Source organism: Gorilla gorilla, chromosome X (genome assembly GCF_029281585.2).
Source record: "Gorilla gorilla gorilla isolate KB3781 chromosome X, NHGRI_mGorGor1-v2.1_pri, whole genome shotgun sequence".
Lineage (NCBI taxonomy): Eukaryota > Metazoa > Chordata > Mammalia > Primates > Hominidae > Gorilla > Gorilla gorilla.
The window spans coordinates 59,730,988-59,791,553 of NC_073247.2; the positions used below are offsets into that span (position 1 = coordinate 59,730,988).

Genomic DNA, 60,566 nt, shown 5'->3' on the forward strand with positions numbered 1-60,566 from the left:
TAAGAAAGTGAGCGGGCACTCTGCTTCATCCTAGGTTTTCCGTGTGGAGAGCTGAATACGTAGTGTAAGATCTTGTGAAATTGTGAATTCTCCCTCTTCTTGGTTTGTTTGTTTGTTTGCGACAGAGTCTCAGTGTGTCACCCAGGCTGGAGTGCAGTGATGCAATTTCAGCTCACTGCAACCTCTGGCTCCCAGGCTAAAGCCGTCCTCCCACCTCAGCCTCCTGAGTGGCTGGAACTACATGCACAAGCCACCGTGCCTGACTACATTTTTTTGTTTTCATTTTTGTAGAGATGAGGTCTCACTGTGTTGCCCAGGCAGGGTTTCTCTGGCTTTTAATGAACAATTGCTTCTTTTTTTTTCTTTTATTTATTTATTTATTATTATACTTTAAGTTTTAGGGTACATGTGCACATTGTGCAGGTTAGTTACATATGTATACACGTGCCATGCTGGTGCGCTGCACCCACTATCTCATCATCTAGCATTAGGTACATCTCCCAGTGCTATCCCTCCCCCCTCCCCCCACCCCACAACAGTCCCCAGAGTGTGATATTCCCCTTCCTCTGTCCATGTGATCTCATTGTTCAGTTCCCACCTATGAGTGAGAATATGCGGTGTTTGGTTTTTTGTTCTTGCGATAGTTTACTGAGAATGATGATTTCCAGTTTCATCCATGTCCCTACAAAGGACAGGAACTCATCATTTTTTAGGGCTGCATAGTATTCCATGGTGTATATGTGCCACATTTTCTTAATCCAGTCTATCGTTGTTGGACATTTGGGTTGGTTCCAAGTCTTTGCTATCGTGAATAATGCCGCACTAAACATACATGTGCATGTGTCTTTATAGCAGCATGATTTATAGTCCTTTGGGTATATACCCAGTAATGGGATGGCTGGGTCAAATGGTACAATTGCTTCTTAAATCTTTCCCCACGGAAACCTTGAGTGACTGAAATAAATATCAAATGGCGAGAGACCGTTTAGTTCCTATCATCTGTGGCATGTAGGTCAGTGATGCTCAGCATGGGTGTGAGTAAGATGCCTGTGCTATGCATGCTCCCTGCCCCACTGTCAGTCTTCATGAGCCACTATTTCTAATAAGACTGTAGACACACATACGATATAGTCATCTCTAATCATATCAAATGTTACATGTAAGTTTCAGCTTTAGAGACATGAATTGATAAGATTTAAAGTTGAAAGACCATGACTCTAGTACTTCCTGAGTAATCAACTGAAGGATGCTTTACACATGTGTTTTCCAAATTGCTGACTGTTAATTGTAAGTGCTTGTGACTTGAAAGGAAGCGCTTGATGTTCAGGGAGGAAATTACTTTTAAATTCTGCAGGTCTACGCTCAAAGTTTATGCAGAGGTTCAATTGCGTGTAAGACACGGGATCACCCATAGGGTTCTGTTTTTAGTCCATTTAATAAAACCCAAACTGTAGTGTGCTTTGTATGCCTTTAGGGTCATCTGAATAATCTGTTGCTAAGTCATGTTCCCAATTGTTGTGTTTCTGTTACAGGTGAAAAGCAATCACAGTGTTAAAAGAAGACACGTTGAAATGATGCAGGCTGCTCCTATGTTGGAAATTTGTTCATTAAAATTCTCCCAGTAAAGCTTTACAGCCTTCTGCAAAGAAGTCTTGCGCATCTTTTGTGAATTTTATTTCTAGCTTTTTGATGCTGTGAAATATGTATCATTCTTTGAAATCGTGTATTGTAACTCTCTGAGCTGGTATGTAGGACATCGTTCTTTTTTTTTTCTTTCTTTCTTTGTTCTCTTTTGAGACGGAGTCTTGCTCTGTCACCCAGGCTGGAGTGCAGTGGCGCGATCTCTGCTCGCTGCAACCCTGCCTCCCGGATTCAAGCAATTGTCTGCCTCAGCCTCCCGAGTAGCTGGGATTATAGGCACCCACCGGCACGCCTGGCTAAGTTTTGTGTTTTTACTAGAGATGGGCTTTCGCCATCTTGGCCGGGGTGCTCTTGAACTCCTGACCTCATGATTCACCTGCCTTGGCCTCCCAAAGTGCTGGGATTACAGGCATGAGGAACCGCGCCCGGTGGAGACATAATTCTTACATATTGGTTTTCTATCCAGCGGCCTTGTGAAATATGCTTGTGAATTCCAAAGTTTACTTCTAGGTCGTTTTCCGTCTTCAATATACAGAAACATATCATCCTTGAATAAGAGGAGTTTTGTTTCCGCCATTTTTTTTTCTTTTTCCTTTTGTATTTTTTGTAGAGACGGGGTTTTGCCATGTTTCCCGGGCTGTTGTTGAACTTTTGAGTGCAAGTGATGCACCCATCTCACCTCCCACAGTGCTGGGATTACTGGCGTGGGCCACCGTGGCGGGCCCGTCGTTGCCGTTGTAAAGAGTTTTATTTCCTTTTCTGATTTTACGGCATTGTGCAGACCCACCCGTTACAATGGTGACAGTGGACATCCTTGTCTCATCCCTGATGAGAAACCGAAAAATTTCAACATTTCACCATCCTATTTACTCTCCTTTTTTTGTAGACGGACTTTATCAGAGTGAATCATTCCATTCTGTTCCAAATTTGCTGAGAGTATTCATTTGAATATATGTTGATTTTCATCAAACAGTGCATCTATTTCGATTACCACAGCATTTTTTCCCATTCATGTGTTGATATAGTGAATTCGATTGATAAATTTGTACGTTTTTAGGTTCGATTATTAAAACTTGAGACAGGGTCTCACTCTGTCACCGAGGCTGGAGTGCGGTGGTGTTATCAGAGCTCGCTGCAGCCTTGACCTCCTGGGCTCAAGCGCTCCTCCCACCTCAGCCTCCTGAGTAGCTGTGAGTATAGGTACATGCCACCATGCCCAGCTAATTTTTCGACGGTTTTTTGTTTGTTTTTTGTAGCGATGAGATTTTCTGATGTTGCTTAGGCTGGTCTCGAAGTCCTGAGCTCAGGTGATCTGGCCAGCTCAGCCTCCCAAAATACTAGGATTACAGGCGTGAGCCTTGGCCTGGTCTGGTTTTTCTTATATAGGGGTCTTACCTATATAAAGACTAAACTTAATCTGTGCCTTTGTGCGGGTGGGCTAAGAGCATGATGACTTTTATCATTCTATTGATTTAAAGAAAACTATCCTTGACTTACCAGTGTGTAAGTCCATGAAAGCATAATTCTGTTGAAAGCATATATCGTTAATGGGTGTTGGGAACCGTGCACTTTCCGCTGCTGTGGGAGCATGTCCTTGGAGGTACCTTTCATCTGTTTTCTCAACTCCAAACATCTTAGGACCATGGGTTGTGACTGGCAGGACTATGTATCTTGCTACTTTCAAGACGGAGTTTATTTTCACGTGGTGTCACTCTGGCTGTCCTGTTTCCCTAATACTGTCACTTCACCCTCTGCGATTCTGATGCTACAAATGATAGATATCGTTTTAGCATTTTCTTACGGGTCCTAGCGATTCTATTCATTTTTCTTTCAGTCTCTTTCTCTGACTTGTTCACATTGAACAATTTCCTTTTGGGATAGGCTGCTATTTCTGTTTTCGCAGGTGGTTTACCTGTCTTCCCAGCCGGTCACAGTGGTCCTTGTCCCCATGGTGGGGCCGGGGCAAGAGAGGGCCCTGGGTTGGGGGTGGGGTTCAGTTGAAGATGGGGTGAGTTTTGAGGGGAGCACTACTTGAGTCCCAGAGGCATAGGAAACAGCAGAGGGAGGTGGGATTCCCTTATCCTCAATGAGGATGGGCATCGAGGGTTTGGGGCGTGGCGCTGGGAACGGCAGCCCTCCCCAGCCCACAGCCGCGCATGCTCCCTGGGCTCCCGCCTCAGTGCGCATGTTCACTGGGCGTCTTCTGCCCGGCCCCTTCGCCCGCGTGAAGAACGCCAGGGAGCTGTGAGGCAGTGCTGTCTGGTTCCTGCCGTCCGGACTCTTTTTCCTCTACTGAGATTCATCTGGTAGGTCTGCAGGCCAGTCATCCCGGGGACTGAAGTGTGAGTGAGGGTGGAGAGGGCCTCGGGTGGGTCAGGCGGGTCCCGCTTCCTGGTCTGTGGCCTCTGAGGGAGAAGGGCCACGAGGTCGTCCTCCTTCCCTTCACAGGCTGCGAGGCCACCAGCGGCTTCGTGGTCGTGAAGGGGCCTGGACGGGGAGGAAGGTGGGCCGTGGAGGGGAGGCGGTCAGGGGCTCAGGTGAAGATGGGGTGAGTGCTGTTGGGGGGATGGAAGTCCCGAGGTGCCGGGAACCCCCGACGACACAGGGCAGATTCCCTGAATGGGGCCCCCGGCGGGGGCGAGGCGGGCGGTGAAGAAGGGGCCTGGCACCTGGGAAGGCTGCGGCCTGGTGAGCGCCCCCCCAGCGGTGTGGAGTGCGGAGCGCCCGAGTGAGAAGCACTGCAAGGTCTCACCTCCGCCATGGAAGGTCCGAAAACAGTGGGAAGGAGTGGGCGAGGCAGTGCGGTCCAACCAAACTTGTTGTGAGGGGGGTGAATGGCTCTAGGAAGTGGGAGTGTGCCCAAAGCAGCAATCACGAGAATTGTGATTCACTAGGGTTTTCGTGGGGAGTGCACTTGTGAAACTAAACCTCATCAGAAATGACCTCTGTCTGCGGGGCGCAGTGGCGCTCGCCTACGTAGTCCCAGTTACTCGGGACACTGAGGTGGGAGGATCCCCTGAGCGGGAGGTCGAGGCTGCAGTGAGCTGTGATCACGCCGCTGCACTCCAGCCTGAGCAACACAGCGAGACCGCGTGTCCAAAAGAAATTTAGAAAAGAATGTCCTCTGCCTTTTGCCACACGCCTTAAGATGATTGCTCTGCCAGCCTGGCCAGCATAAGTGGCTTTGTAGGCACTCAGACAGCGTACACACGTATGCTTAACTCTGGGACTCATTTTGAGAGTATTTTCAAAAGTAAAACGGCAAGTTAACATTTATCCATGGAAGTGATCGAATATAGCAGCCCTCTGGAGCGCACGTTCCCAATCACGGTTGTCTGTTTTCAGTGTGAAATATGAGTTGGCGAGGAAGATCGACCTATCGGCCTAGACCAAGACGCTATGTACAGCCTCCTGAAATGATTGGGCCTATGCGGGTGAGTGCTTAAACGTTAATTCGATGTTTTCTATTAGTAGAAATTAATTTTTGTGATAGCGTTGTTGCATTAGTGTGGAAATGCTGATAAAGTCTTTCCTGCTCATAAAAGATGATGATGGCATCTCATGAAGGAAACGTTGATTCTGGAGGATTTTTTTTTTCCTCTCGTGTTCTCCAGCTTTTGCCCATGACTTCTTTCTCAGGCTTTGTTTGTTAATGACAGATTGTACACATGTATTCCAACACAGAGTATAACAGCCTCCAAAGTCCTCGTGCGTCACTTTTCTCACAGTAACCTCCCTGTGGGTGGAGTAACCTTATTGGGCATAGAGCATAGAGTTGGAGAAATGTCTTTAGGCTTAGTTATGACCAGAAATAGCTATGTATTCTGTGTATATATGTAAAATTTTGTATCAATAACGAAACTTATTTTTTATTTGCACACCCACACATATTCCCCAGCCCGAGCAGTTCAGTGATGAAGTGGAACCACCAACACCTGAAGAAGGGGAACCAGCAACTCAACGTCAGGATCCTGCAGCTGCTCAGGAGGGAGAGGATGAGGGAGCATCTGCAGGTCAAGGTGAGGGAAAGGGAAGAAGAACGTCTGCTGGTGTGTGCGTGTGTGTGTGTTCGTGTGTGTGTTTGCACGTGTGTGTGTTAGGCATTGTCACATAGGAGGAACAGGAGGAAAGAAAACAACGGAAAGAATGCCTGAAATTGACTGGAAAAGCGAGGAGGCTATGTAGTTTGCAGCTTAGCTTAGGCAAATCCCTCACTATGATAAAAGTTCTCGACTTTATGAATGAGAGAATGGAGGTGCCAGGATTGTGTGTTATCCAAGAACCCTTGACTGGTGAATACAACATTTGTACTGTGTTCCAAGGTTTGTGTCTTCCTATCATGTATGTTGCTGTAAAGAAGGAAGTGATTTTGCTGAAAATGCTTAAAACTCAAAAGGCTTTACTGTAAGGTAGCTTAGTACTGACCCAAGAATAGACCCAGTTCAGAGGAGCAGGAGCAGCTCCAAAAACCGAGTCGCTGAATGTTGGCCCCCGTTTCCTTTGATTGATATTTTTATATGGTACGTTTGATAAAAGCTGGATAAATGAGGATACTGCCATACAGGTAGCTGGTTTAGTGATTTTTCTCGGCGGCTTTTAGGAGGTGATTAAATCCTTTTATGGTTAGAAAAGCAAAAACGGAATTATCCTGAGATTAACGTGAGATGGAAATAATTTCTCCGAGATAAAATGTTTTGAAAGGAAGCATCTATGTAACGGAGGTCATGGATTATTCCAGGGATGCACTGTTAAAAGTTCCTAGAATCTGACTGACAACAATGCCCATTAATTGCTGTCCGCCCACTCCCTTATTCTCAGTGCGGGACAGTATATTTTCTGTGATTCACAAACAATGTTGTATTTGGTGTTTTGTTCTTCACGGGGTTCATTTATGGAATATTACCTTTAGGACCTTCGGACCTAAATATAACTTTATTTGAACAAAGTGAAGTTTCTCTTTACCCCAGTAGGTAATGGGTGTCGTGACTGTAAGATTTTCCATAGTCCTCAAATCCATCCAGCTAATCAATCCTTCAGAAACTGACATTGTAATTGTAACTGAAATCCTATCCACGTGGTAGACTTCAGATTTCTCAGCTGACGCACACTGCTGTTGGTACTCTACGGCTGAATATAAGCATTCTACATGTCCTGTGGTTTATCCTTAGATTGTCATTTAGGAGAAAGGTGTAAAGCTGGGCTGAATGCCATGCACTCATAGTCCCAGCTACTTGGGAGGCTGAGGTGAGAGGATTGCTTGAGCCCTGGAGTTCAAGCCCAGCCTGGGAAACACAGTGAGACCTCATCGCTAATAAATAAATGAATGAATAAATAAATACATAAATAAATTCATTAAATAAAGAAAGGTTTCAAGGTATAGGAAAACACAGATGCAAAGTTTTTGTGCCTAGTGGCTGGTAATGTTGCAAACGTAACTCCTCAGTGAACTGTACCACTTAAAAATAGTTAAGATGGTAAATTTTAGGATATGTGTATTTTTTACCACAATTAAAAGTTCCTTTCTTCCTGAAGTTCAGTGCAGTTATCATATATTCTTTTAAATTTTTACTGTATGTATCTCCAAGACATAACATTTATAGAAAATTTGCAAGAATAGTACAATGAACTCATATACTGTTCATCTGGATTCACCAATTGTTAATAGCTTTCGCTTCATAGGTTTCACATCTCTTCCCTCCCTCTCTTACCGTGCTGCCCACACACTCACACACACACACACACACACACACACGGATATGTGTTTACTGTTATTAATGCTGAATTGTTTCGATAAAGTTTCAGGTATTATGGTCCTTTACCCTATGTACTTGAGGGTGTGTATATCGTCAGAACAAAGAGAAAGTCATTTCTTGGATCATCACTGCACAAAGATCAAAATCAGGAAATTTAACAATGAGAAAACGGAGTCATTTAATACAGAGTGCATACTCAAATTTTGCCAGTTCCCCAGAAAATTTCTTTTTTCCTTTTTCTTTTCTTTGTTGAGACGGAGTCTCTCTCTGTGGGCCAGGTTGGAGTGCAGTAGTGCGACCTCGGCTCACTGCAATCTACACCTCCCAGGTTCTAGGGATTCTCATGCCTCAGCCTCCCGTGTAGCTGGGACTATAGGCGCCGGCCACTGCGGTCTTGAACTTCTGGCCTCATCTGCTCTGCCCACCTTGGCATCCCAAAATGTTTGGATTGCAGGCGTGAGACCCCACGCCCGGCCCAGCTAATTTTATTGATAGGATTTCTTTTTCTGATCCAGAGTCCAGTTCAGAATCACACCTTGCATGTGCTTTTCAGGTGTTTTTAGTTTCCTTTAACCTGTAATGTTTCCTTAATTTTTCTTGTCATTCACGATACGGACATTTTTGGAGAGGATAGACCAGTTGGTTTGCAGAATATTCTGCAGTTTGGGCTTTTTCATGTATTTTTAAAAGAGTTTTCTCACTCAGCGTTTATTGGTGGCTACTCATGCCATGTAAGAGTCTAAGCGCTAGGAGTGTAAGTGCTGTGAGAGACGGGATTTGAGCCTTGAGTCATTTAATACGAGAAGGACAATCAGAAGTAGAATAACAGAGAAGTGCAAAGGAGGCAGCAAAGTTGTCTGAGGGCAGTCTTCGGAAAGGAAGAGGGTATTATTTGGAACACCTTGTTTTCCTGTTTTCTGCTAACAGACCCGTGAAATAATGTTCCTGGGATTCTTATCAACACATTTATTATTACGTTAGCTAAAGCTTTTATATAATAATACCGAGAGCATGAATATTATTTTCTTATTCATACTTTATGTTTTACTGCTTAAATTGATACGTATTTTTTATTTTTAAGGGCCAAAGCCTGAAGCTGATAGTCAGGAACAGGGTCACCCACAGACTGAGGGTGAGTGTGAAGATGGTCCTGATGGGCAGGAGATGGACCCGCCAAATCCAGAGGAGGTGAAAACGCCTGAAGAAGGTAGGCAATCCATTAGGCATGCACACTGTAGGGTGTCTGTTTCCACGGTATCATGTTGTAATTCTTACTATGTTTTTGAGACGGAGTCTCGCTCTGAAGACCAGGCTGGAGTGCAGTGGTGCCATCTCGGCTCACTGGAAGTTCTGTCTCCAGGGTTCAAGTGATTCTCCTGCCTGAGCCTCTGGCGGAGCCAGGCTTACAGGCATGCTCCGCCACGCCCAGCTAATTTTTGTATTTTTAGTAGAGACAGGGTTTCGTTATGTTGCACAGGTTGTTCCCGAACTCCTGACCTCAGGTGATCCACCTGCCTCGACCATGGAAATTGCCGGGATTACAGGCGAGAGCCACCGTGCCCGACCCAGCATTATATTTTTAATAACAGAGAGGTAACAATACTGCCTCTTTAGTAACAGAGTTCTTATATAAAGGTTATTCGAAACGTAGTTCAGGCCCCAGCACCCGACTGATAGACTGTCAGATAGGGAAACAAACTGAGTCAAAGCTATGTTGAATTAAAACTTTTGAGTATAAATCCTTAAACCAGTAGCTCACAATTTTCAGATGCTTTTGTAAAGGTCTGCTTTTAATCAATACATAACACGTTTGTAACACCCATCACTTGGTGTGAAAAATGCTGAAGCACTCATGCGGGTTCTAATACCAGCTCTTACAGCCTTGGCGAGATTCTGAGTGAGTCCTTTCACTTCTAAACCTATCTTTGGTTCTTACGAAAATAGTGAGTTTAAGTCAGAGATTTTAAAACCATTTTCCATTCCGGTTCTTTCATACTCTGATCCTGTTGCATAGAATGCGTGGGACACAGAGATCATCTGCTTCGCATGGTTTGTTAATCACAAATCATGAAACCCTGGCCCGAGTCATCTGAAAATCTCTGAATTGAGATTTCATTGTCAGTAAGAAAGTGAGCGGGCACTCTGCTTCATCCTAGTTTTTCCGTGTGGAGAGCTGAATACGTAGTGTAAGATCTTGTGAAATTGTGAATTCTCCCTCTTCTTGGTTTGTTTGTTTGTTTGCGACAGAGTCTCAGTGTGTCACCCAGGCTGGAGTGCAGTGATGCAATTTCAGCTCACTGCAACCTCTGGCTCCCAGGCTAAAGCCGTCCTCCCACCTCAGCCTCCTGAGTGGCTGGAACTACATGCACAAGCCACCGTGCCTGACTACATTTTTTTGTTTTCATTTTTGTAGAGATGAGGTCTCACTGTGTTGCCCGGGCAGGGTTTCTCTGGCTTTTAATGAACAATTGCTTCTTTTTTTTTTTCTGTTATTTATTTATTTATTTATTTATTTATTATTATACTTTAAGTTTTAGGGTACATGTGCACATTGTGCAGGTTAGTTACATATGTATACACGTGCCATGCTGGTGCGCTGCACCCACTATCTCATCATCTAGCATTAGGTACATCTCCCAGTGCTATCCCTCCCCCCTCCCCCCACCCCACAACAGTCCCCAGAGTGTGATATTCCCCTTCCTCTGTCCATGTGATCTCATTGTTCAGTTCCCACCTATGAGTGAGAATATGCGGTGTTTGGTTTTTTGTTCTTGCGATAGTTTACTGAGAATGATGATTTCCAGTTTCATCCATGTCCCTACAAAGGACAGGAACTCATCATTTTTTAGGGCTGCATAGTATTCCATGGTGTATATGTGCCACATTTTCTTAATCCAGTCTATCGTTGTTGGACATTTGGGTTGGTTCCAAGTCTTTGCTATCGTGAATAATGCCGCACTAAACATACGTGTGCATGTGTCTTTATAGCAGCATGATTTATAGTCCTTTGGGTATATACCCAGTAATGGGATGGCTGGGTCAAATGGTACAATTGCTTCTTAAATCTTTCCCCACGGAAACCTTGAGTGACTGAAATAAATATCAAATGGCGAGAGACCGTTTAGTTCCTATCATCTGTGGCATGTAGGTCAGTGATGCTCAGCATGGGTGTGAGTAAGATGCCTGTGCTATGCATGCTCCCTGCCCCACTGTCAGTCTTCATGAGCCACTATTTCTAATAAGACTGTAGACACACATACGATATAGTCATCTCTAATCATATCAAATGTTACATGTAAGTTTCAGCTTTAGAGACATGAATTGATAAGATTTAAAGTTGAAAGACCATGACTCTAGTACTTCCTGAGTAATCAACTGAAGTATGCTTTACACATGTGTTTTCCAAATTGCTGACTGTTAATTGTAAGTGCTTGTGACTTGAAAGGAAGCGCTTGATGTTCAGGGAGGAAATTACTTTTAAATTCTGCAGGTCTACGCTCAAAGTTTATGCAGAGGTTCAATTGCATGTAAGACACGGGATCACCCATAGGGTTCTGTTTTTAGTCCATTTAATAAAACCCAAACTGTAGTGTGCTTTGTATGCCTTTAGGGTCATCTGAATAATCTGTTGCTAAGTCATGTTCCCAATTGTTGTGTTTCTGTTACAGGTGAAAAGCAATCACAGTGTTAAAAGAAGACACGTTGAAATGATGCAGGCTGCTCCTATGTTGGAAATTTGTTCATTAAAATTCTCCCAGTAAAGCTTTACAGCCTTCTGCAAAGAAGTCTTGCGCATCTTTTGTGAATTTTATTTCTAGCTTTTTGATGCTGTGAAATATGTATCATTCTTTGAAATCGTGTATTGTAACTCTCTGAGCTGGTATGTAGGACATCGTTCTTTTTTTTTTCTTTCTTTCTTTGTTCTCTTTTGAGACGGAGTCTTGCTCTGTCACCCAGGCTGGAGTGCAGTGGCGCGATCTCTGCTCGCTGCAACCCTGCCTCCCGGATTCAAGCAATTGTCTGCCTCAGCCTCCCGAGTAGCTGGGATTATAGGCACCCACCGGCACGCCTGGCTAAGTTTTGTGTTTTTACTAGAGATGGGCTTTCGCCATCTTGGCCGGGGTGCTCTTGAACTCCTGACCTCATGATTCACCTGCCTTGGCCTCCCAAAGTGCTGGGATTACAGGCATGAGGAACCGCGCCCGGTGGAGACATAATTCTTACATATTGGTTTTCTATCCAGCGGCCTTGTGAAATATGCTTGTGAATTCCAAAGTTTACTTCTAGGTCGTTTTCCGTCTTCAATATACAGAAACATATCATCCTTGAATAAGAGGAGTTTTGTTTCCGCCATTTTTTTTTCTTTTTCCTTTTGTATTTTTTGTAGAGACGGGGTTTTGCCATGTTTCCCGGGCTGTTGTTGAACTTTTGAGTGCAAGTGATGCACCCATCTCACCTCCCACAGTGCTGGGATTACTGGCGTGGGCCACCGTGGCGGGCCCGTCGTTGCCGTTGTAAAGAGTTTTATTTCCTTTTCTGATTTTACGGCATTGTGCAGACCCACCCGTTACAATGGTGACAGTGGACATCCTTGTCTCATCCCTGATGAGAAACCGAAAAATTTCAACATTTCACCATCCTATTTACTCTCCTTTTTTTGTAGACGGACTTTATCAGAGTGAATCATTCCATTCTGTTCCAAATTTGCTGAGAGTATTCATTTGAATATATGTTGATTTTCATCAAACAGTGCATCTATTTCGATTACCACAGCATTTTTTCCCATTCATGTGTTGATATAGTGAATTCGATTGATAAATTTGTACGTTTTTAGGTTCGATTATTAAAACTTGAGACAGGGTCTCACTCTGTCACCGAGGCTGGAGTGCGGTGGTGTTATCAGAGCTCGCTGCAGCCTTGACCTCCTGGGCTCAAGCGCTCCTCCCACCTCAGCCTCCTGAGTAGCTGTGAGTATAGGTACATGCCACCATGCCCAGCTAATTTTTCGACGGTTTTTTGTTTGTTTTTTGTAGCGATGAGATTTTCTGATGTTGCTTAGGCTGGTCTCGAAGTCCTGAGCTCAGGTGATCTGGCCAGCTCAGCCTCCCAAAATACTAGGATTACAGGCGTGAGCCTTGGCCTGGTCTGGTTTTTCTTATATAGGGGTCTTACCTATATAAAGACTAAACTTAATCTGTGCCTTTGTGCGGGTGGGCTAAGAGCATGATGACTTTTATCATTCTATTGATTTAAAGAAAACTATCCTTGACTTACCAGTGTGTAAGTCCATGAAAGCATAATTCTGTTGAAAGCATATATCGTTAATGGGTGTTGGGAACCGTGCACTTTCCGCTGCTGTGGGAGCATGTCCTTGGAGGTACCTTTCATCTGTTTTCTCAACTCCAAACATCTTAGGACCATGGGTTGTGACTGGCAGGACTATGTATCTTGCTACTTTCAAGACGGAGTTTATTTTCACGTGGTGTCACTCTGGCTGTCCTGTTTCCCTAATACTGTCACTTCACCCTCTGCGATTCTGATGCTACAAATGATAGATATCGTTTTAGCATTTTCTTACGGGTCCTAGCGATTCTATTCATTTTTCTTTCAGTCTCTTTCTCTGACTTGTTCACATTGAACAATTTCCTTTTGGGATAGGCTGCTATTTCTGTTTTCGCAGGTGGTTTACCTGTCTTCCCAGCCGGTCACAGTGGTCCTTGTCCCCATGGTGGGGCCGGGGCAAGAGAGGGCCCTGGGTTGGGGGTGGGGTTCAGTTGAAGATGGGGTGAGTTTTGAGGGGAGCACTACTTGAGTCCCAGAGGCATAGGAAACAGCAGAGGGAGGTGGGATTCCCTTATCCTCAATGAGGATGGGCATCGAGGGTTTGGGGCGTGGCGCTGGGAACGGCAGCCCTCCCCAGCCCACAGCCGCGCATGCTCCCTGGGCTCCCGCCTCAGTGCGCATGTTCACTGGGCGTCTTCTGCCCGGCCCCTTCGCCCGCGTGAAGAACGCCAGGGAGCTGTGAGGCAGTGCTGTCTGGTTCCTGCCGTCCGGACTCTTTTTCCTCTACTGAGATTCATCTGGTAGGTCTGCAGGCCAGTCATCCCGGGGACTGAAGTGTGAGTGAGGGTGGAGAGGGCCTCGGGTGGGTCAGGCGGGTCCCGCTTCCTGGTCTGTGGCCTCTGAGGGAGAAGGGCCACGAGGTCGTCCTCCTTCCCTTCACAGGCTGCGAGGCCACCAGCGGCTTCGTGGTCGTGAAGGGGCCTGGACGGGGAGGAAGGTGGGCCGTGGAGGGGAGGCGGTCAGGGGCTCAGGTGAAGATGGGGTGAGTGCTGTTGGGGGGATGGAAGTCCCGAGGTGCCGGGAACCCCCGACGACACAGGGCAGATTCCCTGAATGAGGCCCCCGGCGGGGGCGAGGCGGGCGGTGAAGAAGGGGCCTGGCACCTGGGAAGGCTGCGGCCTGGTGAGCGCCCCCCCAGCGGTGTGGAGTGCGGAGCGCCCGAGTGAGAAGCACTGCAAGGTCTCACCTCCGCCATGGAAGGTCCGAAAACCGTGGGAAGGAGTGGGCGAGGCAGTGCGGTCCAACCAAACTTGTTGTGAGGGGGGTGAATGGCTCTAGGAAGTGGGAGTGTGCCCAAAGCAGCAATCACGAGAATTGTGATTCACTAGGGTTTTCGTGGGGAGTGCACTTGTGAAACTAAACCTCATCAGAAATGACCTCTGTCTGCGGGGCGCAGTGGCGCTCGCCTACGTAGTCCCAGTTACTCGGGACACTGAGGTGGGAGGATCCCCTGAGCGGGAGGTCGAGGCTGCAGTGAGCTGTGATCACGCCGCTGCACTCCAGCCTGAGCAACACAGCGAGACCGCGTGTCCAAAAGAAATTTAGAAAAAAATGTCCTCTGCCTTTTGCCACACGCCTTAAGATGATTGCTCTGCCAGCCTGGCCAGCATAAGTGGCTTTGTAGGCACTCAGACAGCGTACACACGTATGCTTAACTCTGGGACTCATTTTGAGAGTATTTTCAAAAGTAAAACGGCAAGTTAACATTTATCCATGGAAGTGATCGAATATAGCAGCCCTCTGGAGCGCACGTTCCCAATCACGGTTGTCTGTTTTCAGTGTGAAATATGAGTTGGCGAGGAAGATCGACCTATCGGCCTAGACCAAGACGCTATGTACAGCCTCCTGAAATGATTGGGCCTATGCGGGTGAGTGCTTAAACGTTAATTCGATGTTTTCTATTAGTAGAAATTAATTTTTGTGATAGCGTTGTTGCATTAGTGTGGAAATGCTGATAAAGTCTTTCCTGCTCATAAAAGATGATGATGGCATCTCATGAAGGAAACGTTGATTCTGGAGGATTTTTTTTTTCCTCTCGTGTTCTCCAGCTTTTGCCCATGACTTCTTTCTCAGGCTTTGTTTGTTAATGACAGATTGTACACATGTATTCCAACACAGAGTATAACAGCCTCCAAAGTCCTCGTGCGTCACTTTTCTCACAGTAACCTCCCTGTGGGTGGAGTAACCTTATTGGGCATAGAGCATAGAGTTGGAGAAATGTCTTTAGGCTTAGTTATGACCAGAAATAGCTATGTATTCTGTGTATATATGTAAAATTTTGTATCAATAACGAAACTTATTTTTTATTTGCACACCCACACATATTCCCCAGCCCGAGCAGTTCAGTGATGAAGTGGAACCACCAACACCTGAAGAAGGGGAACCAGCAACTCAACGTCAGGATCCTGCAGCTGCTCAGGAGGGAGAGGATGAGGGAGCATCTGCAGGTCAAGGTGAGGGAAAGGGAAGAAGAACGTCTGCTGGTGTGTGCGTGTGTGTGTGTTCGTGTGTGTGTTTGCACGTGTGTGTGTGTGTGTGTGTTAGGCATTGTCACATAGGAGGAACAGGAGGAAAGAAAACAATGGAAAGAATGCCTGAAATTGACTGGAAAAGCGAGGAGGCTATGTAGTTTGCAGCTTAGCTTAGGCAAATCCCTCACTATGATAAAAGTTCTCGACTTTATGAATGAGAGAATGGAGGTGCCAGGATTGTGTGTTATCCAAGAACCCTTGACTGGTGAATACAACATTTGTACTGTGTTCCAAGGTTTGTGTCTTCCTATCATGTATGTTGCTGTAAAGAAGGAAGTGATTTTGCTGAAAATGCTTAAAACTCAAAAGGCTTTACTGTAAGGTAGCTTAGTACTGACCCAAGAATAGACCCAGTTCAGAGGAGCAGGAGCAGCTCCAAAAACCGAGTCGCTGAATGTTGGCCCCCGTTTCCTTTGATTGATATTTTTATATGGTACGTTTGATAAAAGCTGGATAAATGAGGATACTGCCATACAGGTAGCTGGTTTAGTGATTTTTCTCGGCGGCTTTTAGGAGGTGATTAAATCCTTTTATGGTTAGAAAAGCAAAAACGGAATTATCCTGAGATTAACGTGAGATGGAAATAATTTCTCCGAGATAAAATGTTTTGAAAGGAAGCATCTATGTAACGGAGGTCATGGATTCTTCCAGGGATGCACTGTTAAAAGTTCCTAGAATCTGACTGACAACAATGCCCATTAATTGCTGTCCGCCCACTCCCTTATTCTCAGTGCGGGACAGTATATTTTCTGTGATTCACAAACAATGTTGTATTTGGTGTTTTGTTCTTCACGGGGTTCATTTATGGAATATTACCTTTAGGACCTTCGGACCTAAATATAACTTTATTTGAACAAAGTGAAGTTTCTCTTTACCCCAATAGGTAATGGGTGTCGTGACTGTAAGATTTTCCATAGTCCTCAAATCCATCCAGCTAATCAATCCTTCAGAAACTGACATTGTAATTGTAACTGAAATCCTATCCACGTGGTAGACTTCAGATTTCTCAGCTGACGCACACTGCTGTTGGTACTCTACGGCTGAATATAAGCATTCTACATGTCCTGTGGTTTATCCTTAGATTGTCATTTAGGAGAAAGGTCTAAAGCTGGGCTGAATGCCATGCACTCATAGTCCCAGCTACTTGGGAGGCTGAGGTGAGAGGATTGCTTGAGCCCTGGAGTTCAAGCCCAGCCTGGGAAACACAGTGAGACCTCATCGCTAATAAATAAATGAATGAATAAATAAATACATAAATAAATTCATTAAATAAAGAAAGGTTTCAAGGTATAGGAAAACACAGATGCAAAGTTTTTGTGCCTAGTGGCTGGTAATGTTGCAAACGTAACTCCTCAGTGAACTGTACCACTTAAAAATAGTTAAGATGGTAAATTTTAGGATATGTGTATTTTTTACCACAATTAAAAGTTCCTTTCTTCCTGAAGTTCAGTGCAGTTATCATATATTCTTTTAAATTTTTACTGTATGTATCTCCAAGACATAACATTTATAGAAAATTTGCAAGAATAGTACAATGAACTCATATACTGTTCATCTGGATTCACCAATTGTTAATAGCTTTCGCTTCATAGGTTTCACATCTCTTCCCTCCCTCTCTTACCGTGCTGCCCACACACTCACACACACACACACACACACACACACACACATACGGACATGTGTTTACTGTTATTAATGCTGAATTGTTTCGATAAAGTTTCAGGTATTATGGTCCTTTACCCTATGTACTTGAGGGTGTGTATATCGTCAGAACAAAGAGAAAGTCATTTCTTGGATCATCACTGCACAAAGATCAAAATCAGGATATTTAACAATGAGAAAACGGAGTCATTTAATACAGAGTGCATACTGAAATTTTGCCAGTTCCCCAGAAAATTTCTTTTTTCCTTTTTCTTTTCTTTGTTGAGACGGAGTCTCTCTCTGTGGGCCAGGTTGGAGTGCAGTAGTGCGACCTCGGCTCACTGCAATCTACACCTCCCAGGTTCTAGGGATTCTCATGCCTCAGCCTCCCGTGTAGCTGGGACTACAGGCGCCGGCCACTGCGGTCTTGAACTTCTGGCCTCACCTGCTCTGCCCACCTTGGCATCCCAAAATGTTTGGATTGCAGGCGTGAGACCCCACGCCCGGCCCAGCTAATTTTATTGATAGGATTTCTTTTTCTGATCCAGAGTCCAGTTCAGAATCACACCTTGCATGTGCTTTTCAGGTGTTTTTAGTTTCCTTTAACCTGTAATGTTTCCTTAATTTTTCTTGTCATTCACGATACGGACATTTTTGGAGAGGATAGACCAGTTGGTTTGCAGAATATTCTGCAGTTTGGGCTTTTTCATGTATTTTTAAAAGAGTTTTCTCACTCAGCGTTTATTGGTGGCTACTCATGCCATGTAAGAGTCTAAGCGCTAGGAGTGTAAGTGCTGTGAGAGACGGGATTTGAGCCTTGAGTCATTTAATACGAGAAGGACAATCAGAAGTAGAATAACAGAGAAGTGCAAAGGAGGCAGCAAAGTTGTCTGAGGGCAGTCTTCGGAAAGGAAGAGGGTATTATTTGGAACACCTTGTTTTCCTGTTTTCTGCTAACAGACTCCTGAAATAATGTTCCTGGGATTCTTATCAACACATTTATTATTACGTTAGCTAAAGCTTTTATATAATAATACCGAGAGCATGAATATTATTTTCTTATTCATACTTTATGTTTTACTGCTTAAATTGATACGTATTTTTTATTTTTAAGGGCCGAAGCCTGAAGCTGATAGTCAGGAACAGGGTCACCCACAGACTGGGTGTGAGTGTGAAGATGGTCCTGATGGGCAGGAGATGGACCCGCCAAATCCAGAGGAGGTGAAAACGCCTGAAGAAGGTAGGCAATCCATTAGGCATGCACACTGTAGGGTGTCTGTTTCCACGGTATCGTATTGTAATTCTTACTATGTTTTTGAGACGGAGTCTCGCTCTGAAGACCAGGCTGGAGTGCAGTGGTGCCATCTCGGCTCACTGGAAGTTCTGTCTCCAGGGTTCAAGTGATTCTCCTGCCTGAGCCTCTGGCGGAGCCAGGCTTACAGGCATGCTCCGCCGCGCCCAGCTAATTTTTGTATTTTTAGTAGAGACAGGGTTTCGTTATGTTGCACAGGTTGTTCCCGAACTCCTGACCTCAGGTGATCCACCTGCCTCGACCATGGAAATTGCCGGGATTACAGGCGAGAGCCACCGTGCCCGACCCAGCATTATATTTTTAATAACAGAGAGGTAACAATACTGCCTCTTTAGTAACAGAGTTCTTATATAAAGGTTATTCGAAACGTAGTTCAGGCCCCAGCACCCGACTGATAGACTGTCAGATAGGGAAACAAACTGAGTCAAAGCTATGTTGAATTAAAACTTTTGAGTATAAATCCTTAAACCAGTAGCTCACAATTTTCAGATGCTTTTGTAAAGGTCTGCTTTTAATCAATACATAACACGTTTGTAACACCCATCACTTGGTGTGAAAAATGCTGAAGCACTCATGCGGGTTCTAATACCAGCTCTTACAGCCTTGGCGAGATTCTGAGTGAGTCCTTTCACTTCTAAACCTATCTTTGGTTCTTACGAAAATAGTGAGTTTAAGTCAGAGATTTTAAAACCATTTTCCATTCCGGTTCTTTCATACTCTGATCCTGTTGCATAGAATGCGTGGGACACAGAGATCATCTGCTTCGCATGGTTTGTTAATCACAAATCATGAAACCCTGGCCCGAGTCATCTGAAAATCTCTGAATTGAGATTTCATTGTCAGTAAGAAAGTGAGCGGGCACTCTGCTTCATCCTAGTTTTTCCGTGTGGAGAGCTGAATACGTAGTGTAAGATCTTGTGAAATTGTGAATTCTCCCTCTTCTTGGTTTGTTTGTTTGTTTGCGACAGAGTCTCAGTGTGTCACCCAGGCTGGAGTGCAGTGATGCAATTTCAGCTCACTGCAACCTCTGGCTCCCAGGCTAAAGCCGTCCTCCCACCTCAGCCTCCTGAGTGGCTGGAACTACATGCACAAGCCACCGTGCCTGACTACATTTTTTTGTTTTCATTTTTGTAGAGATGAGGTCTCACTGTGTTGCCCAGGCAGGGTTTCTCTGGCTTTTAATGAACAATTGCTTCTTTTTTTTTCTTTTATTTATTTATTTATTATTATACTTTAAGTTTTAGGGTACATGTGCACATTGTGCAGGTTAGTTACATATGTATACACGTGCCATGCTGGTGCGCTGCACCCACTATCTCATCATCTAGCATTAGGTACATCTCCCAGTGCTATCCCTCCCCCCTCCCCCCACCCCACAACAGTCCCCAGAGTGTGATATTCCCCTTCCTCTGTCCATGTGATCTCATTGTTCAGTTCCCACCTATGAGTGAGAATATGCGGTGTTTGGTTTTTTGTTCTTGCGATAGTTTACTGAGAATGATGATTTCCAGTTTCATCCATGTCCCTACAAAGGACAGGAACTCATCATTTTTTAGGGCTGCATAGTATTCCATGGTGTATATGTGCCACATTTTCTTAATCCAGTCTATCGTTGTTGGACATTTGGGTTGGTTCCAAGTCTTTGCTATCGTGAATAATGCCACACTAAACATACGTGTGCATGTGTCTTTATAGCAGCATGATTTATAGTCCTTTGGGTATATACCCAGTAATGGGATGGCTGGGTCAAATGGTACAATTGCTTCTTAAATCTTTCCCCACGGAAACCTTGAGTGACTGAAATAAATATCAAATGGCGAGAGACCGTTTAGTTCCTATCATCTGTGGCATGTAGGTCAGTGATGCTCAGCATGGGTGTGAGTAAGATGCCTGTGCTATGCATGCTCCCTGCCCCACTGTCAGTCTTCATGAGCCACTATTTCTAATAAGACTGTAGACACACATACGATATAGTCATCTCTAATCATATCAAATGTTACATGTAAGTTTCAGCTTTAGAGACATGAATTGATAAGATTTAAAGTTGAAAGACCATGACTCTAGTACTTCCTGAGTAATCAACTGAAGTATGCTTTACACATGTGTTTTCCAAATTGCTGACTGTTAATTGTAAGTGCTTGTGACTTGAAAGGAAGCGCTTGATGTTCAGGGAGGAAATTACTTTTAAATTCTGCAGGTCTACGCTCAAAGTTTATGCAGAGGTTCAATTGCGTGTAAGACACGGGATCACCCATAGGGTTCTGTTTTTAGTCCATTTAATAAAACCCAAACTGTAGTGTGCTTTGTATGCCTTTAGGGTCATCTGAATAATCTGTTGCTAAGTCATGTTCCCAACTGTTGTGTTTCTGTTACAGGTGAAAAGCAATCACAGTGTTAAAAGAAGACACGTTGAAATGATGCAGGCTGCTCCTATGTTGGAAATTTGTTCATTAAAATTCTCCCAATAAAGCTTTACAGCCTTCTGCAAAGAAGTCTTGCGCATCTTTTGTGAATTTTATTTCTAGCTTTTTGATGCTGTGAAATATGTATCATTCTTTGAAATCGTGTATTGTAACTCTCTGAGCTGGTATGTAGAGACATCGTTCTTTTTTTTTTCTTTCTTTCTTTGTTCTCTTTTGAGACGGAGTCTTGCTCTGTCACCCAGGCTGGAGTGCAGTGGCGCGATCTCTGCTCGCTGCAACCCTGCCTCCCGGATTCAAGCAATTGTCTGCCTCAGCCTCCCGAGTAGCTGGGATTATAGGCACCCACCGGCACGCCTGGCTAAGTTTTGTGTTTTTACTAGAGATGGGCTTTCGCCATCTTGGCCGGGGTGCTCTTGAACTCCTGACCTCATGATTCACCTGCCTTGGCCTCCCAAAGTGCTGGGATTACAGGCATGAGGAACCGCGCCCGGTGGAGACATAATTCCTACATATTGGTTTTCTATCCAGCGGCCTTGTGAAATATGCTTGTGAATTCCAAAGTTTACTTCTAGGTCGTTTTCCGTCTTCAATATACAGAAACATATCATCCTTGAATAAGAGGAGTTTTGTTTCCGCCATTTTTTTTTTCTTTTTCCTTTTGTATTTTTTGTAGAGACGGGGTTTTGCCATGTTTCCCGGGCTGTTGTAGAACTTTTGAGTGCAAGTGATGCACCCATCTCACCTCCCACAGTGCTGGGATTACTGGCGTGGGCCACCGTGGCGGGCCCGTCGTTGCCGTTGTAAAGAGTTTTATTTCCTTTTCTGATTTTATGGCATTGTGCAGACCCACCCGTTACAGTGGTGACAGTGGACATCCTTGTCTCATCCCTGATGAGAAACCAAAAAATTTCAACATTTCACCATCCTATTTACTCTCCTTTTTTTGTAGACGGACTTTATCAGAGTGAATCATTCCATTCTGTTCCAAATTTGCTGAGAGTATTCATTTGAATATATGTTGATTTTCATCAAACAGTGCATCTATTTCGATTACCACAGCATTTTTTCCCATTCATGTGTTGATATAGTGAATTCGATTGATAAATTTGTACGTTTTTAGGTTCGATTATTAAAACTTGAGACAGGGTCTCACTCTGTCACCGAGGCTGGAGTGCGGTGGTGTTATCAGAGCTCGCTGCAGCCTTGACCTCCTGGGCTCAAGCGCTCCTCCCACCTCAGCCTCCTGAGTAGCTGTGAGTATAGGTACATGCCACCATGCCCAGCTAATTTTTCGACGGTTTTTTGTTTGTTTTTTGTAGCGATGAGATTTTCTGATGTTGCTTAGGCTGGTCTCGAAGTCCTGAGCTCAGGTGATCTGGCCAGCTCAGCCTCCCAAAATACTAGGATTACAGGCGTGAGCCTTGGCCTGGTCTGGTTTTTCTTATATAGGGGTCTTACCTATATAAAGACTAAACTTAATCTGTGCCTTTGTGCGGGTGGGCTAAGAGCATGATGACTTTTATCATTCTATTGATTTAAAGAAAACTATCCTTGACTTACCAGTGTGTAAGTCCATGAAAGCATAATTCTGTTGAAAGCATATATTGTTAATGGGTGTTGGGAACCGTGCACTTTCCGCTGCTGTGGGAGCATGTCCTTGGAGGTACCTTTCATCTGTTTTCTCAACTCCAAACATCTTAGGACCATGGGTTGTGACTGGCAGGACTATGTATCTTGCTACTTTCAAGACGGAGTTTATTTTCACGTGGTGTCACTCTGGCTGTCCTGTTTCCCTAATACTGTCACTTCACCCTCTGCGATTCTGATGCTACAAATGATAGATATCGTTTTAGCATTTTCTTACGGGTCCTAGCGATTCTATTCATTTTTCTTTCAGTCTCTTTCTCTGACTTGTTCACATTGAACAATTTCCTTTTGGGATAGGCTGCTATTTCTGTTTTCGCAGGTGGTTCACCTGTCTTCCCAGCCGGTCACAGTGGTCCTTGTCCCCATGGTGGGGCCGGGGCAAGAGAGGGCCCTGGGTTGGGGGTGGGGTTCAGTTGAAGATGGGGTGAGTTTTGAGGGGAGCACTACTTGAGTCCCAGAGGCATAGGAAACAGCAGAGGGAGGTGGGATTCCCTTATCCTCAATGAGGATGGGCATCGAGGGTTTGGGGCGTGGCGCTGGGAACGGCAGCCCTCCCCAGCCCACAGCCGCGCATGCTCCCTGGGCTCCCGCCTCAGTGCGCATGTTCACTGGGCGTCTTCTGCCCGGCCCCTTCGCCCGCGTGAAGAACGCCAGGGAGCTGTGAGGCAGTGCTGTCTGGTTCCTGCCGTCCGGACTCTTTTTCCTCTACTGAGATTCATCTGGTAGGTCTGCAGGCCAGTCATCCCGGGGACTGAAGTGTGAGTGAGGGTGGAGAGGGCCTCGGGTGGGTCAGGCGGGTCCCGCTTCCTGGTCTGTGGCCTCTGAGGGAGAAGGGCCACGAGGTCGTCCTCCTTCCCTTCACAGGCTGCGAGGCCACCAGCGGCTTCGTGGTCGTGAAGGGGCCTGGACGGGGAGGAAGGTGGGCCGTGGAGGGGAGGCGGTCAGGGGCTCAGGTGAAGATGGGGTGAGTGCTGTTGGGGGGATGGAAGTCCCGAGGTGCCGGGAACCCCCGACGACACAGGGCAGATTCCCTGAATGGGGCCCCCGGCGGGGGCGAGGCGGGCGGTGAAGAAGGGGCCTGGCACCTGGGAAGGCTGCGGCCTGGTGAGCGCCCCCCCAGCGGTGTGGAGTGCGGAGCGCCCGAGTGAGAAGCACTGCAAGGTCTCACCTCCGCCATGGAAGGTCCGAAAACAGTGGGAAGGAGTGGGCGAGGCAGTGCGGTCCAACCAAACTTGTTGTGAGGGGGGTGAATGGCTCTAGGAAGTGGGAGTGTGCCCAAAGCAGCAATCACGAGAATTGTGATTCACTAGGGTTTTCGTGGGGAGTGCACTTGTGAAACTAAACCTCATCAGAAATGACCTCTGTCTGCGGGGCGCAGTGGCGCTCGCCTACGTAGTCCCAGTTACTCGGGACACTGAGGTGGGAGGATCCCCTGAGCGGGAGGTCGAGGCTGCAGTGAGCTGTGATCACGCCGCTGCACTCCAGCCTGAGCAACACAGCGAGACCGCGTGTCCAAAAGAAATTTAGAAAAAAATGTCCTCTGCCTTTTGCCACACGCCTTAAGATGATTGCTCTGCCAGCCTGGCCAGCATAAGTGGCTTTGTAGGCACTCAGACAGCGTACACACGTATGCTTAACTCTGGGACTCATTTTGAGAGTATTTTCAAAAGTAAAACGGCAAGTTAACATTTATCCATGGAAGTGATCGAATATAGCAGCCCTCTGGAGCGCACGTTCCCAATCACGGTTGTCTGTTTTCAGTGTGAAATATGAGTTGGCGAGGAAGATCGACCTATCGGCCTAGACCAAGACGCTATGTACAGCCTCCTGAAATGATTGGGCCTATGCGGGTGAGTGCTTAAACGTTAATTCGATGTTTTCTATTAGTAGAAATTAATTTTTGTGATAGCGTTGTTGCATTAGTGTGGAAATGCTGATAAAGGTCTTTCCTGCTCATAAAAGATGATGATGGCATCTCATGAAGGAAACGTTGATTCTGGAGGATTTTTTTTTTCCTCTCGTGTTCTCCAGCTTTTGCCCATGACTTCTTTCTCAGGCTTTGTTTGTTAATGACAGATTGTACACATGTATTCCAACACAGAGTATAACAGCCTCCAAAGTCCTCGTGCGTCACTTTTCTCACAGTAACCTCCCTGTGGGTGGAGTAACCTTATTGGGCATAGAGCATAGAGTTGGAGAAATGTCTTTAGGCTTAGTTATGACCAGAAATAGCTATGTATTCTGTGTATATATGTAAAATTTTGTATCAGTAACGAAACTTATTTTTTATTTGCACACCCACACATATTCCCCAGCCCGAGCAGTTCAGTGATGAAGTGGAACCACCAACACCTGAAGAAGGGGAACCAGCAACTCAACGTCAGGATCCTGCAGCTGCTCAGGAGGGAGAGGATGAGGGAGCATCTGCAGGTCAAGGTGAGGGAAAGGGAAGAAGAACGTCTGCTGGTGTGTGCGTGTGTGTGTGTTCGTGTGTGTGTTTGCACGTGTGTGTGTGTGTGTGTGTGTTAGGCATTGTCACATAGGAGGCACAGGAGGAAAGAAAACAACGGAAAGAATGCCTGAAATTGACTGGAAAAGCGAGGAGGCTATGTAGTTTGCAGCTTAGCTTAGGCAAATCCCTCACTATGATAAAAGTTCTCGACTTTATGAATGAGAGAATGGAGGTGCCAGGATTGTGTGTTATCCAAGAACCCTTGACTGGTGAATACAACATTTGTACTGTGTTCCAAGGTTTGTGTCTTCCTATCATGTATGTTGCTGTAAAGAAGGAAGTGATTTTGCTGAAAATGCTTAAAACTCAAAAGGCTTTACTGTAAGGTAGCTTAGTACTGACCCAAGAATAGACCCAGTTCAGAGGAGCAGGAGCAGCTCCAAAAACCGAGTCGCTGAATGTTGGCCCCCGTTTCCTTTGATTGATATTTTTATATGGTACGTTTGATAAAAGCTGGATAAATGAGGATACTGCCATACAGGTAGCTGGTTTAGTGATTTTTCTCAGTGGCTTTTAGGAGGTGATTAAATCCTTTTATGGTTAGAAAAGCAAAAACGGAATTATCCTGAGATTAACGTGAGATGGAAATAATTTCTCCGAGATAAAATGTTTTGAAAGGAAGCATCTATGTAACGGAGGTCATGGATTATTCCAGGGATGCACTGTTAAAAGTTCCTAGAATCTGACTGACAACAATGCCCATTAATTGCTGTCCGCCCACTCCCTTATTCTCAGTGCGGGACAGTATATTTTCTGTGATTCACAAACAATGTTGTATTTGGTGTTTTGTTCTTCACGGGGTTCATTTATGGAATATTACCTTTAGGACCTTCGGACCTAAATATAACTTTATTTGAACAAAGTGAAGTTTCTCTTTACCCCAATAGGTAATGGGTGTCGTGACTGTAAGATTTTCCATAGTCCTCAAATCCATCCAGCTAATCAATCCTTCAGAAACTGACATTGTAATTGTAACTGAAATCCTATCCACGTGGTAGACTTCAGATTTCTCAGCTGACGCACACTGCTGTTGGTACTCTACGGCTGAATATAAGCATTCTACATGTCCTGTGGTTTATCCTTAGATTGTCATTTAGGAGAAAGGTCTAAAGCTGGGCTGAATGCCATGCACTCATAGTCCCAGCTACTTGGGAGGCTGAGGTGAGAGGATTGCTTGAGCCCTGGAGTTCAAGCCCAGCCTGGGAAACACAGTGAGACCTCATCGCTAATAAATAAATGAATGAATAAATAAATACATAAATAAATTCATTAAATAAAGAAAGGTTTCAAGGTATAGGAAAACACAGATGCAAAGTTTTTGTGCCTAGTGGCTGGTAATGTTGCAAACGTAACTCCTCAGTGAACTGTACCACTTAAAAATAGTTAAGATGGTAAATTTTAGGATATGTGTATTTTTTACCACAATTAAAAGTTCCTTTCTTCCTGAAGTTCAGTGCAGTTATCATATATTCTTTTAAATTTTTACTGTATGTATCTCCAAGACATAACATTTATAGAAAATTTGCAAGAATAGTACAATGAACTCATATACTGTTCATCTGGATTCACCAATTGTTAATAGCTTTCTCTTCATAGGTTTCACATCTCTTCCCTCCCTCTCTTACCGTGCTGCCCACACACTCACACACACACACACACACACACACACACACATACGGACATGTGTTTACTGTTATTAATGCTGAATTGTTTCGATAAAGTTTCAGGTATTATGGTCCTTTACCCTATGTACTTGAGGGTGTGTATATCGTCAGAACAAAGAGAAAGTCATTTCTTGGATCATCACTGCACAAAGATCAAAATCAGGATATTTAACAATGAGAAAACGGAGTCATTTAATACAGAGTGCATACTGAAATTTTGCCAGTTCCCCAGAAAATTTCTTTTTTCCTTTTTCTTTTCTTTGTTGAGACGGAGTCTCTCTCTGTGGGCCAGGTTGGAGTGCAGTAGTGCGACCTCGGCTCACTGCAATCTACACCTCCCAGGTTCTAGGGATTCTCATGCCTCAGCCTCCCGTGTAGCTGGGACTACAGGCGCCGGCCACTGCGGTCTTGAACTTCTGGCCTCACCTGCTCTGCCCACCTTGGCATCCCAAAATGTTTGGATTGCAGGCGTGAGACCCCACGCCCGGCCCAGCTAATTTTATTGATAGGATTTCTTTTTCTGATCCAGAGTCCAGTTCAGAATCACACCTTGCATGTGCTTTTCAGGTGTTTTTAGTTTCCTTTAACCTGTAATGTTTCCTTAATTTTTCTTGTCATTCACGATACGGACATTTTTGGAGAGGATAGACCAGTTGGTTTGCAGAATATTCTGCAGTTTGGGCTTTTTCATGTATTTTTAAAAGAGTTTTCTCACTCAGCGTTTATTGGTGGCTACTCATGCCATGTAAGAGTCTAAGCGCTAGGAGTGTAAGTGCTGTGAGAGACGGGATTTGAGCCTTGAGTCATTTAATACGAGAAGGACAATCAGAAGTAGAATAACAGAGAAGTGCAAAGGAGGCAGCAAAGTTGTCTGAGGGCAGTCTTCGGAAAGGAAGAGGGTATTATTTGGAACACCTTGTTTTCCTGTTTTCTGCTAACAGACTCCTGAAATAATGTTCCTGGGATTCTTATCAACACATTTATTATTACGTTAGCTAAAGCTTTTATATAATAATACCGAGAGCATGAATATTATTTTCTTATTCATACTTTATGTTTTACTGCTTAAATTGATACGTATTTTTTATTTTTAAGGGCCGAAGCCTGAAGCTGATAGTCAGGAACAGGGTCACCCACAGACTGGGTGTGAGTGTGAAGATGGTCCTGATGGGCAGGAGATGGACCCGCCAAATCCAGAGGAGGTGAAAACGCCTGAAGAAGGTAGGCAATCCATTAGGCATGCACACTGTAGGGTGTCTGTTTCCACGGTATCGTATTGTAATTCTTACTATGTTTTTGAGACGGAGTCTCGCTCTGAAGACCAGGCTGGAGTGCAGTGGTGCCATCTCGGCTCACTGGAAGTTCTGTCTCCAGGGTTCAAGTGATTCTCCTGCCTGAGCCTCTGGCGGAGCCAGGCTTACAGGCATGCTCCGCCGCGCCCAGCTAATTTTTGTATTTTTAGTAGAGACAGGGTTTCGTTATGTTGCACAGGTTGTTCCCGAACTCCTGACCTCAGGTGATCCACCTGCCTCGACCATGGAAATTGCCGGGATTACAGGCGAGAGCCACCGTGCCCGACCCAGCATTATATTTTTAATAACAGAGAGGTAACAATACTGCCTCTTTAGTAACAGAGTTCTTATATAAAGGTTATTCGAAACGTAGTTCAGGCCCCAGCACCCGACTGATAGACTGTCAGATAGGGAAACAAACTGAGTCAAAGCTATGTTGAATTAAAACTTTTGAGTATAAATCCTTAAACCAGTAGCTCACAATTTTCAGATGCTTTTGTAAAGGTCTGCTTTTAATCAATACATAACACGTTTGTAACACCCATCACTTGGTGTGAAAAATGCTGAAGCACTCATGCGGGTTCTAATACCAGCTCTTACAGCCTTGGCGAGATTCTGAGTGAGTCCTTTCACTTCTAAACCTATCTTTGGTTCTTACGAAAATAGTGAGTTTAAGTCAGAGATTTTAAAACCATTTTCCATTCCGGTTCTTTCATACTCTGATCCTGTTGCATAGAACGCGTGGGACACAGAGATCATCTGCTTCGCATGGTTTGTTAATCACAAATCATGAAACCCTGGCCCGAGTCATCTGAAAATCTCTGAATTGAGATTTCATTGTCAGTAAGAAAGTGAGCGGGCACTCTGCTTCATCCTAGTTTTTCCGTGTGGAGAGCTGAATACGTAGTGTAAGATCTTGTGAAATTGTGAATTCTCCCTCTTCTTGGTTTGTTTGTTTGTTTGCGACAGAGTCTCAGTGTGTCACCCAGGCTGGAGTGCAGTGATGCAATTTCAGCTCACTGCAACCTCTGGCTCCCAGGCTAAAGCCGTCCTCCCACCTCAGCCTCCTGAGTGGCTGGAACTACATGCACAAGCCACCGTGCCTGACTACATTTTTTTGTTTTCATTTTTGTAGAGATGAGGTCTCACTGTGTTGCCCAGGCAGGGTTTCTCTGGCTTTTAATGAACAATTGCTTCTTTTTTTTTCTTTTATTTATTTATTTATTATTATACTTTAAGTTTTAGGGTACATGTGCACATTGTGCAGGTTAGTTACATATGTATACACGTGCCATGCTGGTGCGCTGCACCCACTATCTCATCATCTAGCATTAGGTACATCTCCCAGTGCTATCCCTCCCCCCTCCCCCCACCCCACAACAGTCCCCAGAGTGTGATATTCCCCTTCCTCTGTCCATGTGATCTCATTGTTCAGTTCCCACCTATGAGTGAGAATATGCGGTGTTTGGTTTTTTGTTCTTGCGATAGTTTACTGAGAATGATGATTTCCAGTTTCATCCATGTCCCTACAAAGGACAGGAACTCATCATTTTTTAGGGCTGCATAGTATTCCATGGTGTATATGTGCCACATTTTCTTAATCCAGTCTATCGTTGTTGGACATTTGGGTTGGTTCCAAGTCTTTGCTATCGTGAATAATGCCACACTAAACATACGTGTGCATGTGTCTTTATAGCAGCATGATTTATAGTCCTTTGGGTATATACCCAGTAATGGGATGGCTGGGTCAAATGGTACAATTGCTTCTTAAATCTTTCCCCACGGAAACCTTGAGTGACTGAAATAAATATCAAATGGCGAGAGACCGTTTAGTTCCTATCATCTGTGGCATGTAGGTCAGTGATGCTCAGCATGGGTGTGAGTAAGATGCCTGTGCTATGCATGCTCCCTGCCCCACTGTCAGTCTTCATGAGCCACTATTTCTAATAAGACTGTAGACACACATACGATATAGTCATCTCTAATCATATCAAATGTTACATGTAAGTTTCAGCTTTAGAGACATGAATTGATAAGATTTAAAGTTGAAAGACCATGACTCTAGTACTTCCTGAGTAATCAACTGAAGTATGCTTTACACATGTGTTTTCCAAATTGCTGACTGTTAATTGTAAGTGCTTGTGACTTGAAAGGAAGCGCTTGATGTTCAGGGAGGAAATTACTTTTAAATTCTGCAGGTCTACGCTCAAAGTTTATGCAGAGGTTCAATTGCGTGTAAGACACGGGATCACCCATAGGGTTCTGTTTTTAGTCCATTTAATAAAACCCAAACTGTAGTGTGCTTTGTATGCCTTTAGGGTCATCTGAATAATCTGTTGCTAAGTCATGTTCCCAACTGTTGTGTTTCTGTTACAGGTGAAAAGCAATCACAGTGTTAAAAGAAGACACGTTGAAATGATGCAGGCTGCTCCTATGTTGGAAATTTGTTCATTAAAATTCTCCCAATAAAGCTTTACAGCCTTCTGCAAAGAAGTCTTGCGCATCTTTTGTGAATTTTATTTCTAGCTTTTTGATGCTGTGAAATATGTATCATTCTTTGAAATCGTGTATTGTAACTCTCTGAGCTGGTATGTAGAGACATCGTTCTTTTTTTTTTCTTTCTTTCTTTGTTCTCTTTTGAGACGGAGTCTTGCTCTGTCACCCAGGCTGGAGTGCAGTGGCGCGATCTCTGCTCGCTGCAACCCTGCCTCCCGGATTCAAGCAATTGTCTGCCTCAGCCTCCCGAGTAGCTGGGATTATAGGCACCCACCGGCACGCCTGGCTAAGTTTTGTGTTTTTACTAGAGATGGGCTTTCGCCATCTTGGCCGGGGTGCTCTTGAACTCCTGACCTCATGATTCACCTGCCTTGGCCTCCCAAAGTGCTGGGATTACAGGCATGAGGAACCGCGCCCGGTGGAGACATAATTCCTACATATTGGTTTTCTATCCAGCGGCCTTGTGAAATATGCTTGTGAATTCCAAAGTTTACTTCTAGGTCGTTTTCCGTCTTCAATATACAGAAACATATCATCCTTGAATAAGAGGAGTTTTGTTTCCGCCATTTTTTTTTTCTTTTTCCTTTTGTATTTTTTGTAGAGACGGGGTTTTGCCATGTTTCCCGGGCTGTTGTAGAACTTTTGAGTGCAAGTGATGCACCCATCTCACCTCCCACAGTGCTGGGATTACTGGCGTGGGCCACCGTGGCGGGCCCGTCGTTGCCGTTGTAAAGAGTTTTATTTCCTTTTCTGATTTTATGGCATTGTGCAGACCCACCCGTTACAGTGGTGACAGTGGACATCCTTGTCTCATCCCTGATGAGAAACCAAAAAATTTCAACATTTCACCATCCTATTTACTCTCCTTTTTTTGTAGACGGACTTTATCAGAGTGAATCATTCCATTCTGTTCCAAATTTGCTGAGAGTATTCATTTGAATATATGTTGATTTTCATCAAACAGTGCATCTATTTCGATTACCACAGCATTTTTTCCCATTCATGTGTTGATATAGTGAATTCGATTGATAAATTTGTACGTTTTTAGGTTCGATTATTAAAACTTGATCTCACTCTGTCTCACTCTGTCACCGAGGCTGGAGTGCGGTGGTGTTATCAGAGCTCGCTGCAGCCTTGACCTCCTGGGCTCAAGCGCTCCTCCCACCTCAGCCTCCTGAGTAGCTGTGAGTATAGGTACATGCCACCATGCCCAGCTAATTTTTCGACGGTTTTTTGTTTGTTTTTTGTAGCGATGAGATTTTCTGATGTTGCTTAGGCTGGTCTCGAAGTCCTGAGCTCAGGTGATCTGGCCAGCTCAGCCTCCCAAAATACTAGGATTACAGGCGTGAGCCTTGGCCTGGTCTGGTTTTTCTTATATAGGGGTCTTACCTATATAAAGACTAAACTTAATCTGTGCCTTTGTGCGGGTGGGCTAAGAGCATGATGACTTTTATCATTCTATTGATTTAAAGAAAACTATCCTTGACTTACCAGTGTGTAAGTCCATGAAAGCATAATTCTGTTGAAAGCATATATTGTTAATGGGTGTTGGGAACCGTGCACTTTCCGCTGCTGTGGGAGCATGTCCTTGGAGGTACCTTTCATCTGTTTTCTCAACTCCAAACATCTTAGGACCATGGGTTGTGACTGGCAGGACTATGTATCTTGCTACTTTCAAGACGGAGTTTATTTTCACGTGGTGTCACTCTGGCTGTCCTGTTTCCCTAATACTGTCACTTCACCCTCTGCGATTCTGATGCTACAAATGATAGATATCGTTTTAGCATTTTCTTACGGGTCCTAGCGATTCTATTCATTTTTCTTTCAGTCTCTTTCTCTGACTTGTTCACATTGAACAATTTCCTTTTGGGATAGGCTGCTATTTCTGTTTTCGCAGGTGGTTCACCTGTCTTCCCAGCCGGTCACAGTGGTCCTTGTCCCCATGGTGGGGCCGGGGCAAGAGAGGGCCCTGGGTTGGGGGTGGGGTTCAGTTGAAGATGGGGTGAGTTTTGAGGGGAGCACTACTTGAGTCCCAGAGGCATAGGAAACAGCAGAGGGAGGTGGGATTCCCTTATCCTCAATGAGGATGGGCATCGAGGGTTTGGGGCGTGGCGCTGGGAACGGCAGCCCTCCCCAGCCCACAGCCGCGCATGCTCCCTGGGCTCCCGCCTCAGTGCGCATGTTCACTGGGCGTCTTCTGCCCGGCCCCTTCGCCCGCGTGAAGAACGCCAGGGAGCTGTGAGGCAGTGCTGTCTGGTTCCTGCCGTCCGGACTCTTTTTCCTCTACTGAGATTCATCTGGTAGGTCTGCAGGCCAGTCATCCCGGGGACTGAAGTGTGAGTGAGGGTGGAGAGGGCCTCGGGTGGGTCAGGCGGGTCCCGCTTCCTGGTCTGTGGCCTCTGAGGGAGAAGGGCCACGAGGTCGTCCTCCTTCCCTTCACAGGCTGCGAGGCCACCAGCGGCTTCATGGTCGTGAAGGGGCCTGGACGGGGAGGAAGGTGGGCCGTGGAGGGGAGGCGGTCAGGGGCTCAGGTGAAGATGGGGTGAGTGCTGTTGGGGGGATGGAAGTCCCGAGGTGCCGGGAACCCCCGACGACACAGGGCAGATTCCCTGAATGGGGCCCCCGGCGGGGGCGAGGCGGGCGGTGAAGAAGGGGCCTGGCACCTGGGAAGGCTGCGGCCTGGTGAGCGCCCCCCCAGCGGTGTGGAGTGCGGAGCGCCCGAGTGAGAAGCACTGCAAGGTCTCACCTCCGCCATGGAAGGTCCGAAAACAGTGGGAAGGAGTGGGCGAGGCAGTGCGGTCCAACCAAACTTGTTGTGAGGGGGGTGAATGGCTCTAGGAAGTGGGAGTGTGCCCAAAGCAGCAATCACGAGAATTGTGATTCACTAGGGTTTTCGTGGGGAGTGCACTTGTGAAACTAAACCTCATCAGAAATGACCTCTGTCTGCGGGGCGCAGTGGCGCTCGCCTACGTAGTCCCAGTTACTCGGGACACTGAGGTGGGAGGATCCCCTGAGCGGGAGGTCGAGGCTGCAGTGAGCTGTGATCACGCCGCTGCACTCCAGCCTGAGCAACACAGCGAGACCGCGTGTCCAAAAGAAATTTAGAAAAAAATGTCCTCTGCCTTTTGCCACACGCCTTAAGATGATTGCTCTGCCAGCCTGGCCAGCATAAGTGGCTTTGTAGGCACTCAGACAGCGTACACACGTATGCTTAACTCTGGGACTCATTTTGAGAGTATTTTCAAAAGTAAAACGGCAAGTTAACATTTATCCATGGAAGTGATCGAATATAGCAGCCCTCTGGAGCGCACGTTCCCAATCACGGTTGTCTGTTTTCAGTGTGAAATATGAGTTGGCGAGGAAGATCGACCTATCGGCCTAGACCAAGACGCTATGTACAGCCTCCTGAAATGATTGGGCCTATGCGGGTGAGTGCTTAAACGTTAATTCGATGTTTTCTATTAGTAGAAATTAATTTTTGTGATAGCGTTGTTGCATTAGTGTGGAAATGCTGATAAAGGTCTTTCCTGCTCATAAAAGATGATGATGGCATCTCATGAAGGAAACGTTGATTCTGGAGGATTTTTTTTTTCCTCTCGTGTTCTCCAGCTTTTGCCCATGACTTCTTTCTCAGGCTTTGTTTGTTAATGACAGATTGTACACATGTATTCCAACACAGAGTATAACAGCCTCCAAAGTCCTCGTGCGTCACTTTTCTCACAGTAACCTCCCTGTGGGTGGAGTAACCTTATTGGGCATAGAGCATAGAGTTGGAGAAATGTCTTTAGGCTTAGTTATGACCAGAAATAGCTATGTATTCTGTGTATATATGTAAAATTTTGTATCAGTAACGAAACTTATTTTTTATTTGCACACCCACACATATTCCCCAGCCCGAGCAGTTCAGTGATGAAGTGGAACCACCAACACCTGAAGAAGGGGAACCAGCAACTCAACGTCAGGATCCTGCAGCTGCTCAGGAGGGAGAGGATGAGGGAGCATCTGCAGGTCAAGGTGAGGGAAAGGGAAGAAGAACGTCTGCTGGTGTGTGCGTGTGTGTGTGTTCGTGTGTGTGTTTGCACGTGTGTGTGTGTGTGTGTGTGTTAGGCATTGTCACATAGGAGGCACAGGAGGAAAGAAAACAACGGAAAGAATGCCTGAAATTGACTGGAAAAGCGAGGAGGCTATGTAGTTTGCAGCTTAGCTTAGGCAAATCCCTCACTATGATAAAAGTTCTCGACTTTATGAATGAGAGAATGGAGGTGCCAGGATTGTGTGTTATCCAAGAACCCTTGACTGGTGAATACAACATTTGTACTGTGTTCCAAGGTTTGTGTCTTCCTATCATGTATGTTGCTGTAAAGAAGGAAGTGATTTTGCTGAAAATGCTTAAAACTCAAAAGGCTTTACTGTAAGGTAGCTTAGTACTGACCCAAGAATAGACCCAGTTCAGAGGAGCAGGAGCAGCTCCAAAAACCGAGTCGCTGAATGTTGGCCCCCGTTTCCTTTGATTGATATTTTTATATGGTACGTTTGATAAAAGCTGGATAAATGAGGATACTGCCATACAGGTAGCTGGTTTAGTGATTTTTCTCAGCGGCTTTTAGGAGGTGATTAAATCCTTTTATGGTTAGAAAAGCAAAAACGGAATTATCCTGAGATTAACGTGAGATGGAAATAATTTCTCCGAGATAAAATGTTTTGAAAGGAAGCATCTATGTAACGGAGGTCATGGATTATTCCAGGGATGCACTGTTAAAAGTTCCTAGAATCTGACTGACAACAATGCCCATTAATTGCTGTCCGCCCACTCCCTTATTCTCAGTGCGGGACAGTATATTTTCTGTGATTCACAAACAATGTTGTATTTGGTGTTTTGTTCTTCACGGGGTTCATTTATGGAATATTACCTTTAGGACCTTCGGACCTAAATATAACTTTATTTGAACAAAGTGAAGTTTCTCTTTACCCCAATAGGTAATGGGTGTCGTGACTGTAAGATTTTCCATAGTCCTCAAATCCATCCAGCTAATCAATCCTTCAGAAACTGACATTGTAATTGTAACTGAAATCCTATCCACGTGGTAGACTTCAGATTTCTCAGCTGACGCACACTGCTGTTGGTACTCTACGGCTGAATATAAGCATTCTACATGTCCTGTGGTTTATCCTTAGATTGTCATTTAGGAGAAAGGTCTAAAGCTGGGCTGAATGCCATGCACTCATAGTCCCAGCTACTTGGGAGGCTGAGGTGAGAGGATTGCTTGAGCCCTGGAGTTCAAGCCCAGCCTGGGAAACACAGTGAGACCTCATCGCTAATAAATAAATGAATGAATAAATAAATACATAAATAAATTCATTAAATAAAGAAAGGTTTCAAGGTATAGGAAAACACAGATGCAAAGTTTTTGTGCCTAGTGGCTGGTAATGTTGCAAACGTAACTCCTCAGTGAACTGTACCACTTAAAAATAGTTAAGATGGTAAATTTTAGGATATGTGTATTTTTTACCACAATTAAAAGTTCCTTTCTTCCTGAAGTTCAGTGCAGTTATCATATATTCTTTTAAATTTTTACTGTATGTATCTCCAAGACATAACATTTATAGAAAATTTGCAAGAATAGTACAATGAACTCATATACTGTTCATCTGGATTCACCAATTGTTAATAGCTTTCTCTTCATAGGTTTCACATCTCTTCCCTCCCTCTCTTACCGTGCTGCCCACACACTCACACACACACACACACACACACACACACACATACGGACATGTGTTTACTGTTATTAATGCTGAATTGTTTCGATAAAGTTTCAGGTATTATGGTCCTTTATCCTATGTACTTGAGGGTGTGTATATCGTCAGAACAAAGAGAAAGTCATTTCTTGGATCATCACTGCACAAAGATCAAAATCAGGAAATTTAACAATGAGAAAACGGAGTCATTTAATACAGAGTGCATACTCAAATTTTGCCAGTTCCCCAGAAAATTTCTTTTTTCCTTTTTCTTTTCTTTGTTGAGACGGAGTCTCTCTGTGGGCCAGGTTGGAGTGCAGTAGTGCGACCTCGGCTCACTGCAATCTACACCTCCCAGGTTCTAGGGATTCTCATGCCTCAGCCTCCCGTGTAGCTGGGACTACAGGCGCCGGCCACTGCGGTCTTGAACTTCTGGCCTCACCTGCTCTGCCCACCTTGGCATCCCAAAATGTTTGGATTGCAGGCGTGAGACCCCACGCCCGGCCCAGCTAATTTTATTGATAGGATTTCTTTTTCTGATCCAGAGTCCAGTTCAGAATCACACCTTGCATGTGCTTTTCAGGTGTTTTTAGTTTCCTTTAACCTGTAATGTTTCCTTAATTTTTCTTGTCATTCACGATACGGACATTTTTGGAGAGGATAGACCAGTTGGTTTGCAGAATATTCTGCAGTTTGGGCTTTTTCATGTATTTTTAAAAGAGTTTTCTCACTCAGCGTTTATTGGTGGCTACTCATGCCATGTAAGAGTCTAAGCGCTAGGAGTGTAAGTGCTGTGAGAGACGGGATTTGAGCCTTGGGTCATTTAATACGAGAAGGACAATCAGAAGTAGAATAACAGAGAAGTGCAAAGGAGGCAGCAAAGTTGTCTGAGGGCAGTCTTCGGAAAGGAAGAGGGTATTATTTGGAACACCTTGTTTTCCTGTTTTCTGCTAACAGACTCCTGAAATAATGTTCCTGGGATTCTTATCAACACATTTATTATTACGTTAGCTAAAGCTTTTGTATAATAATACCGAGAGCATGAATATTATTTTCTTATTCATACTTTATGTTTTACTGCTTAAATTGATACGTATTTTTTATTTTTAAGGGCCAAAGCCTGAAGCTGATAGTCAGGAACAGGGTCACCCACAGACTGGGGGTGAGTGTGAAGATGGTCCTGATGGGCAGGAGATGGACCCGCCAAATCCAGAGGAGGTGAAAACGCCTGAAGAAGGTAGGCAATCCATTAGGCATGCACACTGTAGGGTGTCTGTTTCCACGGTATCATATTGTAATTCTTACTATGTTTTTGAGACGGAGTCTCGCTCTGAAGACCAGGCTGGAGTGCAGTGGTGCCATCTCGGCTCACTGGAAATTCTGTCTCCAGGGTTCAAGTGATTCTCCTGCCTGAGCCTCTGGCGGAGCCGGGCTTACAGGCATGCTCCGCCGCGCCCAGCTAATTTTTGTATTTTTAGTAGAGACAGGGTTTCGTTATGTTGCACAGGTTGTTCCCGAACTCCTGACCTCAGGTGATCCACCTGCCTCGACCATGGAAATTGCCGGGATTACAGGCGAGAGCCACCGTGCCCGACCCAGCATTATATTTTTAATAACAGAGAGGTAACAATACTGCCTCTTTAGTAACAGAGTTCTTATATAAAGGTTATTTGAAACGTAGTTCAGGCCCCAGCACCCGACTGATAGACTGTCAGATAGGGAAACAAACTGAGTCAAAGCTATGTTGAATTAAAACTTTTGAGTATAAATCCTTAAACCAGTAGCTCACAATTTTCAGATGCTTTTGTAAAGGTCTGCTTTTAATCAATACATAACACGTTTGTAACACCCATCACTTGGTGTGAAAAATGCTGAAGCACTCATGCGGGTTCTAATACCAGCTCTTACAGCCTTGGCGAGATTCTGAGTGAGTCCTTTCACTTCTAAACCTATCTTTGGTTCTTACGAAAATAGTGAGTTTAAGTCAGAGATTTTAAAACCATTTTCCATTCCGGTTCTTTCATACTCTGATCCTGTTGCATAGAATGCGTGGGACACAGAGATCATCTGCTTCGCATGGTTTGTTAATCACAAATCATGAAACCCTGGCCCGAGTCATCTGAAAATCTCTGAATTGAGATTTCATTGTCAGTAAGAAAGTGAGCGGGCACTCTGCTTCATCCTAGTTTTTCCGTGTGGAGAGCTGAATACGTAGTGTAAGATCTTGTGAAATTGTGAATTCTCCCTCTTCTTGGTTTGTTTGTTTGTTTGCGACAGAGTCTCAGTGTGTCACCCAGGCTGGAGTGCAGTGATGCAATTTCAGCTCACTGCAACCTCTGGCTCCCAGGCTAAAGCCGTCCTCCCACCTCAGCCTCCTGAGTGGCTGGAACTACATGCACAAGCCACCGTGCCTGACTACATTTTTTTGTTTTCATTTTTGTAGAGATGAGGTCTCACTGTGTTGCCCAGGCAGGGTTTCTCTGGCTTTTAATGAACAATTGCTTCTTTTTTTTTCTTTTATTTATTTATTTATTATTATACTTTAAGTTTTAGGGTACATGTGCACATTGTGCAGGTTAGTTACATATGTATACACGTGCCATGCTGGTGCGCTGCACCCACTATCTCATCATCTAGCATTAGGTACATCTCCCAGTGCTATCCCTCCCCCCTCCCCCCACCCCACAACAGTCCCCAGAGTGTGATATTCCCCTTCCTCTGTCCATGTGATCTCATTGTTCAGTTCCCACCTATGAGTGAGAATATGCGGTGTTTGGTTTTTTTGTTCTTGCGATAGTTTACTGAGAATGATGATTTCCAGTTTCATCCATGTCCCTACAAAGGACAGGAACTCATCATTTTTTAGGGCTGCATAGTATTCCATGGTGTATATGTGCCACATTTTCTTAATCCAGTCTATCGTTGTTGGACATTTGGGTTGGTTCCAAGTCTTTGCTATCGTGAATAATGCCACACTAAACATACGTGTGCATGTGTCTTTATAGCAGCATGATTTATAGTCCTTTGGGTATATACCCAGTAATGGGATGGCTGGGTCAAATGGTACAATTGCTTCTTAAATCTTTCCCCACGGAAACCTTGAGTGACTGAAATAAATATCAAATGGCGAGAGACCGTTTAGTTCCTATCATCTGTGGCATGTAGGTCAGTGATGCTCAGCATGGGTGTGAGTAAGATGCCTGTGCTATGCATGCTCCCTGCCCCACTGTCAGTCTTCATGAGCCACTATTTCTAATAAGACTGTAGACACACATACGATATAGTCATCTCTAATCATATCAAATGTTACATGTAAGTTTCAGCTTTAGAGACATGAATTGATAAGATTTAAAGTTGAAAGACCATGACTCTAGTACTTCCTGAGTAATCAACTGAAGTATGCTTTACACATGTGTTTTCCAAATTGCTGACTGTTAATTGTAAGTGCTTGTGACTTGAAAGGAAGCACTTGATGTTCAGGGAGGAAATTACTTTTAAATTCTGCAGGTCTACGCTCAAAGTTTATGCAGAGGTTCAATTGCGTGTAAGACACGGGATCACCCATAGGGTTCTGTTTTTAGTCCATTTAATAAAACCCCAACTGTAGTGTGCTTTGTATGCCTTTAGGGTCATCTGAATAATCTGTTGCTAAGTCATGTTCCCAATTGTTGTGTTTCTGTTACAGGTGAAAAGCAATCACAGTGTTAAAAGAAGACACGTTGAAATGATGCAGGCTGCTCCTATGTTGGAAATTTGTTCATTAAAATTCTCCCAATAAAGCTTTACAGCCTTCTGCAAAGAAGTCTTGCGCATCTTTTGTGAATTTTATTTCTAGCTTTTTGATGCTGTGAAATATGTATCATTCTTTGAAATTGTGTATTGTAACTCTCTGAACTGGTATGTAGAGACATCATTCTTTTTTTTTTTTCTTTCTTTCTTTGTTCTCTTTTGAGACGGAGTCTTGCTCTGTCACCCAGGCTGGAGTGCAGTGGCGCGACCTCTGCTCGCTGCAACCCTGCCTCCCGGATTCAAGCAATTGTCTGCCTCAGCCTCCCGAGTAGCTGGGATTATAGGCACCCACCGGCACGCCTGGCTAAGTTTTGTGTTTTTACTAGAGATGGGCTTTCGCCATCTTGGCCGGGGTGCTCTTGAACTCCTGACCTCATGATTCACCTGCCTTGGCCTCCCAAAGTGCTGGGATTACAGGCATGAGGAACCGCGCCCGGTGGAGACATAATTCTTACATATTGGTTTTCTATCCAGCGGCCTTGTGAAATATGCTTGTGAATTCCAAAGTTTACTTCTAGGTCTTCAATATACAGAAACATATCATCCTTGAATAAGAGGAGTTTTGTTTCCGCCATTTTTTTTTCTTTTTCCTTTTGTATTTTTTGTAGAGACGGGGTTTTGCCATGTTTCCCGGGCTGTTGTTGAACTTTTGAGTGCAAGTGATGCACCCATCTCACCTCCCACAGTGCTGGGATTACTGGCGTGGGCCACCGTGGCGGGCCCGTCGTTGCCGTTGTAAAGAGTTTTATTTCCTTTTCTGATTTTATGGCATTGTGCAGACCCACCCGTTACAGTGGTGACAGTGGACATCCTTGTCTCATCCCTGATGAGAAACCGAAAAATTTCAACATTTCACCATCCTATTTACTCTCCTTTTTTGTAGACGGACTTTATCAGAGTGAATCATTCCATTCTGTTCCAAATTTGCTGAGAGTATTCATTTGAATATATGTTGATTTTCATCAAACAGTGCATCTATTTCGATTACCACAGCATTTTTTCCCATTCATGTGTTGATATAGTGAATTCGATTGATAAATTTGTACGTTTTTAGGTTCGATTATTAAAACTTGAGACAGGGTCTCACTCTGTCACCGAGGCTGGAGTGCGGTGGTGTTATCAGAGCTCGCTGCAGCCTTGACCTCCTGGGCTCAAGCGCTCCTCCCACCTCAGCCTCCTGAGTAGCTGTGAGTATAGGTACATGCCACCATGCCCAGCTAATTTTTCGACGGTTTTTTGTTTGTTTTTTTGTAGCGATGAGATTTTCTGATGTTGCTTAGGCTGGTCTCGAAGTCCTGAGCTCAGGTGATCTGGCCAGCTCAGCCTCCCAAAATACTAGGATTACAGGCGTGAGCCTTGGCCTGGTCTGGTTTTTCTTATATAGGGGTCTTACCTATATAAAGACTAAACTTAATCTGTGCCTTTGTGCGGGTGGGCTAAGAGCATGATGACTTTTATCATTCTATTGATTTAAAGAAAACTATCCTTGACTTACCAGTGTGTAAGTCCATGAAAGCATAATTCTGTTGAAAGCATATATTGTTAATGGGTGTTGGGAACCGTGCACTTTCCGCTGCTGTGGGAGCATGTCCTTGGAGGTACCTTTCATCTGTTTTCTCAACTCCAAACATCTTAGGACCATGGGTTGTGACTGGCAGGACTATGTATCTTGCTACTTTCAAGACGGAGTTTATTTTCACGTGGTGTCACTCTGGCTGTCCTGTTTCCCTAATACTGTCACTTCACCCTCTGTGATTCTGATGCTACAAATGATAGATATCGTTTTAGCATTTTCTTACGGGTCCTAGCGATTCTATTCATTTTTCTTTCAGTCTCTTTCTCTGACTTGTTCACATTGAACAATTTCCTTTTGGGATAGGCTGCTATTTCTGTTTTCGCAGGTGGTTTACCCGTCTTCCCAGCCGGTCACAGTGGTCCTTGTCCCCATGGTGGGGCCGGGGCAAGAGAGGGCCCTGGGTTGGGGGTGGGGTTCAGTTGAAGATGGGGTGAGTTTTGAGGGGAGCACTACTTGAGTCCCAGAGGCATAGGAAACAGCAGAGGGAGGTGGGATTCCCTTATCCTCAATGAGGATGGGCATCGAGGGTTTGGGGCGTGGCGCTGGGAACGGCAGCCCTCCCCAGCCCACAGCCGCGCATGCTCCCTGGGCTCCCGCCTCAGTGCGCATGTTCACTGGGCGTCTTCTGCCCGGCCCCTTCGCCCGCGTGAAGAACGCCAGGGAGCTGTGAGGCAGTGCTGTCTGGTTCCTGCCGTCCGGACTCTTTTTCCTCTACTGAGATTCATCTGGTAGGTCTGCAGGCCAGTCATCCCGGGGACTGAAGTGTGAGTGAGGGTGGAGAGGGCCTCGGGTGGGTCAGGCGGGTCCCGCTTCCTGGTCTGTGGCCTCTGAGGGAGAAGGGCCACGAGGTCGTCCTCCTTCCCTTCACAGGCTGCGAGGCCACCAGCGGCTTCGTGGTCGTGAAGGGGCCTGGACGGGGAGGAAGGTGGGCCGTGGAGGGGAGGCGGTCAGGGGCTCAGGTGAAGATGGGGTGAGTGCTGTTGGGGGGATGGAAGTCCCGAGGTGCCGGGAACCCCCGACGACACAGGGCAGATTCCCTGAATGGGGCCCCCGGCGGGGGCGAGGCGGGCGGTGAAGAAGGGGCCTGGCACCTGGGAAGGCTGCGGCCTGGTGAGCGCCCCCCCAGCGGTGTGGAGTGCGGAGCGCCCGAGTGAGAAGCACTGCAAGGTCTCACCTCCGCCATGGAAGGTCCGAAAACAGTGGGAAGGAGTGGGCGAGGCAGTGCGGTCCAACCAAACTTGTTGTGAGGGGGATGAATGGCTCTAGGAAGTGGGAGTGTGCCCAAAGCAGCAATCACGAGAATTGTGATTCACTAGGGTTTTCGTGGGGAGTGCACTTGTGAAACTAAACCTCATCAGAAATGACCTCTGTCTGCGGGGCGCAGTGGCGCTCGCCTACGTAGTCCCAGTTACTCGGGACACTGAGGTGGGAGGATCCCCTGAGCGGGAGGTCGAGGCTGCAGTGAGCTGTGATCACGCCGCTGCACTCCAGCCTGAGCAACACAGCGAGACCGCGTGTCCAAAAGAAATTTAGAAAAGAATGTCCTCTGCCTTTTGCCACACGCCTTAAGATGATTGCTCTGCCAGCCTGGCCAGCATAAGTGGCTTTGTAGGCACTCAGACAGCGTACACACGTATGCTTAACTCTGGGACTCATTTTGAGAGTATTTTCAAAAGTAAAACGGCAAGTTAACATTTATCCATGGAAGTGATCGAATATAGCAGCCCTCTGGAGCGCACGTTCCCAATCACGGTTGTCTGTTTTCAGTGTGAAATATGAGTTGGCGAGGAAGATCGACCTATCGGCCTAGACCAAGACGCTATGTACAGCCTCCTGAAATGATTGGGCCTATGCGGGTGAGTGCTTAAACGTTAATTCGATGTTTTCTATTAGTAGAAATTAATTTTTGTGATAGCGTTGTTGCATTAGTGTGGAAATGCTGATAAAGGTCTTTCCTGCTCATAAAAGATGATGATGGCATCTCATGAAGGAAACGTTGATTCTGGAGGATTTTTTTTTTCCTCTCGTGTTCTCCAGCTTTTGCCCATGACTTCTTTCTCAGGCTTTGTTTGTTAATGACAGATTGTACACATGTATTCCAACACAGAGTATAACAGCCTCCAAAGTCCTCGTGCGTCACTTTTCTCACAGTAACCTCCCTGTGGGTGGAGTAACCTTATTGGGCATAGAGCATAGAGTTGGAGAAATGTCTTTAGGCTTAGTTATGACCAGAAATAGCTATGTATTCTGTGTATATATGTAAAATTTTGTATCAGTAACGAAACTTATTTTTTATTTGCACACCCACACATATTCCCCAGCCCGAGCAGTTCAGTGATGAAGTGGAACCACCAACACCTGAAGAAGGGGAACCAGCAACTCAACGTCAGGATCCTGCAGCTGCTCAGGAGGGAGAGGATGAGGGAGCATCTGCAGGTCAAGGTGAGGGAAAGGGAAGAAGAACGTCTGCTGGTGTGTGCGTGTGTGTGTGTTCGTGTGTGTGTTTGCACGTGTGTGTGTGTGTGTGTGTGTGTTAGGCATTGTCACATAGGAGGCACAGGAGGAAAGAAAACAACGGAAAGAATGCCTGAAATTGACTGGAAAAGCGAGGAGGCTATGTAGTTTGCAGCTTAGCTTAGGCAAATCCCTCACTATGATAAAAGTTCTCGACTTTATGAATGAGAGAATGGAGGTGCCAGGATTGTGTGTTATCCAAGAACCCTTGACTGGTGAATACAACATTTGTACTGTGTTCCAAGGTTTGTGTCTTCCTATCATGTATGTTGCTGTAAAGAAGGAAGTGATTTTGCTGAAAATGCTTAAAACTCAAAAGGCTTTACTGTAAGGTAGCTTAGTACTGACCCAAGAATAGACCCAGTTCAGAGGAGCAGGAGCAGCTCCAAAAACCGAGTCGCTGAATGTTGGCCCCCGTTTCCTTTGATTGATATTTTTATATGGTACGTTTGATAAAAGCTGGATAAATGAGGATACTGCCATACAGGTAGCTGGTTTAGTGATTTTTCTCAGCGGCTTTTAGGAGGTGATTAAATCCTTTTATGGTTAGAAAAGCAAAAACGGAATTATCCTGAGATTAACGTGAGATGGAAATAATTTCTCCGAGATAAAATGTTTTGAAAGGAAGCATCTATGTAACGGAGGTCATGGATTCTTCCAGGGATGCACTGTTAAAAGTTCCTAGAATCTGACTGACAACAATGCCCATTAATTGCTGTCCGCCCACTCCCTTATTCTCAGTGCGGGACAGTATATTTTCTGTGATTCACAAACAATGTTGTATTTGGTGTTTTGTTCTTCACGGGGTTCATTTATGGAATATTACCTTTAGGACCTTCGGACCTAAATATAACTTTATTTGAACAAAGTGAAGTTTCTCTTTACCCCAATAGGTAATGGGTGTCGTGACTGTAAGATTTTCCATAGTCCTCAAATCCATCCAGCTAATCAATCCTTCAGAAACTGACATTGTAATTGTAACTGAAATCCTATCCACGTGGTAGACTTCAGATTTCTCAGCTGACGCACACTGCTGTTGGTACTCTACGGCTGAATATAAGCATTCTACATGTCCTGTGGTTTATCCTTAGATTGTCATTTAGGAGAAAGGTGTAAAGCTGGGCTGAATGCCATGCACTCATAGTCCCAGCTACTTGGGAGGCTGAGGTGAGAGGATTGCTTGAGCCCTGGAGTTCAAGCACAGCCTGGGAAACACAGTGAGACCTCATCGCTAATAAATGAATGAATAATTAAATACATAAATAAATTCATTAAATAAAGAAAGGTTTCAAGGTATAGGAAAACACAGATGCAAAGTTTTTGTGCCTAGTGGCTGGTAATGTTGCAAACGTAACTCCTCAGTGAACTGTACCACTTAAAAATAGTTAAGATGGTAAATTTTAGGATATGTGTATTTTTTACCACAATTAAAAGTTCCTTTCTTCCTGAAGTTCAGTGCAGTTATCATATATTCTTTTAAATTTTTACTGTATGTATCTCCAAGACATAACATTTATAGAAAATTTGCAAGAATAGTACAATGAACTCATATACTGTTCATCTGGATTCACCAATTGTTAATAGCTTTCGCTTCATAGGTTTCACATCTCTTCCCTCCCTCTCTTACCGTGCTGCCCACACACTCACACACACACACACACACACACACACACACACACACGGATATGTGTTTACTGTTATTAATGCTGAATTGTTTCGATAAAGTTTCAGGTATTATGGTCCTTTATCCTATGTACTTGAGGGTGTGTATATCGTCAGAACAAAGAGAAAGTCATTTCTTGGATCATCACTGCACAAAGATCAAAATCAGGAAATTTAACAATGAGAAAACGGAGTCATTTAATACAGAGTGCATACTCAAATTTTGCCAGTTCCCCAGAAAATTTCTTTTTTCCTTTTTCTTTTCTTTGTTGAGACGGAGTCTCTCTCTGTGGGCCAGGTTGGAGTGCAGTAGTGCGACCTCGGCTCACTGCAATCTACACCTCCCAGGTTCTAGGGATTCTCATGCCTCAGCCTCCCGTGTAGCTGGGACTACAGGCGCCGGCCACTGCGGTCTTGAACTTCTGGCCTCACCTGCTCTGCCCACCTTGGCATCCCAAAATGTTTGGATTGCAGGCGTGAGACCCCACGCCCGGCCCAGCTAATTTTATTGATAGGATTTCTTTTTCTGATCCAGAGTCCAGTTCAGAATCACACCTTGCATGTGCTTTTCAGGTGTTTTTAGTTTCCTTTAACCTGTAATGTTTCCTTAATTTTTCTTGTCATTCACGATACGGACATTTTTGGAGAGGATAGACCAGTTGGTTTGCAGAATATTCTGCAGTTTGGGCTTTTTCATGTATTTTTAAAAGAGTTTTCTCACTCAGCGTTTATTGGTGGCTACTCATGCCATGTAAGAGTCTAAGCGCTAGGAGTGTAAGTGCTGTGAGAGACGGGATTTGAGCCTTGGGTCATTTAATACGAGAAGGACAATCAGAAGTAGAATAACAGAGAAGTGCAAAGGAGGCAGCAAAGTTGTCTGAGGGCAGTCTTCGGAAAGGAAGAGGGTATTATTTGGAACACCTTGTTTTCCTGTTTTCTGCTAACAGACTCCTGAAATAATGTTCCTGGGATTCTTATCAACACATTTATTATTACGTTAGCTAAAGCTTTTGTATAATAATACCGAGAGCATGAATATTATTTTCTTATTCATACTTTATGTTTTACTGCTTAAATTGATACGTATTTTTTATTTTTAAGGGCCGAAGCCTGAAGCTGATAGTCAGGAACAGGGTCACCCACAGACTGGGGGTGAGTGTGAAGATGGTCCTGATGGGCAGGAGATGGACCCGCCAAATCCAGAGGAGGTGAAAACGCCTGAAGAAGGTAGGCAATCCATTAGGCATGCACACTGTAGGGTGTCTGTTTCCACGGTATCATATTGTAATTCTTACTATGTTTTTGAGACGGAGTCTCGCTCTGAAGACCAGGCTGGAGTGCAGTGGTGCCATCTCGGCTCACTGGAAATTCTGTCTCCAGGGTTCAAGTGATTCTCCTGCCTGAGCCTCTGGCGGAGCCGGGCTTACAGGCATGCTCCGCCGCGCCCAGCTAATTTTTGTATTTTTAGTAGAGACAGGGTTTCGTTATGTTGCACAGGTTGTTCCCGAACTCCTGACCTCAGGTGATCCACCTGCCTCGACCATGGAAATTGCCGGGATTACAGGCGAGAGCCACCGTGCCCGACCCAGCATTATATTTTTAATAACAGAGAGGTAACAGTACTGCCTCTTTAGTAACAGAGTTCTTATATAAAGGTTATTTGAAACGTAGTTCAGGCCCCAGCACCCGACTGATAGACTGTCAGATAGGGAAACAAACTGAGTCAAAGCTATGTTGAATTAAAACTTTTGAGTATAAATCCTTAAACCAGTAGCTCACAATTTTCAGATGCTTTTGTAAAGGTCTGCTTTTAATCAATACATAACACGTTTGTAACACCCATCACTTGGTGTGAAAAATGCTGAAGCACTCATGCGGGTTCTAATACCAGCTCTTACAGCCTTGGCGAGATTCTGAGTGAGTCCTTTCACTTCTAAACCTATCTTTGGTTCTTACGAAAATAGTGAGTTTAAGTCAGAGATTTTAAAACCATTTTCCATTCCGGTTCTTTCATACTCTGATCCTGTTGCATAGAATGCGTGGGACACAGAGATCATCTGCTTCGCATGGTTTGTTAATCACAAATCATGAAACCCTGGCCCGAGTCATCTGAAAATCTCTGAATTGAGATTTCATTGTCAGTAAGAAAGTGAGCGGGCACTCTGCTTCATCCTAGTTTTTCCGTGTGGAGAGCTGAATACGTAGTGTAAGATCTTGTGAAATTGTGAATTCTCCCTCTTCTTGGTTTGTTTGTTTGTTTGCGACAGAGTCTCAGTGTGTCACCCAGGCTGGAGTGCAGTGATGCAATTTCAGCTCACTGCAACCTCTGGCTCCCAGGCTAAAGCCGTCCTCCCACCTCAGCCTCCTGAGTGGCTGGAACTACATGCACAAGCCACCGTGCCTGACTACATTTTTTTGTTTTCATTTTTGTAGAGATGAGGTCTCACTGTGTTGCCCAGGCAGGGTTTCTCTGGCTTTTAATGAACAATTGCTTCTTTTTTTTTCTTTTATTTATTTATTTATTATTATACTTTAAGTTTTAGGGTACATGTGCACATTGTGCAGGTTAGTTACATATGTATACACGTGCCATGCTGGTGCGCTGCACCCACTATCTCATCATCTAGCATTAGGTACATCTCCCAGTGCTATCCCTCCCCCCTCCCCCCACCCCACAACAGTCCCCAGAGTGTGATATTCCCCTTCCTCTGTCCATGTGATCTCATTGTTCAGTTCCCACCTATGAGTGAGAATATGCGGTGTTTGGTTTTTTTGTTCTTGCGATAGTTTACTGAGAATGATGATTTCCAGTTTCATCCATGTCCCTACAAAGGACAGGAACTCATCATTTTTTAGGGCTGCATAGTATTCCATGGTGTATATGTGCCACATTTTCTTAATCCAGTCTATCGTTGTTGGACATTTGGGTTGGTTCCAAGTCTTTGCTATCGTGAATAATGCCGCACTAAACATACGTGTGCATGTGTCTTTATAGCAGCATGATTTATAGTCCTTTGGGTATATACCCAGTAATGGGATGGCTGGGTCAAATGGTACAATTGCTTCTTAAATCTTTCCCCACGGAAACCTTGAGTGACTGAAATAAATATCAAATGGCGAGAGACCGTTTAGTTCCTATCATCTGTGGCATGTAGGTCAGTGATGCTCAGCATGGGTGTGAGTAAGATGCCTGTGCTATGCATGCTCCCTGCCCCACTGTCAGTCTTCATGAGCCACTATTTCTAATAAGACTGTAGACACACATACGATATAGTCATCTCTAATCATATCAAATGTTACATGTAAGTTTCAGCTTTAGAGACATGAATTGATAAGATTTAAAGTTGAAAGACCATGACTCTAGTACTTCCTGAGTAATCAACTGAAGTATGCTTTACACATGTGTTTTCCAAATTGCTGACTGTTAATTGTAAGTGCTTGTGACTTGAAAGGAAGCGCTTGATGTTCAGGGAGGAAATTACTTTTAAATTCTGCAGGTCTACGCTCAAAGTTTATGCAGAGGTTCAATTGCGTGTAAGACACGGGATCACCCATAGGGTTCTGTTTTTAGTCCATTTAATAAAACCCAAACTGTAGTGTGCTTTGTATGCCTTTAGGGTCATCTGAATAATCTGTTGCTAAGTCATGTTCCCAATTGTTGTGTTTCTGTTACAGGTGAAAAGCAATCACAGTGTTAAAAGAAGACACGTTGAAATGATGCAGGCTGCTCCTATGTTGGAAATTTGTTCATTAAAATTCTCCCAGTAAAGCTTTACAGCCTTCTGCAAAGAAGTCTTGCGCATCTTTTGTGAATTTTATTTCTAGCTTTTTGATGCTGTGAAATATGTATCATTCTTTGAAATCGTGTATTGTAACTCTCTGAGCTGGTATGTAGGACATCGTTCTTTTTTTTTTCTTTCTTTCTTTGTTCTCTTTTGAGACGGAGTCTTGCTCTGTCACCCAGGCTGGAGTGCAGTGGCGCGATCTCTGCTCGCTGCAACCCTGCCTCCCGGATTCAAGCAATTGTCTGCCTCAGCCTCCCGAGTAGCTGGGATTATAGGCACCCACCGGCACGCCTGGCTAAGTTTTGTGTTTTTACTAGAGATGGGCTTTCGCCATCTTGGCCGGGGTGCTCTTGAACTCCTGACCTCATGATTCACCTGCCTTGGCCTCCCAAAGTGCTGGGATTACAGGCATGAGGAACCGCGCCCGGTGGAGACATAATTCTTACATATTGGTTTTCTATCCAGCGGCCTTGTGAAATATGCTTGTGAATTCCAAAGTTTACTTCTAGGTCGTTTTCCGTCTTCAATATACAGAAACATATCATCCTTGAATAAGAGGAGTTTTGTTTCCGCCATTTTTTTTTCTTTTTCCTTTTGTATTTTTTGTAGAGACGGGGTTTTGCCATGTTTCCCGGGCTGTTGTTGAACTTTTGAGTGCAAGTGATGCACCCATCTCACCTCCCACAGTGCTGGGATTACTGGCGTGGGCCACCGTGGCGGGCCCGTCGTTGCCGTTGTAAAGAGTTTTATTTCCTTTTCTGATTTTATGGCATTGTGCAGACCCACCCGTTACAGTGGTGACAGTGGACATCCTTGTCTCATCCCTGATGAGAAACCGAAAAATTTCAACATTTCACCATCCTATTTACTCTCCTTTTTTGTAGACGGACTTTATCAGAGTGAATCATTCCATTCTGTTCCAAATTTGCTGAGAGTATTCATTTGAATATATGTTGATTTTCATCAAACAGTGCATCTATTTCGATTACCACAGCATTTTTTCCCATTCATGTGTTGATATAGTGAATTCGATTGATAAATTTGTACGTTTTTAGGTTCGATTATTAAAACTTGAGACAGGGTCTCACTCTGTCACCGAGGCTGGAGTGCGGTGGTGTTATCAGAGCTCGCTGCAGCCTTGACCTCCTGGGCTCAAGCGCTCCTCCCACCTCAGCCTCCTGAGTAGCTGTGAGTATAGGTACATGCCACCATGCCCAGCTAATTTTTCGACGGTTTTTTGTTTGTTTTTTTGTAGCGATGAGATTTTCTGATGTTGCTTAGGCTGGTCTCGAAGTCCTGAGCTCAGGTGATCTGGCCAGCTCAGCCTCCCAAAATACTAGGATTACAGGCGTGAGCCTTGGCCTGGTCTGGTTTTTCTTATATAGGGGTCTTACCTATATAAAGACTAAACTTAATCTGTGCCTTTGTGCGGGTGGGCTAAGAGCATGATGACTTTTATCATTCTATTGATTTAAAGAAAACTATCCTTGACTTACCAGTGTGTAAGTCCATGAAAGCATAATTCTGTTGAAAGCATATATTGTTAATGGGTGTTGGGAACCGTGCACTTTCCGCTGCTGTGGGAGCACGTCCTTGGAGGTACCTTTCATCTGTTTTCTCAACTCCAAACATCTTAGGACCATGGGTTGTGACTGGCAGGACTATGTATCTTGCTACTTTCAAGACGGAGTTTATTTTCACGTGGTGTCACTCTGGCTGTCCTGTTTCCCTAATACTGTCACTTCACCCTCTGTGATTCTGATGCTACAAATGATAGATATCGTTTTAGCATTTTCTTACGGGTCCTAGCGATTCTATTCATTTTTCTTTCAGTCTCTTTCTCTGACTTGTTCACATTGAACAATTTCCTTTTGGGATAGGCTGCTATTTCTGTTTTCGCAGGTGGTTTACCCGTCTTCCCAGCCGGTCACAGTGGTCCTTGTCCCCATGGTGGGGCCGGGGCAAGAGAGGGCCCTGGGTTGGGGGTGGGGTTCAGTTGAAGATGGGGTGAGTTTTGAGGGGAGCACTACTTGAGTCCCAGAGGCATAGGAAACAGCAGAGGGAGGTGGGATTCCCTTATCCTCAATGAGGATGGGCATCGAGGGTTTGGGGCGTGGCGCTGGGAACGGCAGCCCTCCCCAGCCCACAGCCGCGCATGCTCCCTGGGCTCCCGCCTCAGTGCGCATGTTCACTGGGCGTCTTCTGCCCGGCCCCTTCGCCCGCGTGAAGAACGCCAGGGAGCTGTGAGGCAGTGCTGTCTGGTTCCTGCCGTCCGGACTCTTTTTCCTCTACTGAGATTCATCTGGTAGGTCTGCAGGCCAGTCATCCCGGGGACTGAAGTGTGAGTGAGGGTGGAGAGGGCCTCGGGTGGGTCAGGCGGGTCCCGCTTCCTGGTCTGTGGCCTCTGAGGGAGAAGGGCCACGAGGTCGTCCTCCTTCCCTTCACAGGCTGCGAGGCCACCAGCGGCTTCGTGGTCGTGAAGGGGCCTGGACGGGGAGGAAGGTGGGCCGTGGAGGGGAGGCGGTCAGGGGCTCAGGTGAAGATGGGGTGAGTGCTGTTGGGGGGATGGAAGTCCCGAGGTGCCGGGAACCCCCGACGACACAGGGCAGATTCCCTGAATGGGGCCCCCGGCGGGGGCGAGGCGGGCGGTGAAGAAGGGGCCTGGCACCTGGGAAGGCTGCGGCCTGGTGAGCGCCCCCCCAGCGGTGTGGAGTGCGGAGCGCCCGAGTGAGAAGCACTGCAAGGTCTCACCTCCGCCATGGAAGGTCCGAAAACAGTGGGAAGGAGTGGGCGAGGCAGTGCGGTCCAACCAAACTTGTTGTGAGGGGGATGAATGGCTCTAGGAAGTGGGAGTGTGCCCAAAGCAGCAATCACGAGAATTGTGATTCACTAGGGTTTTCGTGGGGAGTGCACTTGTGAAACTAAACCTCATCAGAAATGACCTCTGTCTGCGGGGCGCAGTGGCGCTCGCCTACGTAGTCCCAGTTACTCGGGACACTGAGGTGGGAGGATCCCCTGAGCGGGAGGTCGAGGCTGCAGTGAGCTGTGATCACGCCGCTGCACTCCAGCCTGAGCAACACAGCGAGACCGCGTGTCCAAAAGAAATTTAGAAAAGAATGTCCTCTGCCTTTTGCCACACGCCTTAAGATGATTGCTCTGCCAGCCTGGCCAGCATAAGTGGCTTTGTAGGCACTCAGACAGCGTACACACGTATGCTTAACTCTGGGACTCATTTTGAGAGTATTTTCAAAAGTAAAACGGCAAGTTAACATTTATCCATGGAAGTGATCGAATATAGCAGCCCTCTGGAGCGCACGTTCCCAATCACGGTTGTCTGTTTTCAGTGTGAAATATGAGTTGGCGAGGAAGATCGACCTATCGGCCTAGACCAAGACGCTATGTACAGCCTCCTGAAATGATTGGGCCTATGCGGGTGAGTGCTTAAACGTTAATTCGATGTTTTCTATTAGTAGAAATTAATTTTTGTGATAGCGTTGTTGCATTAGTGTGGAAATGCTGATAAAGGTCTTTCCTGCTCATAAAAGATGATGATGGCATCTCATGAAGGAAACGTTGATTCTGGAGGATTTTTTTTTTCCTCTCGTGTTCTCCAGCTTTTGCCCATGACTTCTTTCTCAGGCTTTGTTTGTTAATGACAGATTGTACACATGTATTCCAACACAGAGTATAACAGCCTCCAAAGTCCTCGTGCGTCACTTTTCTCACAGTAACCTCCCTGTGGGTGGAGTAACCTTATTGGGCATAGAGCATAGAGTTGGAGAAATGTCTTTAGGCTTAGTTATGACCAGAAATAGCTATGTATTCTGTGTATATATGTAAAATTTTGTATCAATAACGAAACTTATTTTTTATTTGCACACCCACACATATTCCCCAGCCCGAGCAGTTCAGTGATGAAGTGGAACCACCAACACCTGAAGAAGGGGAACCAGCAACTCAACGTCAGGATCCTGCAGCTGCTCAGGAGGGAGAGGATGAGGGAGCATCTGCAGGTCAAGGTGAGGGAAAGGGAAGAAGAACGTCTGCTGGTGTGTGCGTGTGTGTGTGTTCGTGTGTGTGTTTGCACGTGTGTGTGTGTGTGTGTGTGTGTTAGGCATTGTCACATAGGAGGCACAGGAGGAAAGAAAACAACGGAAAGAATGCCTGAAATTGACTGGAAAAGCGAGGAGGCTATGTAGTTTGCAGCTTAGCTTAGGCAAATCCCTCACTATGATAAAAGTTCTCGACTTTATGAATGAGAGAATGGAGGTGCCAGGATTGTGTGTTATCCAAGAACCCTTGACTGGTGAATACAACATTTGTACTGTGTTCCAAGGTTTGTGTCTTCCTATCATGTATGTTGCTGTAAAGAAGGAAGTGATTTTGCTGAAAATGCTTAAAACTCAAAAGGCTTTACTGTAAGGTAGCTTAGTACTGACCCAAGAATAGACCCAGTTCAGAGGAGCAGGAGCAGCTCCAAAAACCGAGTCGCTGAATGTTGGCCCCCGTTTCCTTTGATTGATATTTTTATATGGTACGTTTGATAAAAGCTGGATAAATGAGGATACTGCCATACAGGTAGCTGGTTTAGTGATTTTTCTCAGCGGCTTTTAGGAGGTGATTAAATCCTTTTATGGTTAGAAAAGCAAAAACGGAATTATCCTGAGATTAACGTGAGATGGAAATAATTTCTCCGAGATAAAATGTTTTGAAAGGAAGCATCTATGTAACGGAGGTCATGGATTCTTCCAGGGATGCACTGTTAAAAGTTCCTAGAATCTGACTGACAACAATGCCCATTAATTGCTGTCCGCCCACTCCCTTATTCTCAGTGCGGGACAGTATATTTTCTGTGATTCACAAACAATGTTGTATTTGGTGTTTTGTTCTTCACGGGGTTCATTTATGGAATATTACCTTTAGGACCTTCGGACCTAAATATAACTTTATTTGAACAAAGTGAAGTTTCTCTTTACCCCAATAGGTAATGGGTGTCGTGACTGTAAGATTTTCCATAGTCCTCAAATCCATCCAGCTAATCAATCCTTCAGAAACTGACATTGTAATTGTAACTGAAATCCTATCCACGTGGTAGACTTCAGATTTCTCAGCTGACGCACACTGCTGTTGGTACTCTACGGCTGAATATAAGCATTCTACATGTCCTGTGGTTTATCCTTAGATTGTCATTTAGGAGAAAGGTGTAAAGCTGGGCTGAATGCCATGCACTCATAGTCCCAGCTACTTGGGAGGCTGAGGTGAGAGGATTGCTTGAGCCCTGGAGTTCAAGCACAGCCTGGGAAACACAGTGAGACCTCATCGCTAATAAATGAATGAATAATTAAATACATAAATAAATTCATTAAATAAAGAAAGGTTTCAAGGTATAGGAAAACACAGATGCAAAGTTTTTGTGCCTAGTGGCTGGTAATGTTGCAAACGTAACTCCTCAGTGAACTGTACCACTTAAAAATAGTTAAGATGGTAAATTTTAGGATATGTGTATTTTTTACCACAATTAAAAGTTCCTTTCTTCCTGAAGTTCAGTGCAGTTATCATATATTCTTTTAAATTTTTACTGTATGTATCTCCAAGACATAACATTTATAGAAAATTTGCAAGAATAGTACAATGAACTCATATACTGTTCATCTGGATTCACCAATTGTTAATAGCTTTCGCTTCATAGGTTTCACATCTCTTCCCTCCCTCTCTTACCGTGCTGCCCACACACTCACACACACACACACACACACACACACACACACACACGGATATGTGTTTACTGTTATTAATGCTGAATTGTTTCGATAAAGTTTCAGGTATTATGGTCCTTTATCCTATGTACTTGAGGGTGTGTATATCGTCAGAACAAAGAGAAAGTCATTTCTTGGATCATCACTGCACAAAGATCAAAATCAGGAAATTTAACAATGAGAAAACGGAGTCATTTAATACAGAGTGCATACTCAAATTTTGCCAGTTCCCCAGAAAATTTCTTTTTTCCTTTTTCTTTTCTTTGTTGAGACGGAGTCTCTCTCTGTGGGCCAGGTTGGAGTGCAGTAGTGCGACCTCGGCTCACTGCAATCTACACCTCCCAGGTTCTAGGGATTCTCATGCCTCAGCCTCCCGTGTAGCTGGGACTACAGGCGCCGGCCACTGCGGTCTTGAACTTCTGGCCTCACCTGCTCTGCCCACCTTGGCATCCCAAAATGTTTGGATTGCAGGCGTGAGACCCCACGCCCGGCCCAGCTAATTTTATTGATAGGATTTCTTTTTCTGATCCAGAGTCCAGTTCAGAATCACACCTTGCATGTGCTTTTCAGGTGTTTTTAGTTTCCTTTAACCTGTAATGTTTCCTTAATTTTTCTTGTCATTCACGATACGGACATTTTTGGAGAGGATAGACCAGTTGGTTTGCAGAATATTCTGCAGTTTGGGCTTTTTCATGTATTTTTAAAAGAGTTTTCTCACTCAGCGTTTATTGGTGGCTACTCATGCCATGTAAGAGTCTAAGCGCTAGGAGTGTAAGTGCTGTGAGAGACGGGATTTGAGCCTTGGGTCATTTAATACGAGAAGGACAATCAGAAGTAGAATAACAGAGAAGTGCAAAGGAGGCAGCAAAGTTGTCTGAGGGCAGTCTTCGGAAAGGAAGAGGGTATTATTTGGAACACCTTGTTTTCCTGTTTTCTGCTAACAGACTCCTGAAATAATGTTCCTGGGATTCTTATCAACACATTTATTATTACGTTAGCTAAAGCTTTTGTATAATAATACCGAGAGCATGAATATTATTTTCTTATTCATACTTTATGTTTTACTGCTTAAATTGATACGTATTTTTTATTTTTAAGGGCCGAAGCCTGAAGCTGATAGTCAGGAACAGGGTCACCCACAGACTGGGGGTGAGTGTGAAGATGGTCCTGATGGGCAGGAGATGGACCCGCCAAATCCAGAGGAGGTGAAAACGCCTGAAGAAGGTAGGCAATCCATTAGGCATGCACACTGTAGGGTGTCTGTTTCCACGGTATCATATTGTAATTCTTACTATGTTTTTGAGACGGAGTCTCGCTCTGAAGACCAGGCTGGAGTGCAGTGGTGCCATCTCGGCTCACTGGAAATTCTGTCTCCAGGGTTCAAGTGATTCTCCTGCCTGAGCCTCTGGCGGAGCCGGGCTTACAGGCATGCTCCGCCGCGCCCAGCTAATTTTTGTATTTTTAGTAGAGACAGGGTTTCGTTATGTTGCACAGGTTGTTCCCGAACTCCTGACCTCAGGTGATCCACCTGCCTCGACCATGGAAATTGCCGGGATTACAGGCGAGAGCCACCGTGCCCGACCCAGCATTATATTTTTAATAACAGAGAGGTAACAATACTGCCTCTTTAGTAACAGAGTTCTTATATAAAGGTTATTTGAAACGTAGTTCAGGCCCCAGCACCCGACTGATAGACTGTCAGATAGGGAAACAAACTGAGTCAAAGCTATGTTGAATTAAAACTTTTGAGTATAAATCCTTAAACCAGTAGCTCACAATTTTCAGATGCTTTTGTAAAGGTCTGCTTTTAATCAATACATAACACGTTTGTAACACCCATCACTTGGTGTGAAAAATGCTGAAGCACTCATGCGGGTTCTAATACCAGCTCTTACAGCCTTGGCGAGATTCTGAGTGAGTCCTTTCACTTCTAAACCTATCTTTGGTTCTTACGAAAATAGTGAGTTTAAGTCAGAGATTTTAAAACCATTTTCCATTCCGGTTCTTTCATACTCTGATCCTGTTGCATAGAATGCGTGGGACACAGAGATCATCTGCTTCGCATGGTTTGTTAATCACAAATCATGAAACCCTGGCCCGAGTCATCTGAAAATCTCTGAATTGAGATTTCATTGTCAGTAAGAAAGTGAGCGGGCACTCTGCTTCATCCTAGTTTTTCCGTGTGGAGAGCTGAATACGTAGTGTAAGATCTTGTGAAATTGTGAATTCTCCCTCTTCTTGGTTTGTTTGTTTGTTTGCGACAGAGTCTCAGTGTGTCACCCAGGCTGGAGTGCAGTGATGCAATTTCAGCTCACTGCAACCTCTGGCTCCCAGGCTAAAGCCGTCCTCCCACCTCAGCCTCCTGAGTGGCTGGAACTACATGCACAAGCCACCGTGCCTGACTACATTTTTTTGTTTTCATTTTTGTAGAGATGAGGTCTCACTGTGTTGCCCAGGCAGGGTTTCTCTGGCTTTTAATGAACAATTGCTTCTTTTTTTTTCTTTTATTTATTTATTTATTATTATACTTTAAGTTTTAGGGTACATGTGCACATTGTGCAGGTTAGTTACATATGTATACATGTGCCATGACGGTGCGCTGCACCCACTATCTCATCATCTAGCATTAGGTACATCTCCCAGTGCTATCCCTCCCCCCTCCCCCCACCCCACAACAGTCCCCAGAGTGTGATATTCCCCTTCCTCTGTCCATGTGATCTCATTGTTCAGTTCCCACCTATGAGTGAGAATATGCGGTGTTTGGTTTTTTTGTTCTTGCGATAGTTTACTGAGAATGATGATTTCCAGTTTCATCCATGTCCCTACAAAGGACAGGAACTCATCATTTTTTAGGGCTGCATAGTATTCCATGGTGTATATGTGCCACATTTTCTTAATCCAGTCTATCGTTGTTGGACATTTGGGTTGGTTCCAAGTCTTTGCTATCGTGAATAATGCCGCACTAAACATACGTGTGCATGTGTCTTTATAGCAGCATGATTTATAGTCCTTTGGGTATATACCCAGTAATGGGATGGCTGGGTCAAATGGTACAATTGCTTCTTAAATCTTTCCCCACGGAAACCTTGAGTGACTGAAATAAATATCAAATGGCGAGAGACCGTTTAGTTCCTATCATCTGTGGCATGTAGGTCAGTGATGCTCAGCATGGGTGTGAGTAAGATGCCTGTGCTATGCATGCTCCCTGCCCCACTGTCAGTCTTCATGAGCCACTATTTCTAATAAGACTGTAGACACACATACGATATAGTCATCTCTAATCATATCAAATGTTACATGTAAGTTTCAGCTTTAGAGACATGAATTGATAAGATTTAAAGTTGAAAGACCATGACTCTAGTACTTCCTGAGTAATCAACTGAAGTATGCTTTACACATGTGTTTTCCAAATTGCTGACTGTTAATTGTAAGTGCTTGTGACTTGAAAGGAAGCGCTTGATGTTCAGGGAGGAAATTACTTTTAAATTCTGCAGGTCTACGCTCAAAGTTTATGCAGAGGTTCAATTGCGTGTAAGACACGGGATCACCCATAGGGTTCTGTTTTTAGTCCATTTAATAAAACCCAAACTGTAGTGTGCTTTGTATGCCTTTAGGGTCATCTGAATAATCTGTTGCTAAGTCATGTTCCCAATTGTTGTGTTTCTGTTACAGGTGAAAAGCAATCACAGTGTTAAAAGAAGACACGTTGAAATGATGCAGGCTGCTCCTATGTTGGAAATTTGTTCATTAAAATTCTCCCAATAAAGCTTTACAGCCTTCTGCAAAGAAGTCTTGCGCATCTTTTGTGAATTTTATTTCTAGCTTTTTGATGCTGTGAAATATGTATCATTCTTTGAAATCGTGTATTGTAACTCTCTGAGCTGGTATGTAAAGACATCGTTCTGTTTTTTTTCTTTCTTTCTTTGTTCTCTTTTGAGACGGAGTCTTGCTCTGTCACCCAGGCTGGAGTGCAGTGGCGCGATCTCTGCTCGCTGCAACCCTGCCTCCCGGATTCAAGCAATTGTCTGCCTCAGCCTCCCGAGTAGCTGGGATTATAGGCACCCACCGGCACGCCTGGCTAAGTTTTGTGTTTTTACTAGAGATGGGCTTTCGCCATCTTGGCCGGGGTGCTCTTGAACTCCTGACCTCATGATTCACCTGCCTTGGCCTCCCAAAGTGCTGGGATTACAGGCATGAGGAACCGCGCCCGGTGGAGACATAATTCTTACATATTGGTTTTCTATCCAGTGGCCTTGTGAAATATGCTTGTGAATTCCAAAGTTTACTTCTAGGTCGTTTTCCGTCTTCAATATACAGAAACATATCATCCTTGAATAAGAGGAGTTTTGTTTCCGCCATTTTTTTTTCTTTTTCCTTTTGTATTTTTTGTAGAGACGGGGTTTTGCCATGTTTCCCGGGCTGTTGTTGAACTTTTGAGTGCAAGTGATGCACCCATCTCACCTCCCACAGTGCTGGGATTACTGGCGTGGGCCACCGTGGCGGGCCCGTCGTTGCCGTTGTAAAGAGTTTTATTTCCTTTTCTGATTTTACGGCATTGTGCAGACCCACCCGTTACAGTGGTGACAGTGGACATCCTTGTCTCATCCCTGATGAGAAACCGAAAAATTTCAACATTTCACCATCCTATTTACTCTCCTTTTTTTGTAGACGGACTTTATCAGAGTGAATCATTCCATTCTGTTCCAAATTTGCTGAGAGTATTCATTTGAATATATGTTGATTTTCATCAAACAGTGCATCTATTTCGATTACCACAGCATTTTTTCCCATTCATGTGTTGATATAGTGAATTCGATTGATAAATTTGTACGTTTTTAGGTTCGATTATTAAAACTTGAGACAGGGTCTCACTCTGTCACCGAGGCTGGAGTGCGGTGGTGTTATCAGAGCTCGCTGCAGCCTTGACCTCCTGGGCTCAAGCGCTCCTCCCACCTCAGCCTCCTGAGTAGCTGTGAGTATAGGTACATGCCACCATGCCCAGCTAATTTTTCGACGGTTTTTTGTTTGTTTTTTGTAGCGATGAGATTTTCTGATGTTGCTTAGGCTGGTCTCGAAGTCCTGAGCTCAGGTGATCTGGCCAGCTCAGCCTCCCAAAATACTAGGATTACAGGCGTGAGCCTTGGCCTGGTCTGGTTTTTCTTATATAGGGGTCTTACCTATATAAAGACTAAACTTAATCTGTGCCTTTGTGCGGGTGGGCTAAGAGCATGATGACTTTTATCATTCTATTGATTTAAAGAAAACTATCCTTGACTTACCAGTGTGTAAGTCCATGAAAGCATAATTCTGTTGAAAGCATATATTGTTAATGGGTGTTGGGAACCGTGCACTTTCCGCTGCTGTGGGAGCATGTCCTTGGAGGTACCTTTCATCTGTTTTCTCAACTCCAAACATCTTAGGACCATGGGTTGTGACTGGCAGGACTATGTATCTTGCTACTTTCAAGACGGAGTTTATTTTCACGTGGTGTTA

At 44.8% G+C, this 60,566-nt stretch overlaps 7 protein-coding genes across 7 annotated transcripts in view; all 7 read left to right on the forward strand.

Moving 5' to 3' along the window:
- The window catches only part of LOC129529769 (G antigen 2D-like), a 7,350-nt gene extending 5,718 nt beyond the window's left edge, over positions 1-1,632 (forward strand). The window contains exon 5 of the mRNA XM_055375770.2: positions 1,533-1,632. Coding sequence (XP_055231745.1) covers positions 1,533-1,555 — 23 coding nt within the window. The 3' untranslated portion in view covers positions 1,556-1,632. The remainder of the gene's footprint in view (positions 1-1,532) is intronic.
- A 2,185-nt stretch (positions 1,633-3,817) lies between these two features.
- On the forward strand, positions 3,818-11,193 carry LOC129529770 (G antigen 2D-like). The gene is made up of 5 exons (XM_063703348.1): positions 3,818-3,947; positions 4,987-5,075; positions 5,540-5,660; positions 8,476-8,601; positions 11,063-11,193. Exons 2-5 carry the CDS (start codon positions 4,995-4,997, stop codon positions 11,083-11,085), a joined length of 351 nt encoding a protein of 116 aa, XP_063559418.1. The 5' UTR covers positions 3,818-3,947; positions 4,987-4,994; the 3' UTR covers positions 11,086-11,193.
- A 2,154-nt stretch (positions 11,194-13,347) lies between these two features.
- Positions 13,348-20,713, forward strand: LOC129529771 (G antigen 2D). The gene is made up of 5 exons (XM_055375772.2): positions 13,348-13,477; positions 14,517-14,605; positions 15,070-15,190; positions 18,024-18,149; positions 20,597-20,713. Exons 2-5 carry the CDS (start codon positions 14,525-14,527, stop codon positions 20,617-20,619), a joined length of 351 nt encoding a protein of 116 aa, XP_055231747.1. The 5' UTR covers positions 13,348-13,477; positions 14,517-14,524; the 3' UTR covers positions 20,620-20,713.
- A 2,164-nt stretch (positions 20,714-22,877) lies between these two features.
- On the forward strand, positions 22,878-30,252 carry LOC101132445 (G antigen 2D). The gene is made up of 5 exons (XM_031005745.3): positions 22,878-23,013; positions 24,053-24,141; positions 24,607-24,727; positions 27,563-27,688; positions 30,136-30,252. The coding sequence occupies exons 2-5, from the start codon at positions 24,061-24,063 to the stop codon at positions 30,156-30,158; spliced, it is 351 nt and encodes a 116-aa protein (XP_030861605.2). The 5' UTR covers positions 22,878-23,013; positions 24,053-24,060; the 3' UTR covers positions 30,159-30,252.
- Positions 30,253-32,425: 2,173 nt separating this feature from the next.
- On the forward strand, positions 32,426-39,793 carry LOC129529773 (G antigen 2D-like). Its single transcript, XM_055375773.2, has 5 exons — positions 32,426-32,555; positions 33,595-33,683; positions 34,149-34,269; positions 37,103-37,228; positions 39,677-39,793. The coding sequence occupies exons 2-5, from the start codon at positions 33,603-33,605 to the stop codon at positions 39,697-39,699; spliced, it is 351 nt and encodes a 116-aa protein (XP_055231748.1). The 5' UTR covers positions 32,426-32,555; positions 33,595-33,602; the 3' UTR covers positions 39,700-39,793.
- Positions 39,794-41,948: 2,155 nt separating this feature from the next.
- LOC129529774 (G antigen 2D-like) lies at positions 41,949-49,307 on the forward strand. Its single transcript, XM_055375774.2, has 5 exons — positions 41,949-42,084; positions 43,124-43,212; positions 43,678-43,798; positions 46,634-46,759; positions 49,208-49,307. The coding sequence occupies exons 2-5, from the start codon at positions 43,132-43,134 to the stop codon at positions 49,228-49,230; spliced, it is 351 nt and encodes a 116-aa protein (XP_055231749.1). The 5' UTR covers positions 41,949-42,084; positions 43,124-43,131; the 3' UTR covers positions 49,231-49,307.
- Positions 49,308-51,492: 2,185 nt separating this feature from the next.
- LOC129529775 (G antigen 2D-like) lies at positions 51,493-58,862 on the forward strand. The gene is made up of 5 exons (XM_055375775.2): positions 51,493-51,622; positions 52,662-52,750; positions 53,216-53,336; positions 56,172-56,297; positions 58,746-58,862. The coding sequence occupies exons 2-5, from the start codon at positions 52,670-52,672 to the stop codon at positions 58,766-58,768; spliced, it is 351 nt and encodes a 116-aa protein (XP_055231750.1). The 5' UTR covers positions 51,493-51,622; positions 52,662-52,669; the 3' UTR covers positions 58,769-58,862.
- The last annotated feature ends 1,704 nt before the right edge of the window (positions 58,863-60,566 follow it).

Excerpts from the sequence above, each read along its gene's own strand:
- LOC129529774 (XM_055375774.2), top strand. The coding sequence starts at position 43,132 with ATGAGTTGGCGAGGAAGATCGACCTATCGGCCTAGACCAAGACGCTAT. Across the intron at positions 43,213-43,677 it reads AAATGATTGGGCCTATGCGG|CCCGAGCAGTTCAGTGATGA; the intron begins GTGAGTGCTTAA and ends CATATTCCCCAG. Across the intron at positions 43,799-46,633 it reads GGGAGCATCTGCAGGTCAAG|GGCCGAAGCCTGAAGCTGAT; the intron begins GTGAGGGAAAGG and ends TTTATTTTTAAG.
- LOC129529770 (XM_063703348.1), top strand. The coding sequence starts at position 4,995 with ATGAGTTGGCGAGGAAGATCGACCTATCGGCCTAGACCAAGACGCTAT. Across the intron at positions 5,076-5,539 it reads AAATGATTGGGCCTATGCGG|CCCGAGCAGTTCAGTGATGA; the intron begins GTGAGTGCTTAA and ends CATATTCCCCAG. Across the intron at positions 8,602-11,062 it reads GGTGAAAACGCCTGAAGAAG|GTGAAAAGCAATCACAGTGT; the intron begins GTAGGCAATCCA and ends TTTCTGTTACAG.
- LOC129529773 (XM_055375773.2), top strand. The coding sequence starts at position 33,603 with ATGAGTTGGCGAGGAAGATCGACCTATCGGCCTAGACCAAGACGCTAT. Across the intron at positions 33,684-34,148 it reads AAATGATTGGGCCTATGCGG|CCCGAGCAGTTCAGTGATGA; the intron begins GTGAGTGCTTAA and ends CATATTCCCCAG. Across the intron at positions 34,270-37,102 it reads GGGAGCATCTGCAGGTCAAG|GGCCAAAGCCTGAAGCTGAT; the intron begins GTGAGGGAAAGG and ends TTTATTTTTAAG.
- LOC129529775 (XM_055375775.2), top strand. The coding sequence starts at position 52,670 with ATGAGTTGGCGAGGAAGATCGACCTATCGGCCTAGACCAAGACGCTAT. Across the intron at positions 52,751-53,215 it reads AAATGATTGGGCCTATGCGG|CCCGAGCAGTTCAGTGATGA; the intron begins GTGAGTGCTTAA and ends CATATTCCCCAG. Across the intron at positions 56,298-58,745 it reads GGTGAAAACGCCTGAAGAAG|GTGAAAAGCAATCACAGTGT; the intron begins GTAGGCAATCCA and ends TTTCTGTTACAG.
- LOC129529771 (XM_055375772.2), top strand. The coding sequence starts at position 14,525 with ATGAGTTGGCGAGGAAGATCGACCTATCGGCCTAGACCAAGACGCTAT. Across the intron at positions 15,191-18,023 it reads GGGAGCATCTGCAGGTCAAG|GGCCGAAGCCTGAAGCTGAT; the intron begins GTGAGGGAAAGG and ends TTTATTTTTAAG. Across the intron at positions 18,150-20,596 it reads GGTGAAAACGCCTGAAGAAG|GTGAAAAGCAATCACAGTGT; the intron begins GTAGGCAATCCA and ends TTTCTGTTACAG.
- LOC101132445 (XM_031005745.3), top strand. The coding sequence starts at position 24,061 with ATGAGTTGGCGAGGAAGATCGACCTATCGGCCTAGACCAAGACGCTAT. Across the intron at positions 24,728-27,562 it reads GGGAGCATCTGCAGGTCAAG|GGCCGAAGCCTGAAGCTGAT; the intron begins GTGAGGGAAAGG and ends TTTATTTTTAAG. Across the intron at positions 27,689-30,135 it reads GGTGAAAACGCCTGAAGAAG|GTGAAAAGCAATCACAGTGT; the intron begins GTAGGCAATCCA and ends TTTCTGTTACAG.